This window comes from Spermophilus citellus, assembly GCF_964194105.1.
Source record: "Spermophilus citellus genome assembly, chromosome: 1".
Classification (NCBI taxonomy): Eukaryota; Metazoa; Chordata; class Mammalia; order Rodentia; family Sciuridae; genus Spermophilus; species Spermophilus citellus.
The window spans coordinates 32427389-32488895 of NC_138182.1; the positions used below are offsets into that span (position 1 = coordinate 32427389).

General features: G+C 35.1%; 1 protein-coding gene across 7 annotated transcripts; it reads right to left on the minus strand.

The window, feature by feature from the left end:
• Window positions 1-7286: 7286 nt before the first annotated feature.
• On the minus strand, window positions 7287-57217 carry CCDC169 (coiled-coil domain containing 169). 7 transcript variants are annotated; one of them, XM_081305351.1, is made up of 9 exons: window positions 56997-57217; window positions 55024-55103; window positions 48749-48859; window positions 48626-48666; window positions 22401-22499; window positions 22147-22200; window positions 16987-17063; window positions 9521-9572; window positions 7287-8196 (listed from the first exon to the last, which is right to left on the minus strand). In XM_081305351.1, exons 1-9 carry the CDS (start codon window positions 57077-57079, stop codon window positions 8191-8193), a joined length of 603 nt encoding a protein of 200 aa, XP_081161477.1. In that variant the 5' UTR covers window positions 57080-57217; the 3' UTR covers window positions 7287-8190. The 7 variants fall into 7 exon arrangements, with proteins under 7 accessions (XP_081161477.1, XP_081161476.1, XP_081161479.1 ...); XM_081305350.1 differs by having other exon boundaries at window positions 7287-9572; XM_081305353.1 differs by having other exon boundaries at window positions 7287-9572; window positions 56955-57138.
• Between the last annotated feature and the right edge of the window lie 4290 nt (window positions 57218-61507).

A 61507-nucleotide genomic window follows, 5' to 3' on the forward strand; every position in this document is an offset into this window, starting at 1 on the left:
TGATATTGGCCTGGGGCTTAGCATAGATAGCTTTTAGGATGTTGAGATATGTTCCTGTTATCCCTAATTTTTCTAGTGTTTTGAACATGAAGGGGTATTGTATTTTGTTGAATGCTTTTTCTGCATCTATTGAGATGATCATCTGATTCTTATCTTTAAGACTATTGATATGATGAATTACACTTATTGATTTCTGTATGTTGAACCAACCTTGCATCCATGGGATGAACCCCACTTGATCGTGGTGCATGATCTTTTTGATATGTTTTTGTATTCAATTTGCCAGAATTTTATTGAGAATTTTTGCATCTATTTTCATTAGAGATATTGGTCTGAAGTTTTCTTTCTTTTATGTGTCCTTGTCTAGTTTGGGAATCAAGGTGATACTGGTCTCATAGAATGCGTTTGGAGGTGTTTTCTTGTATTCTATTTCATGAAATAATTTTTTTTAAAAAGGGAATTGTAGGTCATGAGATTCTAGAGTCAGAAGAGATTTTTTTTTTTAAAGAGAGAGTGAGAGAGGGGAGAGAGAGAGAGAGAATTTTTAATATTTATTTTTTAGTTCTCGGCGGACACAACATCTTTGTTGGTATGTGGTGCTGAGGATCCAACCTGGGCCGCATGCATGCCAGGTGAGCGCGCTACCGCTTGAGCCACATCCCCAGCCCCTCATGAAATAATTTGAGGAATATTGGTATTAGTTCTTCTTTGAAGGTCTTGTAGAACTCAGCTGTGTTTCGATCTGGTCCTGGGCTTTTCTTGATTGGTAGGCTTCTGATGGTGTCTTCCGTTTCATTGCTTGAAATTGATCTATTAAACTTGTAACATCCTGATTTCCTTTAGGCAAATCATACAACTCTAGAAATTTGTTGATGGCTCTGATATTTTTTATTTTATTGGAGTACAAATTTTCAAAATAATTTGAAATTATCTTTTGTATTTCTGCAGTGTCTATCGTGATATTTCCTTTTTCATCATGGATATTAGTAATTTGAGTTTTCTCTCTCCTCCTCTTTGTTAGCATGACTAAGGATTTATCAATTTTTACTTAGTTTTTCAAATAACCAACTTTAGTTTTGTCAATTTTTTCAATTGTTTCTTTTATTTCAAGCTTATTGATTTCAGCTCTCATTTTATTTCCTGTCTTCTACTGATTTTGATGTGATTTGTTCTTATTTTTCTAGGGCTTTAATATGTAATGTTAGGTCATTTACTTGTTGACTTTTTATTTTAAGGAATTAATTCCATGCAATAGACTTTCGTCTTAGTACTCCCTTAATAGTGTCCTACAAAGTTTGATATGTTCTGTGTTATCATTTACCTCTAAGAATTTTTAAATCTTTGATGTCTTCTGCAACCCATTCATTCTATAGCATATTGCTTAGTTTCAAGGTGTCGGAGTAGCTTCTATTTTTTATCATTGATTTCTAATTTCATTCCATTATGATCTGATAGAATGCAAGGTAGTACCTCTACTTTCTTGTATTTGCTAAGAGTTGCTTTGTGGCCTTAAATATGGTCTATTTTAGAAAAGGATCCATGTGCTGCTAAGAAAGCGTATTCACTTGCTGATGGATGAAATATTCTATATATGTCTGTTAAGTCTGAGTTTTTGATTGAATTATTGAGTTCTATTTTGTTTAGCTTTTGTTTGGAAGATCTATCCAGTGATAAAAGAGGTGTGTTAAAGTCAACCAGTATTATTGTGTTGTGGTCTATTTGACTCTTGAACTTAAGAGTTTGTTTGATGTAGATGTTCCATTGTTTGAAGCATATATATTTATAACTGTTGTCTTGATTTATGGTTCCCTTAAGTAGTATGAAATGTCCATCTTTATCCCTCTTGATTAACTTTGGCTTGAAGTTTGATATAAGGATGGAAACCCCTGCTTGTTTCTGCAGTCCATGTGAGTGGTATGTTTTTTCTCAATCTTTCACCTTCAGTCCCTAGATGTCTTTGCCTATGAGACAAGTGTCTTGAAGGCAGCATATTGTTGGGTTTTTTTAAAATTCCAATTTTCCAGTCCATGTTGTTTGATTGGTGAGATTAGGACATTAACTTTCAGGTTTATTATTGAGACATGACTTGTATTCCTGGTCATGTTTATTTTTGTTATTTAACTTGATTTGGTGTCTCCTTTGATAAGTATTTCCTGTAGTGTAATACTCCTTTTGCTGATTTTCATTGTTGTTTTTCATTTCTTCATGGAATATTTTGCTGAGGATGTTCTGAGTTGCAGACTTTTTAATTGTAAATTCTTTTGACTTTTGGTTATTATGCAAGGTTTTTATTTCATCATCAAATCTAAAGCTTAATTTTGCTGGATGTAAGATTAGTGGTTAAGCATCCATTTTCTATCAGAGCTTGGTATATGTTGTTTCACGATCTTCTAGATTCCAGAGTCTAGGTTGAAATATCTGCAGATATCCTAATTGGTTTCCCCCTATATGTAATCTGATCCTTTCTTCTGTGGCTTTTAAAATTCTCTTATTTTGTATGCTAGGCATTTTCATTCTAGTGTAACTTGGTGTGGATCTGTTGTGATTTTATACATTTGGTGTCCTGTAAGCCTCTTGTATTCGATTTATTCTTCATGTTTGGAAAACTTTCTGATATTATTGAATAGATTGTTCATTCCTTTGGTTTGAACTCTATGCCTTCCTCTATCCCAATAATTCTTAAATTTGATCTTTTTATGTTATTCCATATTTCTTGAATATCCTGCTCATGGTATCTTACCTTCTTCACCATGCGGCCAATATTCTTTTCAAGATTATATATTTTCATCTATTGAAGGGCATCTAGGTTGATTCCAAAGTCTAGCTATTGTGAATTGTGCTGCTATGATCATTGATGTGGCAGTATCCCTATAGTATGCTTTTTTAAGGTCCTCAGGGAATAGACCGAGAAGGGCGATAGCTGGGTCAAATGGTGGTTCCATTCCCAGCTTTCTTAGGAATCTCCATACTGCTTTCCATATTGGCCGCACCAATTTGCAGTCCCACCAGCAATGTACAAGTGTACCCTTTTCCCCACATCCTCGCCAGCACTTATTGTTACTTGACTTCATAATGGCTGCCAATCTTACTGGAGTGAGATGGTATCTTAAGGTGGTTTTGATTTGCATTTCTCTGACTGCTAGAGATGGTGAGCATTTTTTCATATACTTATTGATTGTATGTCCTCCTCTGAGAAGTGTCTGTTCAGGTCCTTGGCCCATTTGTTGATAGGGTTATTTGTTATCTTATTGTTTAATTTTTTGAGTTCTTTGTATATTCTGGATATTAGGGCTCTATCTGAACTGTGAGGAGTAAAAATTTGTTCCCAGGATGTAGGTTCCCTGTTTACCTCTCTTATTGTTTCTCTTGCTGAGAAAAAAACTTTTTAGTTTAAGTAAGTCCCATTTGTTGATTCTTGTTATTAACTCTTGTGCTATGGGCGTCCTATTAAGGAATTTGGAGCCCGACCCCACAATATGTAGATCGGAGCCAACTTTTTCTTCTATCAGGTGCAGAGTCTCTGATTTGATATCTAGCTCCTTGATCCATTTTGAATTAACTTTTGTGCATGGCGAGAGAAAGGGGTTCAGCTTCATTTTGTTGCATATGGATTTCCAGTTTTCCCAGCACCATTTGTTGAAGATGCTATCCTTTCTCCATTGCATGCTTTTAGCGCCTTTATCAAATAAAAGAAAGTTGTAATTTTGTGGATTGGTCTCTGTGTCCTCTATTCTGTACCATTGGTCCACCTGCCTGTTTTGGTACCAGTACCATGCTGTTTTTGTTACTATTGCTCTGTAATATAGTTTGAAATCTGGCATCGCTATACTGCCTGATTCACACTTCCTGCTTAGAATTGCTTTTGCTATTCTGGGTCTTTTGTTTTTCCATATGAATTTCATGATAGCTTTATCTATTTCTACAAGAAATGCCTTTGGGATTTTGATTGGCATTGCGTTGAACCTGTAGAGAACTTTGGGTAATATTGCCATTTTGATGATGTTGGTTCTGCCTATCCATGAACAGGGTACATTTTTCCATCTTCTAATATCTTCTATCTCTCTCTTTAGGGTCTGTAGTTTTCATTGTATAAATCTTTCACCTCTTTTGTTAGGTTGATTCCCAAGTATTTTTTTTTTTTTGAGGATATTGTGAATGGGGTGGTTTTCCTCATTTCCATTTCAGAAGTTTTGTTGCTGATATACAGGAATGCCTTTGATTTATGCGTGAAACAACAAAATCATGGATTTTGCAGGGAAATGGATGGCATTAGAGCAGATAATGCTAAGTGAAGCTAGCCAATCCTTAAAAAACAAATGCCAAATGTCTTTTTTGATATAAAGATAGCAACTAAGATCAGAACAGGGAAGAAGAGCATGAGGAAAAGATTAACATTAAACAGAGACGAGTGGGGTGGGAGAAAGGGAGAAAGAAGGGAAACTGTATGGAAATGGAAGGAGACCCTCATTGTTACACAAAATTACATATAAGAGTTTGTGAGGGGAAAGGGGAAAAAAAAAAAAACCAAGGGAGAGAATTAAACAACAGCAGATGGGGTAGAGAGGGAAAATGAGAGGGAAGGGGAGGGGGGATAGTAGGGGATAGGAAAGGTAGCAGAATACAACAGTCATTAATATGGTATTATGTAAAAATGTGGATGTGTAACCGATGTGATTCTGCAACTTGTATTTGGGGTAAAAAATGGGAGTTCATAACCCACTTGAATCAAATGTATGGAAGATGATATGTCATGAGCTTTGTAATGTTTTGAACAACCAATAAAAAAAATGTGACAGGGCTGGGGATGTGGCTCAAGCGGTAGCGCGCTCGCCTCGCATGCGTGCGGCCCGGGTTCGATCCTCAGCACCACATACAAAGATGTTGTGTCCGCCAAAACCTGAAAAATAAATATCAAAAGTTCTCTCTCTCTCTCCCCTCTCTCTTTAAAAAAAAAAAAATGTGACATATATAGACAATGGAATTTTACTCAGCAATAAAAGAGAATAAAATCGTGGCATTTGCAGGTAAATGTATGGCGTTGGAGAAGATAATGCTAAAAAAAAAAAAAGATTATATATTTTGTCTTCACTGTCTGAGGTCCTGTTTTCTAAGTGATCTAATCTGTTGGTGGTGCTTTCTATTGAGTTTTTAATTTGGTTTATTTTTTCCTTCATTTCAAGGATTTCTGTTGTTTTTTTTTCCCCCTAGAACCTCTATCTCCTTATTGAAGTAATCTTTTGCTTCCTGTATTTGCTTATGTAGCTCTTTATTGAAATGATCTTTTGCTGCCTGTATTTGAGCTCTTATATCTCCTTTAATTCACAGAACATTTTAATTATGTACACTCTGAACTCCTTCTCAGTAATTTTTTCTGTTGTGCTGGCTATGGATTCTGATAATATAGTATCTTTGTTTGTTTGGGGCAATTTTATCCCTCGTTTTTGTTTTTTTATGTTGTTAATGTGTCTTCCTTCTAGCACTGTGAATCTGAGGCATTACAGTTTTTACCCTATAGGCTTATAGTGTCCCTGCTGGATTCTAATACCTCTCCTTTCAAGGAGAGAACAATATTAACAGATCCCAATACAAACAATATACAGCCTTAAACTAAATACCTGCTATTAAGACGTTTAAGGTTTTGTCACAATACACAGAAATGGTAAGTTATTAGATCTTAGAAAGCGTGAAAGAGGAATCTAAATAGTTTGTTAGTAGAAGGAGAAGAGAGAGAAAGTGGTTTTGGGGAGACAAGTAAGTGGGAAGACAATAGAGTACAAAAAACAAACAGAAATATTAGAAAAATAAAAAATGTAAAAATAGGAGATAAAAGAATATATAACACAACTGTAGTATAGTATTCATACATCCCAGTCCTCAGTAACCTAATTCATGAAAAGTACTTGGTTTCAAAAATGTCAGGGATGTGAGGGTGAGAGAAGAGAGAAAAAAAAAAATCTTGAAGGAAAATACAAGGATTGTTTTTGCTGGAGATCAGTATCTTTCCTGCTACCCTTCTTGTCCAATGGGTGGGGTTGTCTGTTGTTTGCTGGTAACTCCACCCTCAGGATGATGAAAGTTATTAGGGTGGGAGGGTTGGTCTTGGGAGCATAGCTCCTGGAGGTGGGCTATAGCACTTGCCTCTCCCTGATGGGAGACTGCACCCCAAGGATCTCCTTTGGTGCCTGCTTGTATGATGTGTGCTCCTAGTCTTATCTCCTTATATCACCTGTAAACCTCAAATTCCTGGTCTCTAAACTATTTCACTCATCCCCTCCCTTTCTACTTCCCAATCAGAACCTTTCTCTCCAGAGGTCTTTGGGCTGTGCTCTGCGGGCTGTGTACCTGTCCTGGAGAGCTGTTTTGTATTGGGCAGTTCAGAACCAGGTTTTGTGAGCTACAAGACTGATGGCATAGCTGCAAGCACTGTGGCAGGTTAGGGAATGACAGGGAGATGGGGGAGTTGGGGACAAAAGTTACCTTGATATTGCTTTTAAGCCCCAGCCAGTGTTCCAAGTTGGGGGTTGCCCCAACTAAAGATGGCAGTGAAGGTGTCCCAAGATGAAGGTGGCTGCTTTCAGCGACAGGGTGTCCAGTCTGGTGGGGCTAGGTGGTGGTGAGGGGCAGTGTGTTCAGAGAACAGTTCTGTGGCATGCTATGTTGTGGCTGGCAGTTATCTCCAGACCCTGTGTAGTATCCCCAGGTGTAGGGTACTGCATGTAGTGGACTATGGCAGTGGTTGCAGTTTTCCAAGATGGAGGTGACCAGGGAAACCTCCATCTTGGGATATATTTCTGTTTGTTTTTTATACTCTATTGTCTTCCCACTTACTTGTATCCCCAAAACCACTTTCTCTCTCTTCTCCTGCTACTAACCAACTATTTAGATTCCTCTTTCACGCTTTCAAAGATCTAATAACTTACCATTTCTGTGTATTGTTGGTAGATGGGGAGTCCACAAGGGAGGGGCAGCCAGAGTTCCTGCATGTGGGCAGTGGCTGGGTGTCCTGTGTGGGAGCTGTGGCTGGGATTCCTGTATGGGTGCTGATGCTGGTGGCCCTGCTCGGGCACTCAGACAGAGGTCCTGCATGGGTGAGTGGCCGGGAGTTTTGCACTGCAGTGTGTGACACAGTGGCCATGATTACTGCATGGGAACAGCTGTTGGGGGTCCTCTAATCACTTGCAGAAAAACAATATTCCCACTACTTGAGTCCCAGGGTCACAGAGCGACACAGAATGCAGCAGTCCTCTACCCGCCATCTTGGATCTGAACATTTATTTTTCATAAATGGTAATTGATTATATTTTGTGATACATTTAGGTATTTTAAATTTTGAAATATATTAAATATTGTTATACTCATTTTAATATAAAATTAAAGCTTTGAAATACATTAAATATGATTTACTAATCTACTATTTTACTGTTTTTTTATGAATTCTAAACTTTCCAATTAAAAAAAATGATATATACATATTTGAATATCAAACAAAATAAAAGATATCAAACAATTATCTTTGATTATTATAAAGATCACATTTTCTTAAAAACCCTTACATGACAAATTACCTTCAGAACTTAATTACACAAAACCTTTTTCTACTTGCATATTACTTCTGTAAAAAATTATAACCATGTAACTCTTTTCTTCTTTGTACTGGCAGCTAGGAGGCTTAAAGGTAAAGCTTCAATTAGATGGGGTTTCTTGCAAAGCTTCACCTTTTATTTTTATCTTTTATGTTGTGAATGTTTTTACACCTTTATATTTAGTAAAAGTTAACTCATATTCTTCTCAGAGAGAAAAGGGTTATGAAGAAATAAACAAATAGAAGGTATTTTTTTATCTTCACAGAAATCCCTATGCAGTTGTGAGTGTAAACATTCCCAGCTTTTTAAATGGGAACATAAAAAGTGATTTATTCAAGTTAGAAAATTAGAAAGGCAAACAGGTATTATAATACAGACTAGAGTCCCCCATTTCCAACTTCTTTGTACTATTCCTACCAACATACCATCACTTCGTTTTAGACATTTTCTAACATGCAGAAAGTATCCCAAAACAGCTCCTGTAGAACTAACATCTGAATGAGAGGAATCCCCATGATAAGATGTTTAACTAATACTGTCCCAGTGCTTGAGATAACTTCAAATGTTCCTCCATGTCAAATGTTCCTCCATTTGGTCACCAAATGGCTTACTTCTGTATAAAAGAAACAAATTTGTTTATTTTTCATTGATAATTATACTTGTTACATTATTTAAATAATCAATTTTCTACTAAGGCCAGGAAACATACTAAAAGACATAAAAATCTAGCATTTGTGTAATAATAAGGGTCACAGTATCTAATACCTGTAGTTTACTTAAAATCAGGGGACAATATTTCTAAAAAGTTCCAAAGCAGAACAACTTACAGGAAGTTACTTTATTTCTCTGCATTACATTTTAAAGTCACATAAAAATTATTTGGCTATATGCAATTTGTGTATTCTTCCTTAAAGAAAATAAACATCTATAGAGATGGTTGTAGAAATACCTTTGGTATTCATTACCGGTGATACTGAATAGAATTTAGGTTTAGTGCTAGATATAGGTGAGACCATTAGCTGAAAACTACACTTACCTCTTTGGTCCAAAGAACTAGACCATTATTATGAATTAATAAATATCACAAAATGACTTAAATCACTACATGTTTAGTGGCAGAATCTAATGATTAAATATTTACTTTCTAGAAATGATAAGAAACCTTAGAAAATTATATCGCCTTAATCATTTTAGAGGAATAGGAAATTAAAGATGAGATAAAGGGACTTGTCCATCCAAGATCATCTACTTCGTAGCAGAATGGGGACTATAAACAAGCTGATTCATGATTGAAGACTGTTCTCATAACACCATAATATATCAGTCAAAATCTAACATGCATTTGATTTGAAATTTTGTTTAAACTGTGAATTAAAAGCTAAGCATGACATAGCCTAAAACAGCAAAATCTTTTTATAAACTTATATTTTTAGCTAACAGACAACTAGAAACCAAATAGCAATGTTACTGTAGGACAGCTTGTGAATATATTATTCAAAGTGAGTATAGGGCTGGGGTTCTGGCTCAGTGGTGGAGTACTTGCCTAGCATGCATAAGGCACTGAATTTGATTCTTAGCACTGCATATATATAAAAGGTACATCAACAACTAAAAAAAAATTAAAAAGTGAGTATAATGATGCCAAACTTGAGGTTTTCTAAGATATTTTAAAAATCACAAGTATTTCTATTAGATATTTCAGGGTTACTAGAGAAAAATGCATTCATGCAGACAAAGGAATAAACTTCTGGAAGAAGAGCTAAAGATAAGTTTGGAAGTTCTTTCTTATCTATTCATTCCTGAAAAATGTATCGAACATTAACTTCACCAGTTGAATAGTACAGATGGAAAAAAAGAAGGAAGAAATAGAAATCCACCCAGTTTCGGAATTATGGATTGAGTTTTGGAAGGTGGTTTGATTTTATAATCTTTTTTACTGGTCCTTTCTTGGTATTCACTGTCTTCTGATGAACTGGATTGTATCTCCCCCTGAAATAAAATATACATTGATCATGATTTTTCAGTCACCAATATGTATAACAAAAACATTATGTACCACACATGCAGAACTGTACATTGCAGCTTGTTCCATCTTTCATATGGAAATCTTCCTATGCATATTTTTGCTTAAAGTACAGTTTTAGAGAGTTATATTTTATACCACATCATCTCACCACAGCTAAAGAGGCAGCCAACTCCAGGGTAGATTCACCAAACACTTGGAAGAAGCCCTTCAAGTGCTCTAATATGGAAAGTTCTAAGGAGAAATGATTTGCATCTTTTTTATATTTACCCTGATAACTGAATTGAAGCTAAGGAAATAGAAATACAGATGCTATAAAATAGAACAGGGATAGTAAAGCAGTAAGTATCTATGAATTTGTGTCCTTAAATTTTCATAGGATCCTCTTATCCCTTTGTATATAAAACTAATCTTGCTTATATTCTTATTTGAGACAGTAAGAGGGCACTTTTATCTCCTGCAATATGCTTTTAACATACAAATTAGAGACCAATGTCAGCAAAAATGACAGAATCTGTTGGTTTCCTCCTCACAAAGGAGAAAATTCTCTTCTCCATAAAAGCAATAACAAACTAAAAAATGTTGAGAAGCAATTTTCTTAGAAGTCTGGGGTATTAAACAACAAGCAACAACAAAAACAGTGGAAATTCAGTAAGAACTCTGAGATATGTAGCTTTTCTTTAACTTACCCCATTCCTATCTTCTGCCCCTCACCTCTTACCTCCCTGAATAACTCTGTAGTAGCCTTGAAAATAAATATCCCTCAATTATAGTGAAAACCAACAGTCTGAAAGACACCATAGGAGGCAAACAGAATGAAGTTGTAAATCCTTTAAAGCCTCATTATTTGTTCCCAGAGAATTTTCATTATTTAAAGTCTAGTGATTACCCAATTATAAGGCTATTTTTATTTGACCCGACTTGGAGATGATCCAGTGTAAAAAGCTTTGTCAGTTGGGCATTTGTTGGAACTATTAGAAACCATTATTTAACTTTATACTGCTTGAGTCAGTAAATAGCAACAAATAAGAGGGGCAAAAAAAAAAAAATAACAAGGAAACTTAAAAGGAAAAGCAGGGGAGTAAGCATTAATAAACTGTGATAGTTCTTGGAATCTAGAAGTCCATACTCAAGTGTCTTACGTACATGCGTAGGATTGTGTGCCTTCTCAGGAAAGATATGAGAAGGCCCTTAGCTGTTGCCTCTGGTTGACCTTGAGTCTCTGTGCACAAGCAGAAAATGAAGGCTAAGGTAGAGTTCTAATTTTCCTGGATGAGTATTAAAGATATACCAAAACATACACATGCAGAAGAGTTCAACAGCAGACTAGAGGTAGAAGAGCCAGTGAAGTTGAAGATAGATCAATTAGGGTTGTTCATTTTGAGCAATGGACAATAAAGAATAAGAAAAGTGAAGAGGGCTTCATAAATCTATGGAATACAATCATATGTACTAACAAATGTATAATGGGTATACCTGAAGGAGAGGGGAGAGAAAACATGGCAGAAAGAATACTTGAAAAATAATAACTGAAAATTTCCCAAGTGTGATGAAAAACATTGATCTAAGAAATTCAATAAATTCCAAGAAGAATAAATACAAAAAGATCTACATTCAGACATATCAAAGTCAGGCTATTAAAAGAAAAAGAGAAAATCTTGAAAGAAGCTTAGAGAAGTAATTCTGTATGTACAAAAAATCCTCAATAAAATTAGCAGTGAGTCCTCATCAAAAAACCATGGTCTACTTGAAGGCAGTGGGATGAAATATCCAAAGGGCTGAGGAAAAAAGACTGCTAAGACTTCAAATGCAACAAAAAATATCATTCTAAAATAAAAAAGAAATTAAAATAATCCCAGAAAAACAAAAACTAGAGGAGTTCTTCCTTAACAAACCTGCCCTACAAGAAATGGTAAAGGGAGTCTTCGAAGTTGAACACTAGAAAGTAATGCAAATTCACATGAAGAATAAAGAGACCCATTAAAAGTAGTTACATAGGGAAACATAATAAAAGATAGTAAAAATGTATTTTTGTTTATAGTTACTTTAAGTCTTCTAACTGATTAAAAATAACTCACTCCTAAAAATGACTGTGTGAACAGGAAGAAAATCTTTACCACCTGTAAGATGATACCACATCAAAGCATTAATATTAAGGATATACAAAGAACTCAAAAACTTAACACCAAAAAACAAATGACCCAAAGGAACTGAACAGACACTTCATAGAATAAGATGTATGAATGATCAACAAACATATGTGAAAAAATGTTCAACATCTATAGCAATTAGGGAAATGCAAGTTAAAACTACACTGAGATTCTATCTCACTCCAGTCAGAATGGCAATTATCAAGAATAAGGGTAACAATAAATGTTGGTGACAATGTGGGGGAAAAGGTTTACTCATACATTGCTGGTGGGACTGCATATTGGTGCAACCACTTTAGAAAGCAGTATGAAGATTCCTCAGAAAACTTGGAATGAAACCACCATTTGACCCAGTTTACTCACTCCTCAAAATATACCCAAAGGACTTAAAATCAGCATACTACAGTGACACAGCCACATCAGTATTTACAATAGCTTAAGTAACAATAGCTAAGTTATAGAACCAACCTAGAAGCCTGTCCTTCAACAGATGAATAGATAAAGAAAATGTGATATATATGTACAGTGAAATATTACTCATCCATAAAGAAAAATAAATTATAGCATTTGCTGATAAATGGATGGATCTGGAGACTATCATGCTAAGCAAAATAATCCAATCTCCAAAAACAAAGGCTGAATATTCTCTCTGATACATGGATGCTAACAAAACAATAAGGGGAGGCAGATAGAAGTTCATTGGATTAGACAAAAAGAAATGAAGGAAAGGGAGAGAGGATAGGAATAGGAAAGACAAAATGAATCATATATAACTTTCCTGTGTTTACATATGAATACATGACTAGTGAAACTCTACATCATGTACAACAAGAATGGGATCCTAAATTATACTCCATGTATGTCTAATATGTCAAAATACACTCTACTGTCATGTATATCTAAACAGAACAAATAAAAATAAAAAAACTGAAAAACAATACTTAGAAATCTGTGGATGGAAGGAAACAAGATGCAAAAGGAAGTGATTTGCACAACAACAGCACAAAGGAGGAGGGAATTGAGCGTAGGACAATTTTGGAATCAAGCTGTTTTTAATCTCAAGTAGATTGCTAACTAAGATATTAATTATAATCACCAGGGCAACCATTGAGACCAGGACCAGATGGCTTCACTGATTTTACAAATATACAAAATCAATCCTTTGCTAACTCTTTATAAAAATCAAAAAGAAGAGAATATTCCCTAATTTTTTTCTATGAGGCAAACACTAGATTTATGTTTTTGCTTTTGCTTGCTTTGGATTTGGTCTGTTCTTTTCGACATTTTTTTTTCCAATGCAGACATTTATAAGTATAAATTTTCTTATAAGCACTAAGCTTGAAAATGGCATCTATTGACAAAAATCTATGACCAATATAATTTTTAAAGATTTAAAACTTTCCCTTTAAGACCAGGAACAATTTAAAGATATTTACTATTATTGCTTCTATTCAATATTATATGAGAGGTACTAGCCTGGTCAATTAAGCAAGAAAAATAAATAAAAGATATCCAATGTAAAAAAGGAAATACAAATCAAAATCATAAGATATTACTTCACATATAGGAGAGTTAAAATTTTTTTGTAATGTTTTGAGCAACCAATAAAAAAATTAAAAAAAAGAGTTTTTTTAAATGGCAAGTGTTAGTAAGAATGTGGAGAAACTGGAACCCTAAAATACATTACATGGGAATATAAACAGTATAGTTACTCTAGAAAACAGTTTAGCAGTCCCTTAAAAAGATAAACAGACTGGAGTTGATTTAGCAATTGCATTCCTAGGCATATACCCAGGATAAACATATACATACAAACTTCTGCAGAAAATTCACTGCAGCATTATTCATAATGCTGAAAAGGTGTAAATAAACCAAATGTCCATTAACTGATGAAGGATAAACAAAATGTGATATGCCGATACCTGGAATATTATTCAATCATAAAAAAGAATAAAATACTGATACATCCTACAATGTAGATGAATCTATAAGCAATTATTCTAAGTGACATACGTTAAACACACAAGCCACATGTTCCATGCTTTCATTTATATGACATAACAAGAATAGAAAAATCCATAGAAGGAAAGAAGACTATTAATTAAGAAAGGTTTGTGGGATGGATGGATAAATATTCCTTTTGGGAGATGAAAATGTTTTAAAAGTAGTTAATGGTGACAGTTGCACAACTTTGTAAATATACTGAAAATCATTGAGCTGTATTGTTTCATAAATTGTTTCAGTTATATATGAATATGTGAGCACACTAGTCATAATATGGTATCAACCAAGATCAACAAAAGTTCAGAAAGAATATTACCCTCCTGTGTATTGTGGGGTTTAAATAAATGATAGTAACTGTACCCCTTGGAATATTACGTTAGCACCTTTAGTTTCAAATCATTGCCACATATATTTTTTTCTTCTCACAAATGGATGCTTGGCTACTTTTCAGATTATTTATATTTGTAACACTAAGGATTATAGCTAATGTTTACTGAACTTAAAGTTTTTCAACAACCCCTGATTCTTATACCAATCATTCAATTTGGATTTCATCATCCTCATTTTAATGGTGATTAAACTGAATCTGAGAATAATTATTTATAGAAGCTACATTAAATAATAAAAGTTGGAGACAAAGTAGATTTTTCTATTTGCTCCAAAACCAGTGCAAACTTTCAATTACCACCTTGCATTTTCACTTTTTAAAAAATATCATATAGTTCTACTCTTACCCCTCCTTTCCTCTTATATGTAATTTTGTATAACCCTGAGGATCACCTTCCATTTCCATGCGATTTCCCTTCTCACTCCCTTTCCCTCCCACCTCTCATCCCTGTTTAATGTTAATCTTCTTCTCAAGCTCTTCATCCCTCCCCTGTCCTTGGTTACTCCCAAATGATTTACAGTAGAGGGGGTAGAGAGAGAAAAGGGGAGGGGAGGGGAGGGGAAGGGGGATAATAGAGAATAGGATAGACAGCAGAATACATCAGACACTAGAATGGCAATATGTAAATCAATGGAAGTGTAACTGATGTGATACAGCAATCTGTATACGGGGTAAAAATGGGAGTTCATAACCCACTTGAATCAAACTGTGAAATATGATATATTAAGAACTAATGTAATGTTTTGAACGACCAACAATAAAAAAAAAGAAAAAAAATATCATATAGTATTAGTCACATAAATATTTTCACTGTTATTTTGGCTTGGGGACTTCTGTAAGATATCTTGTAGATATATTTTCTCTCAATTTTTCTCTTTTAAGATAATTTTAAATGATTATAAAGGATCCATAGTCATATTGAGAATACTAGGAGTATAAATACAAATCATCCATAATCCCATTATACTATTTTTTATTATAATTTTTATTTACTATTATATGTTAGCATTTTCTTTGACAGTTACATATTCTAGAATCTAATTTTTCAACTTTATATAATACCATAGTTTTTTAAAAAAATTATTCCCTTAATGTTGGATATGTTAGTTTTCTTAACTGTAGCTGTTTTCCTTCTCAAAAGGACATTTCCTTAATAATCTCCCTCTTAATGAGTCCTAAAATTAATTTCCCTTAGGTTCTTTTATTCCAGGGCATTATGGAGTGCTTTGTTATTTTCTTCCTCTAGGGCCTTTAATCACTCTAAAAAATTTTCATAAGCAGGAAAAAAATGAGGCAGCACACTAAAGAAAAGAAATAAACTTTACAGTTTACTGCTTTTAAGAACCACTGCTTTGGCTTTAGTTTTATGCTTCTTACTTGAAGAAATACATGCCAAGGGTCATAGTCAAAGTTACCTGTTAGTTTGTCTAGGATATTTTGGGATCATCCAAACCTAATCCCCAAAAGAATACTTACTTATTTATCTTTAAAAAGCCTTATTTTCAAATCTACATATATAAGTATCTCTAGAATAAATCTTTCAACAGTAACAAAGATATCTTAATGATTTGTGGCTGTGGTTTCACACAGTAGGGATATAAGAGTTAGTATATTCCATCAGGCACTATTCCTCTTTGATAGAGTTTTAAAATACAATTTCACATTAGTTTGTTATTTTCTAATGTCCTAATTTGCTCTGGATATTAGAAACACTTAGTAAGTCAGTATTTTAAAATTAGCACTGCTATAGTTTTGATGTTTATTGGTATTGGTGGGATGTAAATTGGTACAGCCAATATGGAAAGCAGTATGGAGATTCCTTGGAAAACTGGGAATGGAACTACCATTTGACCCAGCTATCCCTGTCCTCGGTCTATACTCAAAGGACTTAAAAAGAGAATATTACAGGGACACAGCCACATCAATGTTTATTGAAGCACAATTCACAATAGCTAAACTGTGGAACCAACCTAGATGCCCTTCAGTAGATGAATGGATAAAAAAATGTGGCATATATACACAATGGAATATTACTCAGCAATAGAAGAAAATAAAGTCATGGCATTTGCAGGTAAATGGATGACACTGGAGAAGATAATCCTCAGTGAAGTTAGCCAATCCCCCCAAAAAACAAATGCCGAATGTTTTCTCTGATATAAGGAGGCTGATTCATAGTAGGGTAGGGAGGGGGAGCATGGGAGGAATAGATGAATACTAGATAGGGCAGAGGGGTAGGAGGAGAAGGAAGGGGGCAAGGGGTTAGCAAGGATGGTGGAATGTGATGGACATCATTATCCAAAGTACATGTATGAAGACACGAATTGGTGTGAACATTCTTTATATACAACCAGAGATATGAAAAATTGTGCTGTATGTGTAATAAGAATTGTAATGCATTCACTGTCATTTATTTTTTAAAAATCAATTAAAAATTTAATAAATAAATAAATAATTTTTAAGAACTGCATCTATATTTCAGTGACAACTGCAAATGACCATACTTCCTCACTAAAAAGGTAAGGGCTGACACTTCAATTCTGTTTATATTGTTACTAATGGTGTAGTTTTAAGCTTTCATTGGATACTGCATTGTTTTAGTTTAAAAAATAAGTTCTTCCCATGTTTAAAAGCTAAAAATGTTTCTGGGAATTAAAAAAAAAGTGTAAAAATAGTGAACAGAGATCACAAACTTTTTAAGTTCTCTTACCATCTGCTATTTTATACTGTTGCTATAAAATCTAGAAGTTCCACTTCCAAAATGTAATGGACACCCGTTTTGTCATTACCATTCACAAGCAAATATAATTAATTAGAAAGAAAACATATAATTAGACTTACGCTTTCACTAGATTCTCTTTCATTCTAGGCAGTTGATCCATCTGTTGCCTTTTAGAAACTTGATGTGCGCCAGAGACCTGAAATACAAAAAACTGAGTGTTTATCCTCTTCTTTAATGATGAATTTCAGAGGGAAGAAAAAATAGTCAAATATCCAACTCCTTTACCACCAGGTCCTTTAGTAGCATGTGTAAGAGAAGCTGAATAATAATGGGAAATTCCGATTTCCAGTATAAACAAGCGTCTAAAGATTCTGGAAATACCCCTATCCCATCCCCAGAGACCATATAGAGAAATATCCACATAGAATAAATCATTACAAGTAAACATAAAAGTAAAAGTATATAAACATATACTCTGTCTTTATGATAGATAAGACAATAGAAACATAGATATAGTACAGCAGAGACAGAAAGACAAGTTAATATATTCATTTCTGTCTATTTTGAAATTCATCCATTATACAAAAGTGGTGACTTTCTGTGAATGGTGTAAATATAATCTTCCATTCAGGAACAACTAAAATTGATTAACTTAGAGATGGCAATTGAAGTCACTAAAAAAAATGAGATCATACAGTAAGAGTAATACAGAGAAGTAAAAGACACAATAATATAAAGCTGAAAGCAACTTTTAGGGGATGGGAGACTCATTGAAGATATGGCCATCATTTAAACATCAGAAAAACCCAAGAAAAAAAAATGTCATGCAAGTCAACTGTGTGTATTGGGGCTAGGGCATATACTCAAAGACGTGAGCAAAGACTGCTAATACCACAGGTTTTAAGAAGAGTCTTTGTATGTAGCTATGAAATGATAAATGGGGGGCCATAGTGTTGGGATCAGAAGACAGATGAAAAGAGATTGAGGGGTATACGCAAAGCAAAGGCAGTGAGTATACCTACTCTTTCATGAAATTTGGCTGAGAAAAAGAAATCTATGGTGGTAGTTTTATGAGGAAAGTTGGAATAAAATAAAAATTTTTTGGTTGTTATTGTGGTGGAAGAGTTGAGCAGATTGCAAGCAAAGGATAAGCTATAGTCAGTAAAAGAGAAAATAAGAGGAAATTATTATTGAGTCCTAGAGGCAGCAGACAGACTTGGGAAGAAGACTGGAATCCTTTTCTTTAAGAGGGGAAAACATGAGTGGTAGATAAAGGTGTGTATAAATATGAAGGTAAAAAGAACAACTAGATTTTATATCTGATAGACGCCCCAGCTCCCTCTGCCTTGCCCCCTTGCCATCTCTCTTTTTTGATCTAAGATATTAGATATTTGCTAACAGTGACAGGTTTGAGTGTGTTGTACTGGAATTCATTCATTCCTTTATTCATGTAGCAAATGTATTGAGCATCTACCATGTGTCACCACCACATTATGGACCAGGAACAAAGACAAATAAGTCACATTTCTATTGAGGAAATAGCAAAACAAATAGAAGATTACAATTAAGGTCCTTGATAAAGGTTTGCATGGGTGCTTTGTGAGCTTACAGCTTGTGAGATGCAATTAACTCAGGCTGTAGGGGACACATGTAGAATAGTAACCAGTTAAGAACTAGAGAAAGGATATTCTACATAGAAGGAACAGCAAGGAACTCAGCTAAAAAGCAGCATGATAGATGCAGGAATTGCAAATAGCATTTGGTCTAGATGCAGCACAGATGTTAGCAGGGAAAAGGCTAAGACAGGCACTGCCATGTTGGGAGAGGACTTTGTTGACAACACCAAGGAGCTCTGCTATGATCTTTTGGGCAAAGCAAACAGAAAGTATTATAAAAGGAAATTATGCCATGATAACTGCATTTTAGATTGATCACTTAGGCAACAGAGAAGGAAAATGGGTGTGACAGAGACAAGACTTTGCTTGATTTTAAAATGAACAATAACAAAATAGAGTTTTCCCAAAAGGCAATGGAAATGCAGGGACAGTCTGGAACCTATGTCATGAGAGATAAATCAGTGAATTTTAAGGACGTTTCAGGGAAGGAGAATAAGAAGTACTATCTCATGTGTTTTAAGAACAAGTCTATGAGTTAGAACTGCCTGATGATGAATTTAGAACCACCTCAGATTCCCTGTGAGTAAACCAAAATCAATATATTCAACAATCACTCAGACCCACTGCAAAATTCAGTGTTTATGGGAAACTTAAATTTAAATTTATGAGGTATTGCAACAAGCTGTAGTCAGTTTTACCACTTGATTTTTCAGAGATGCAATGTACCTGTGTATTCTTAAAAAGTAACACCTATGGGCTGGGGCTGTGGCTCAAGCGGTAAGGCGCTCGCCTAGCATGCGCGGGGCGCTGGGTTCGATCCTCAGCACTACATAAAAATAAAGATGTTGTGTCCACTGAAAACTGAAAAATAAATATTAAAAAATCTCTCTTGGGGCTGGGGATGTGGCTCAAGTGGTAGCGCGCTCGCCTGGCATGCGTGCGGCCCAGGTTGGATCCTCAGCACCACAAACAAACAAAAATGTTGTGTCCACCGAAAACTAAATATTAAAAAATTCTCTTTCTCTCTCTCTCTCTTTTAAAAAAAATCTCTCTCTCTTCTCTCTCTCTCTCTAAAAAAAGTAATACCTATACTGTGCATACATTGTGCAAATTAGAATAATTCTGAGATGGGGCAATTCAGTTTCAGTCAAAACAGTGGTTTAAGAGTGAGACAAAGCCTCAGATATAGTTGCAGAAGTATAAAAAGCAGATTCAGCAAATAGCTCTAGTTATCTACCAAAGAATCAATTATTTATGTATTCAGCATGGAAAGAACTGCAAATCATCCATTAACCTTTCTAGTCACTGCAGTATCCTCATGGTCAGAACCATCTTTGACTATAAAGATTAACAATTCAGTTTAGAGTGAAAATCCTTATTAACATTATACTGGAGACAGGATTAACATCTTCCCTGGAAGCTGTTAAAATAGGCTTTGATTGTACATTCAGTGATCTTGTATAGTCAGAGTAGGCTTATTCCACCTAAATGATTTTTTTTTAAAGATAAACAAAGGCAAATTAATGCTTCATGGGCAAAAGACTTTTAATTTTAACCTTTAAAAAAAAATCTTCAGTGTTTTACATACCACCTTTTGTGTAAGGATTTGAACTTTTCATCATCTCCATAATTTTTATTCATAAATTTTGTACTATGTTCAGTTTGGCAAATCATTTTGAACATTGATTATTTGCCACTCTTTTTGCTCAGTGTAAAGTAACAGCAAGAATGAGGCACTCTGACTGACCTCAGGAACCTACAGCTAAGTGAAGATTAGTCAAGGATCTAGAAAGCAATTTGAAATTCTGATGGTGCTATCACTACACAATATGTAGAATATACATATGGACTAGTGTGTTCAAGAAAGAAAAAAAACAGGAAAATAATATTCACCATTAATTGAAATCTAGAACCTATAATGTGCCAGGTACTATACTTAGCACTTCACATATACCATGTCTCTAAGCACTCACAGAACCCTGAGACTGATACTGACATCATAAAGATTCTCCCTTTCTACAGGTGAGGAAAGAAGTGGTCATACAGCAGTTAGGTGCAGATCTGGGATTCAAACCCAAATTTGCAATGGCTCCACTATCTGTGGTCTTTTCATCATGTGGAGGCCTCATGAAGGAGGTGGTGTTTGTGCTATACCTTGAAGGAGATGGAATTAGCATGTATGAGAAAAAGAATATTCCACGCAGGGTATAGAGTCAGATGAAAGGCACATGGGTACCCGTACCTTTGGAGGAAGCAGTGCTTCCAACCCATTGTCAAGATCCATGAAGTTTAAGTTGATTGTCCATTTTATTTTTTTTTATTTTTTATTTTTTTAAAAGAGAGAGTGAGAGGAGAGAGAGAGAGAGAGAATTTTTAATATTTATTTATTTATTTTTTTTAGTTCTCGGCGGACACAACATCTTTGTTGGTATGTGGTGCTGAGGATCGAACCTGGGCCGCACGCATGCGAGGCGAGCGTGCTACCGCTTGAGCCACATCCCCAGCCCCGTGATTGTCCATTTTATGGATGAGACTACAAGCACTGATTCTACCTTAGCTCCATTTCCTGCTTAAGCTTGGTGAACACTACAAGTCCAAGTTTCCTTTTACCCACCATTTTGCTGACTTTTATTCTCATATTTTACTATTCATCCCATTTTTGGCTCCAATTCCCAAACCTAAATCTCTTCCTCTTAATCCTTTCTTGATCCCTCTAGATACTCTAGATTTGATGAGCAGGTTACCTTTTGGATCAAGCTCACTCTCAAGGTACTCTACCTCATTGTCTAACTGCTGTGCTTTGAGGATCCCAACCATTTTTGTTACTCCCATAGCTATCACTGTCTTCAGAATTATAGCCTATCTTTTCTTTTAACCTTATTTATCCTCCCTGATGTATTTAATTCATTCACATGACTTCTCTTACTATCTATATGATAGTAATTTCCAAATCTATCTCTAAAGTTTAACATTTTCCTGAGATTCCCATATCCAATTACTCTTTGGACTCTTCTGTTTGGATAATATACTTTTAAAACTGAACTCATATCCTAATCTTAAAATATATGCCAAAATAAAGGTAATATAGCTTAAATATTTAAATATTAAATAATAAGCCATGTAAGTATTAAATGATGCTGTAAACATTATGAAACATTGAGATGAAGATTATCTTTTAAACTATGACATAAGAAACCATAAATAAAAGAGCTCTGGCAATATAAAAATGCTCTAAAATTCCAACAATATTATAAATAAAACTGAAAGACAAATGAAAAGCTGAAAATATGTGCAAGATAATGTACTGATAATTTTCCTGCCTTATATTTCTATGAATAGCAATACTGTGTCTACAATTATGAAGTGAGAGCTAAAGGATAGCAGCTTATCTGTTTGAATTCTAGTGATCATGGATCAAACTAAAAGGATAACCAAGGAAGCAGATATACAAGATAATCTCTTAATTAGGGAGACTGTTTTCTCTCTTTATAAATTATGTATTTCCCTTTCCATCTTCCATATTTAGAAACTCAGTAACATTTCCCCATAATCTCAACAACTGTTTATCTAACCAAACACACACACAAATTATAGAAAAATAGAATACATAACTTAAGGAGAAGGGAAAGCCTTAGAATTTGAAAGTAAAAGAAAAAAAATTACCTGAGACATTTCAGATATGTATTTACAGCGTTCACTGTTGATCTTGTGGTAAGCCTATTTACAAATGTAAAGAATCCAACATAAGAGAAGATTAGCAAGAAAATTGCCAAGTTAGGGTTCATGTCTCCTGTTTTTTTGTTAAAACTGTAGGAAATGGTTTTGTACCATTTTATGAAAATGATATAGTAGGTTTGTAGATAACCCTAGAAATAAAGGCAGCTTCAAATGAATTGTTTAGTAGAATAAAAACAAACCTTTGATTCTTGTTCCAGTTTAAGTGCATAGTCTTTCACTTGATTTTCAAGACTTCTTTTTTCTTTTTCTAGTTGTTTAAGTAATATATTTAAGGATTCCTGAAAGTATAAATAGTAAATTTTATATGTACTCATATCCTAAGATCCAACAATAGAAATGACAACCAAATTCTTCACCAGTGAATGCCTTCTATACCTAATATTCTGTGATCTTATAATTCCAGTAATAGCAATAAAATAATCAAAATATTTGTTGAGCTCTAACACTTGTATTATATATGTATTATATATCACATGTATTATACTAAGTTCTTTCCCTAGATTATTTTCACTTAATCCTTATTACAATACTTGAGATGCCTAATGTTTGTTTCCACTTTACTGTTTAGAAAACTGTGTCTTTTAGAGTTTATATAACTGGCTCAGAGACATAAAGCTCATCAATGATAGAGCTAAAATTAGAACTCAGATAAAATGACTCCAAAGGCCAGACATGCTGAAAAATTATTTGTATTAACAATAGGAGGTAGTCATACTATTGCTATCATTGTAACAAAAGAGGTACATGTAAAGACATTTAAATACTATATCCTATATAATTTAAGTCCATTTTTACATGCTGGTGAAAACTAGAGAACAGGAGAGAAATGTTCTTTATATAGAAAGAAAAGTTTACGGTTCCTCTTTCATAAAAGGACAAAATTGGATACATTATTTTGATTCACATCAATAACTATATATATATATATATATATATATATATATATATATATATATATAATACATACACACATAATTGTAAATTGTTGGAGAACTGCACAACTAAAATGCATAATTTATATCTTCCAACCGGTGTTACCCTAATTTCCTAGTAACTTGTGAAATAAATGTTAAAAACCTTTTTGTAAAAGCTTCAGCTCAGAAGTAGAGTGTCTGGACTGAGGTCTTAGTTTCCAGAACTGTTCTACTCTGTAATAATCTCCCAATTGCTCTGGTTCTCAACCTTATTGCCTTTTCTACCACTCTTCTTCTCTCCTTTGGCTTAATAAATAATCTTGTTTTCCCATCATCCCTCCTACCTCTCTCTCGTCAACGTTTACCTCACAAAATCAAGAAATTTCTTTTCTAAATTCTACTTCCCCTAATAGATTCCTATCCTATCTGTTTTGATTTTTCAGAAAGGACAGATGTGAACAGTTTCCTGGGTACCACATGTAGAAATATGTGAAAATATTAAGAGAGTTTTACAATCTTCTGCCTGACTATCATGTTACTGGGGGCAGAAATCTGTACAGAGCTGATAACTGGGGGCAAAGAGCTCTGGGGAAGAGGAATGTGGCAGGTCCTACCAAAGTGGATATAAAGGTGAAATTTCTTGTGTATTATATATTACACAATAATCCTTACCAGAAACCATCACCACAGATAAGGTATTAAACTAAATGGTCCAAATATTTGGCCAAGAGATATTTTCTAACTCTGTCCTTGGTCAGCCAACAGTGAGCTGATGAACAGAGTAACCACAGTGACTGAGATGAGGACTTTGCATTGTTTGGCCCAACAGCATGGGTTCCTTCTCACTAAGGGTAAGCTAATACTGCTGTTGATCAATGTTGGAAATGCTAGCAAGAGATACCAACATGAGCCCTGTAAGGGGCACTATCCCTCAATGAGATCAACCATCCACTTGGTGGCAAGTTGATTATATAAAAGGGCTTCTTATCCATTCATCCTGATGTATGTTTCTGATACAGTTTTATCTTCCTTTCCTATCCACAGCGCCTTAGCCAGCCATATATTTTGTTAATCTATCAGTTCTGAGATGGAAAGAGATTATTTTTACCAAAAAGTCTTTAGGCAAGATACCAAAATTACCACCCTTTTTCAGGAAGGATTGACTAATCAGTGTCAAAGACTGGTGGCCTAGCTTAATTATATGTGACTTGAAAGTAGGATGGCTGAGCACAAGGCTGAACCACTGTAGCAAATAGCAAAGTTAGTCAACACTGCTAGTAGAAGGCAAGCTGGTTTCTTTTTTCTTTTCTTTTTTGCTCCTTTATTTTTGATTGGTACTTTCTACATATATATGTAGAAAGTAAAATTCCCTCTGGTACATTTATATATGCATATAACATAATTTTATTAAATTCATTACATATTTCCTCCCCTTTCTCATTCTTCCTCCCTCTCATTCTCTACCTTCTTGATCTTTCCTACATAATTATGATATCCAAGCCTCACCTCCAGTTCCTTCTTTCCCTTATTTTTCTCTAGCTTCCACAAGAGAAACATGTGACCCTTGATTTTCTGAGTCTTGCTAATTTTGCATAGTGTGATGTTGTCCATTTCTATCTATTTACTGGAAAATGCTATTATTTCATTCTTCTTATGGCTAGCAAAACTTCACTGTATATATGTAACACATTTTCTCCATCCATTCATCTATTCACAGACATCTGGACTGATTCTATAAATTGGCTCTTGTGAATTGTGCTGCTATAAACATGGCTATATCACTACAGTATGTTGATTTTAGTTCTTTTGGATAAATAACAAGAAATGAAATAGCTAGGTCATATGGTAGTTCCATTCCAAGTTTTTTGAGGAATATTCACACTGCTGTCCATAGTTGTACTAATTTACAGTCCCACCAACAATGTATGGGTGTATCTTTTCTCCACGTCCTCACCAGCGTTTGTTATTTGTATTCTTGAAAATTGCCATTCTGACTGATATGAGATGAAATCTTAGTGTAGTTTTGATTAGCATTTGATTGCTAAAAATATTGAACATTTTTCCATATACTTGTTGGCTGTTTTGTTTCTTCTTTTGTTCATTTACTGATTGGGTCATTAGGGTTTTTGGTGTTAAATTTCCTGAGATCTTAATATGTTCTGAATATTAATTCCCTGTCAGAAGAACAAGTGGCAAAGTCTTTTTCTCCCCATTCTGTAGGCTCTCTCTTCAAGCTTAATCCTTTGCTCTGCAGAAATGTTTTTAATTTGATGGCATGCCACATATTCTTGGTTTTGTTTCAAGAGTCTTGTTGAGGATATTGGTGGCTGCACATATATGATGGAATGTTGACCCTATGTTTTCTTCTAGCAGTTGCCAAGTTTCTGGTCTAATGTACAAGTCTTTGATCCATTTTGATTTGACTTTCATGCAGGGTAAGAGACAGGGATATAATTTCATTCTTCCACATATATTTATATATGCAGATATATCCAGTTTTTTGAGTACCATCTGTTAAAATGCCAGTCTTTTCTCCAACGTGTATTTTTGGTACTTTTGTCAAGTATCAGATGGCTGTAAGTATATGCATTTCTCTCTGTGTCTTCTATTCCAGTGGTCTTAATTTATATTTTGATGTCAATGCCATGCTGGTTTGCTTTTACAGCTCTGTAGTATAGTTTGAGATCAGGTATCATGATACCACCTGCATCACTCTTCTTGCTCAGAATTACTTTGGTTATTCTGGGTCTCTTATTCTTCCAAATAAATTTAAGGACTATTTTTTCTAGTTCTGCGAGGAATGTTATCAGTATTTTGATGGGGATTGCACTGAATCTGTACATTGCTTTTGATAGTATGGCCACTGTGACAATATTAATTCTGCCTATCCAAGAACATGGGAGATCTTCCCATCTTCTGAGGTCTTCTCTAATTTGTTTCTTCAGTGTTCTATAGTATTCATTGTAGAAATATTTCACCTCCTTGGTTAGATTAATTCCCAATATTTTATTTTTTATAGGTTATTGCAAAAGGGATGGTTTTCCTGATTTCTTTCTCAGCTAAGTTGCTGTCATAATATAAGAATGCTATTGATTTGAATGTTGATCATGTATCCTGCTACTCGCTGAATTCATTTATCAGTTCTAGAAGTATTCTGGTGGAATTCTTGGGGTTTTCTAGATATCCATGACATAAGCAAACAGAGACAGTTGGGATTTCTTCTTTTTCTATTTTATCTATATCCCTTTAATTTCCTTCTATTTCCTGATTGCTCTGGCTAGAGTTTCAAGAATTATATTGAATAGAAGTGATGAAAGTGGACATCCTTGTCTTGATCCTGACTTTAAAGGGAAAGCTTTCAGTTTTTTCTTAGTTTAGTATGATACTGGCTTTGGGTTTGTCATGTACAACCTTTAAAATGTTGAGATAAGTTCCTTCTATGCCAGTTTCTCCAGTGTTTGTTTTTTTTTAAACATGAATGGGTTCTGTATTTTATCAAAGGCCTTTTCTGCATCAATTGATGCAGATGATCATATGATTCTCATATGTATTTTTGGTACTTTTGTCAAGTATCAGATGGCTGTAAGTATGTGTTTTTAATTCTATGTAAGTAGTAAATTACATTCATTGATTTATGTATGTTGAACCAATCTTGCATTCCTGGGATGAAGCCCACTTAATTATGGTGTATTATCTTCTTAGTGTGTTTTTTAATTTGGTGTGCTAATATTAAGGATTTTTGCATCTATGTCCTTCAGGGATACTGTTGTGTAATTTTCTTTCCTTCATGCATCTTTGTCTCATTTGAGTACAAAACAATAATACACAGAATCAATCAATACCACAAAGAATTGTTTTGTTTTGTTTTGTTTTTTTGGTAAAGATAAGTATGACTGAAAAGCCCTTAGCCAAACTAACCAAAAGAGAAAAAAGACCCAAATAAAGATTAGAAAAGAAAATATCACCACAGACACTTCTGAAATCCCGAAGACCATTAGAAACTATTTTTAAAAATTATACTCCAATAAACTAGAAAATCTAGAAGACATAGACAAATTTCTAAACACATATGACCTGGCTAAATTGAACCAGGAAGATAGAGAAAACCTAAATAAATAGACTTATAATCAAACAATGAAATTAAAACAGCAATTAAAAACCTTCCAACAACAACAAAAAAAAGCCAAGGACCAGATGGATTCTCAGCTGAGTTCTACCAGACATTTAAAGAAGAACTAATATCAGTCTTTCTCAAATTATTCCATGAAATTGAAAGGGAGGAAACACTCCCAAATAAATTCTATGAAGCCAGTATAACACAAAACCAAAATTGAATAAAGACGCATCAAGGAAAGCTGATTTCTTTATCACTAGTTTTGTCTCCATAGCCAGACCAATGATCACAGAACTCAACATCAGAATATGCCACTGGGAGCTTTCTATTAGAAATACTGTGGTATATTTGTGACTTTAGGTAAATTTAGTCCAATAGTCCCAGGTGCCAATTAGCTCTAAGCCTGCATAGATAAGGTTGTTTAATCATCCTACACTTTTTAGTTCTTTCTTACACTCTGGGAAGACTATGAATAGGTACCCCTGATGGGAACCTTTTTGCATGTGACAAATTTTTCCAAAAAGTCCTCATAGAGGAATAACTGTCCACTTTCCTGGTATTGCCCAACCCATATCTACCATCCAAAAATGATTTATGATGGCATTTGAACCTCTTGTGCTCTTAGCCCATGTTCTGTTGCTATAACACAACACCTAAGACTGAGTAATTTATAAAGAAAGTAAGTTTATTTAGCTCATGGTTCTGAAAACCAGAAGTTCAAGATCAAGCAGCTGTATCTGACAAGGGCTTTGGGCTGCATCATAGCATTATGGAAAAGTCGAAGGGCAAATGAGAGCAATTGGAAGATTAAAAACACACAAGAGGCAGCCTTATTTTAACTATCATTCCTGTAAAAAAATAAATCCCTCTTAACTACCTTATCACCCCTTAAAGGCCCTACCTTCCAAGACCACAATGGCAATTAAATTTCAACATTAATTTCAGAGGGGACAAACCATATCCAAGCTATAGCATTCACCAACATTTTAACACAGGCACACAGTATCCAGGTACCAAATTTTAATTCCCAAACTAGTAACATAATTTTCAATAACTCCAATTATTACTTGTGTTCTTACAAATTAAATAAAATATCTTCTAGTCAAAGTATCTCAACTCTTGTTGGTCATGATCTAGGTCACTAACTCTATTAAAAGAAGCATTCAAAGAAAAATGAAAGGAGCTGATTTAAATCTCTACAATGCAAAATAGTTTGGAGTTCATATCTTCCTGAAATATAGGTGAATATAGTTTTCAACAAAAACTTATTCTCTCATAGATACTTGTTGATAATTATTGGCATTTAAAAAAATTGTATTGAGGGTATATAGGTTGGCTGAAATGAGGCAAATTCCAGTCTCAAAATAGCATTAGTGATAAATCCCTTGGAGGTGATGATCCACCACTACGCATATTTCATTAGCATTCTTGTTAAAACATAAGCAGGTGATGTTTCTCAGGTAGGCATTATTATTCTTTGAAAGTTAATTATGCACTGGCATCTTGAATGGCTTCCAGCTCCTTTCCTCCAAACATAAACTTACTGTAGAAAAACAAATCCATTAAAGTTGAACATATGTAAGAAGCTAAACTGAATTATTTTATAGAAAATGAAACCCTCATGAATATATTGCCTATGATGAAGAACTTTTGAAGGGATAATTAGTGAGTGGTAGAAGTAGTTCAAAATGCTATTCTATGGACCCTTGCTCCAAGGACTTCAGGTTAAGCTACAATAGCAATATCAATCAGTTATATAATTTGTTAAGTACATTTATAGATGTAAATAGAATCCAACCCATTTAAACATTATATCATTAGTAAAATGCATCTGAATTTTTAAAAGAAGTTCACTTACAAATAACCTACTATAATACAAATTATTTTTTCATTAAAGGTGACCTGAACGAGTTATGGTGCAAAACTGTAGGAGCTCATACTAAATGGAAGCATAAAAAACAGCAGTTAAAATGCAAGGTATGATTAAATAGAAAATTTGAAATGGAAAATAAATGTTTCACACATTTTTAAAAGGTGTTAATCAAGATGGGTATAACATAAAAGGTCCCCAAAATGGAAAGGGAAAAAGGACATGAAGGAAGCCAAATATTTATCATAGGCTTAAATCAGAAATGACTATTTAATGGTAGGATTAGAGCTGAAGCAATACATAAAAGGCAAATTTAGAAAACAACCTGCTAGAAAAGGCAGCTTTGGGATGATAGGCATAGGGATTGAAGCACTGGGATCTACTGGAAGTTATTTAAAAAGTGACTTGATAAAAAGAATATTTAGGACTATTAATCAAGTGGCATTCTCTATATGACAGAGGATTTTTTTGGGGGGGTGGTACTGGGGATTGAACTTGGGAGCACTTGACCACTGAGCAACATCCCCAGCCCTATTTTGTATTTTATTTAGACATAGGGTCTCACTGAGTTGCTTAGCACCTTGCTTTTGCTGAGACTGGCTTTGAACTCTTGATCCTCCTGCTTCAGCCTCCCTGGGATTACAGGCGTGGACCACTGCACTCAGCTCAGAAGGATGGTTTTTTGTTTTTGTTTTTCTAAGGTCAAATTAAGCAAATATGACCATTTTAATAAGATGTGTAAGTATGTTTATATTTATAAGAGATTTGCATCAAACCTAGCAAAATTCTATTTTTTAATAAAGTGAAGATATGGGTTTTCATTATCTGGAAAATTCACCTGCATGGAATAGTTCATATTGTAACTATCAGATAAAGAATGTATTACTGTATTAAAATTATAAAGATCATTCTCCAGAAAGCTATATTTCAATCCCTGACTTCAAGTAACTTATTAAACAATTATAAATAAATAAACAATACATAGCGCTTTAATATTATAAAACTCTGCCTTATATATGATCTCATTTAATCCTTGTGGAAGTATAGAACATAGGGCCCTGCTTCAGAAACCATCCCAATCACTTTCCATCACTCCACCTGAGGTAACAGCAAAGAATCACTTCTCTCTACTCTTTTGGCCAAGCTACAAAAAAGCTGAATTCAATAAAAAGCTCTTCCCCTCTCTTTTATCACTTTCTTCTCTATTATTTTTCTAATTTTTATATATGACAGCAGAATGCATTACAATTCATATTACACATACAGAGCACAATTTTTCATATTTCTGGTTGTATACAAAGTATATTCACACCATTTGTTTCTTCATACAGACACTTAGGGTAATGATGTTCATCTCATCAGAAGGATATTTTTTTATTGATATTCTCAGTTCTAACCCTTGAGGCTTACACTTTTTAATATGCTTTGTGACTAACCTGTATCTTGCTGCTGTATATCATGATTAGATTTCTTGTCTTGTAGCCTAATTTTATAATTTATTCATTTATTTTAAAAATATTTATCAAATGTCTTCTGTGCCAGGCATTGTGCTAGGAATATGATAACCCAGACTCCATCCTTATGAAGCTGAGAATCTATAGGGGCCTCCAAAATGTGGTCTATCTTACATGTAAGTTTGAGGAGAATCTGTGTTCTGCTGCTGTTGGGTGGAATAGCCTATAATGTCACTTAGATCAAGTTGGTTGATGGTGCTTTTCAGATCAATCTCTAGTAATTTTCTGGCTGTTTGATCTATCAATTACTGACAGAGACCATTGAAGTTGTCAACTTTAATAGCAGATTTGCCTATTTTTCCTCCAGTAATTCATGAAAAATTACTACTTAAATGTCCCTACCAGCTTATAGTCCCAGCAGTGTCTGTTCCAGGTAAGCAGATCTCAAGTTTGGATTCATCTGTTTATCTAGATTTCAGGGTGGAAGTCTGCCTGTCTGAAACCTCAGTTCTCTAATGGTCCCAAGCAAAGTCATCGATTTCCAGTTTGTTCACCTTTAAAGTTTTCCTCGATGTAATAACAGAGGACTTCTGTGGTTTACTATATGCTGGAGCTGAAAGTGAAAGTCACAAACTGTTTTTGATCCTCTTTTCTAATTAAAATGAAAGAATACTTTCTCCAAGTCTATGACTAGGATTTCTGCACCTGAAACTCTATTAATTGGCTCCACTAGTGATACCACATGTGGAAAAGCTTATGCAATTAAGACCACTAATTGGTTAAGTCTGTGGCAGCCTACAATTTCTCCAAGATCCATCCAGTTTCTGCATGATCAGACTGGCAAATAAAACAGTGAAGACGGGCACCTGTATCCTTGAATCTTTTTTAAAGTTTTAATTGTGGCTAATCTCTGCTATTTTCCCTGGAATAATAAAGTGGTTTTGACTTCTATTTTGATCTCAGTGGGGGCAGGGGCAGTTTCAGAAGTTTTTACTTGGCCTTCACAACCATGATACTTTTTCTTCCATGATGAGGGGACCTAATATGATGGGTTAACTTCAACTTTCAAATATATCTATTCTGATTATGTACTTGAGGACTGAGAAAATGACCACTGCAAGGATAGGGAAGTCTGTGGGACAATGAGTCTACTGTGATTTGGACTTTAGCCAAAGATTTCAACTCTGGGAATCAATGCCAACACAGACCCTGTGTTCAAACATCCTGGAAATATCTAGTTATCTTTCTTCCCCCAGCGTTATCTGTGTAAGTGGCCAGAGATATCTTTGAGGGAAGACTGAGAATATTGTCACAATATATACTTGAATTGGTGTTTCAGGCCCAGCCCTTCTAGGATTTCAGGCCATCTTTTTGGCCAACAATTCCTAGTTCAAGAAGTTGGTTCAGGTCCAGGGAATATGAAAACAATTGTGTTTTCTATTGCACTGACTATCCTCAACTTTCTGTTCCTCTTTTCTTTTTAAAAATTGTTATTATAGATATTGAACAACACCCTTATTAATTGGCCTAGCAGCCAGGAGAGGAAGTAGGAGGACAGTTGTTTGAGGGAGTATATGATGCCTTACTAGGAAGAGACCTTTACAGCATTTTCCAGTACAACAAGTGCTCTAGCCCTTAGGCAGGCCACTCTACATGCCCAGGGGGTGTAAGAATTGTAGAGCCAACATCCTCAGGGGCATCTATCCAGATGTTCTGCAACAATTTGAGCATCCCTAGTTATCCCTATCAGGATTCTTCCCTTCACATAACAAAATCACCTAAGTTTAGCATCCAAATGCCTCTGGAACTGTGTAGCTAACACAATGACTCCAGTCTGCTATTCTAGTGTGTCTGCCTTTCCACTGCTGGGACAGAGGCCTCCTGAGAAGCTCCCACAGGCTCTATGGTTAGATATTACTTCTTATTAACAGTTGCTGATCTCTCATTACCCTTGTGTAGAAGTCAATGTGACTTAGGAGTAACTCCATTATTTTCCAAATGCCTGCCTTGTGGCTTCTCCCATAGTATTCCCTTCTCCCAGGACATTTTCCAAGGTCATCATTAGGAAAGTCTTTTGCAAGTAACATATCCTGAGCCAAATCCATTGGTGTCACACCTACTAATCAGGACAGATCTTCTGAAGTCAGTCAGCCAGACATGAATCCCTATCTTACTCTCTGTTTTGTTTGATCCCACGCAGTACCCTTAAGTTTTATATATGCTCTTCTGAAAAATGTACACCAAAATAGGATTTAATGTACAAGGATCATAAAAGTTTCAATGTGAAATGAAATAGGGAGGAAGGCAGAGAGAATCTGGGACAGTGGTCTCATTGTAGTCCAAGTCTAGAAGGTTCATTGGAAGCAGAAGTATTCTTGGCTGTCATGCAAAACAGTTTGGCCAAACTATCAGGGAACTTTAAGCCAAATCAGCCAACAGTGAAGTCCCTTGTATCCCAGAAAGAGGTCTGACTTAGTTATCTCCATTGCAGCCAATCATGACCAGAAAACAACTCTTGGAAAGTGTGGCCTTGATGGATTTCAAAGTTCAGCACCTATGGTCCTCAGCCATCTAATCCTCCTGTCCTAGGAAGTCTGTGAGGCCCACTCTCTGGGTCACTACACTAACTGTCTTAAGGGCATTTCAGTTTTAAACTGAAGAAGCCTCTAATTTCCTACTCTGTATGTGTTAATGCTACCTGAGCATTTCTAGGAGAAGAGGACTGAGAGTTTTATTACGCTGACTGCATGTTTTCATTTGATCCCATTATTCTTAGTACTGTGTTTCACTCTCACCCTTTTCTATGTCTGAGCCCTAAAGTCCAAAGTTATGGAAGTTTAATTTCTCCAGAAAATAGACTCACAACTAAAGGAGAGTGTCCTGGTTACAGGGAGTGGCAGAGGGGTTCCAGTGAACAATTGCTCACATTTCTTACACTCACCTTCTTCCATACCTGATATGCCAAGTTCCAAAGCATTAGGCAGATCTGGAGACCCACTGCCTGTTGCCATTGATATCCCTTCTCTGCAGGTACTTTGCTGTTGCTTCCTCAACTTCTTGAAGTCAATTACCACTCCTCCAGCTACAGCCTTCCAAAATTTGTTTCTTTTATCTGTTTATATTTCCTTCTCTATTCTAATTTACTCCCTTCAATTATCAAGAACAATTTTTCTGCTAATAAATATCATATTAAAAAAAATCCCTCAATGCCTATGTCTAACATTTTTTTGACACTTCACACTGTATCCAAAACAACATTATGATTTTATTTACACAAACTGTAATCAATAAAGTCAATTTTTTAATGCCACCAAGCCCAGCTTTCCAATTTTACCTGGGCTATTTAGATTTGATAAATAGGTAGAAGTATTTTATGATTTTTTTACTTAGAAAGAAAATATGTATTTGTGAGAAAGGAACATGTAAAAGTGAATATAACAAATTATCAGCTAGAGTCAAGTGAAAAAAAAATGTCTAAAAGCTCTCAGGCTCTACCCACCTATTGACTCCTTTACTAGTTTCACAATCAAAATGTCTTGCTAAAATGGAAACCATTCCAATTAAGTGCATTTTTTAAAAAGCATAATACTACTTTGATAATATTGAATAATTTATACTCAAACACTATAAATTCTAAAATAGATCACATTTGAAGTTAACAATATGCCTTGCTGGTTGATGTGAAGAATTCTATCATTTAAAAAAACAGTCATATACTAATTGTATAGACTTTTTATATAGCTGGTAGAAAATGAACTAAAATAGCAACTTCATATCAGATGTGAACCCCTTGCCTCATCCTAACATTTTTTTTCGGGGGGGTGGGGTGGGACGGGGGTACCACAGATTGAACTCAGGGCACTCAACCACTGAGCCACATCCCCAGCCCTATTTTTTTTTTATATTTTATTTAGAGACAGGGTCTCACTGAGTTGTTTAGTGCCTTGCTTTTTGCTGAGGCTGGCTTTGAACTCAAGATCCTCCTGTATCAACCTCCACTGAGCCACTGGGTTTTCTGGTGCGTACCACCGCACTCTGCTGTCCTGACTTTCTTAAATTACCACTTTCAGCTTTAACACCTTGATTTCATATTTTTTCAGCCTCTAACATACCACATACTTTATCCCCCAGCTTGTTGTTGGGTCCCTTGAGGGTCAACATACAGAATTTTTCTTTCAACTGTTAGTCTCAGCACTGTGCCCACAAGCAGTTCTAGCTGGTGTGGCCCACGTTTCCTCAGACACACCTCATTCTCCTTCTCCTTGTGCCTGATTCCTATGAGTTGACACACTATGCTTTTACATTATATTGCAACTCAGAAAATTAGGATGGTTCACTGTAGAAGTCTCATGGGAATAGAAGCAACATAAACATATATTGCAACTCAGAAAATTAGAATGGTTCACTGTAGAAGTCTCATGGGAATAGAAGCAACATAAACATATATTATTTGGGGGAGAAAAGAACACATTTTGTATTTTTTCCAAAACTATACCAGTCATTGATACCCTAGCTCATTAGTTGCAAAATATTTGTGTTTATCCATCTGTAAAAACAAATAACAACACCCCACACACACACACACACACAGCATTAGTCCGTAGTCTAGTCAGAAGCATTGTTCTAACATAAATTTCTTGGTTTTTATAATGTTTTACAGTTCTTTAAAGGGTCATCATTGGGTAAAGGGGTCAATATATGTACTATATGTATATACTATTTTTATAACTTCCCATAAATCTACAATTACTTCATAATAATAAGGTAAAATGCATATGTACTAGATAACAAAATATATTTGGTTAGCAACTGCAAGAGTTTACTGCATATAAACTTCTTTATAGTAGTAGTTGATGAAGATATTAATAAATAGAATCATTTTTTGCTATTTCTTTAAATTACAACACAGGATTGCTTATGAATTTATTATGGCTTAATTTGATTAAAAGAACCTGACAAAATGTAAAAATAAAGCCAGAGAAATTCTTAAAAAATAGTAAAATTGTACTATAATAACTTCTGGGTTCATTCTAGATTTTGACTTTGATTTTATTGATTATAAAATGAAAAATCTAATTATATAATCAATAGTTACAAACTAGAAAATTGCAGCCTGGAATAACAAAGTAAAGCTAAATTGATGGTTGTATAGGAAATTAGCCCCTCACCCCCAAAATATCACATAAAAAATTAATTCTTCCACTATCATAGAAGAGTTGTTTCAGAGACTGATCATTTCTTAGCATTCCAAGCAGTTATCTATTTTACCTATGTTCTTTCTAAATTTGTTTTGGAAAGGTCATTTTGTAAAAGTCGATTGAAACACAAGGTAAAAATTAGAAATTTAGGGCACTGTTTACATATCTGAAGTAAAATTTATTTAGACTTTAATTTTTGTTGTTGGTATTGGTTTTTGTAATTATGGGGATTTATCCCAGGCCTTGTACATGATGGGCAAGTTACCTCTGAGCTACATCCACATCCCAGGATTTAAACTTTTAAAAATACTCCATATTTCAAGCAGAAAGGAAGCTCTGCTGGTGGCCTATTTTTAAAGAAACCAATGTTAATTACTAAAGAATACACCAAAAAAAAAGAAAAAGAAAAAGAAAGCTACGAGTTAAAAAAAATTACTCCATTGAAGGCTTACAAGAGCAAAGCACAAGAATACAATTTAGTTCATCACAGCTTCCACATAGTACCTTTCAAAAAAGACAATTCTGATGGTGAAAGAATGCAGCATTTCTCATGTTTAGATACAGTGCCCCCTTGTGGCTAACTTCTCAACATACAAAATCTTTTCAAATTTTCTCTAGTTTGAAGACATCCACCTGTCTCCAAACTAATCATTTGGATCTTTGGGGAGAATGTAAACCTAAGTGAGGTCTGTGGCAGAATACCTCAGGAAGCAGTCTCATATTGGATCTGCATATCTACCAGAGCCAGGTGGGCAGTGGGAATTCCATTTCTTTTTTAAATACCACACTTTTGAGAACCCAAGATCATTTCGCTAATCCTTTTCACTATATAATTGGCATATCACTTTAATATATTTTAACTAAAACATACTTATGGGTGTCAATGGTGCTTTAAGGTCATTTATTTTAATGCCTCGTTATCGGGTTCTAAATGTATATTTAGACTTTTAGAATATTTCTTAGAAGGTTCTGAAGGTAGAAATGACAAAAATGAGAGTCCAGTGGGACCATGCCAGTTGGATGTGAAGTGAGTGCAGTGAGATAAAGGGTCCTAGGAAGGGCCAAATTGGGCTAGATGTCCATGAGGCAGCCCACATAAAAGAAGAATTTGAATCATGACAAAGGAAAGAAGCAAGTGTCACAGGAAGATAGTACAGGGAATCAGGATGAAGAAGCGATAGAATATGTCAATGAAGTTAGAACATAAAAAGGAGCAAAACTGGGCTGGGGTTGTGACTCATTAGTGGAGCACTCACCTACCATGTGTGAGGCACTAGGTTCGATCCTCAGCACCACATAAAAATAAAATAAAGATATTGTGTCCACCTATAACTAAAAAATAAATATTAAAAAAAAGGAGCAAAACAGAGAATGATGAGGGGAGTATCTTGTTCCTCTAAAGGGCCAAGTGTATGATAAAGAGAATGGTCTGATGGTTTAAAAGGATTTTCTAAGACTTAAAACCATCTCTTACTTCAAACTTCTCCTTATAAGCAGGGTAAGGAGAGTGGGTCTTCTGGTCAGTTCTAGAGAAAACTAAAACATAGTTTGGAAGGAAAGCCAGACAAATAGCCAAAAATTAACATTTAAAAAATCATTTCATTAAAGAATTAACATAAAAGAGAACAATTTTCCTAGAGATCAATTTCAAATTTACCAAAAATTTGCTTTTTAAGGAGAATCCTTCTTATATGTGAACTTATATCCTGAACATCTTTTTTTCAGAATATATTTTTCAATGATGATACTAAATGCTAAACTATTTCTATGAGTCTTTAGTTAAAAAATTGAACATTTCTTAAAATGCTATTAAATATATATTCATAAGAACATATTTAAGAATTCAAATTTCAACAAGTTGGCTTCCCATGAATTGATTTTTCCACAAATTGATCAAGGGTTTTCCAGACAATGTTTGTGGGGAGATAAAATATTTTTCTAATTAATACTTCTTCCCCCAGTGGCTCCCACAATCAGCTAGTCTTGTAACTTTAGAAGAATGATCCCCAGTACTATATCCATCTAATTGACATGGTGTATGCACTGATGAGACATTTACCTGAAGGATCCAAACTGTCTGGGTGTAATGTAAGACAAAGGGAGTGAATTGATGGGGAAAACAGTAACAGAGAAGAATAGGGGTCGTTAGTTTTATGACTATGAATCAGTCAAAGAGCAACACTTCTACTTTATGATAGAATTGACTACAGGCATATGAAAGTGCTTTTTGATAGAGTCTGTATAGGAACTCTTATCATAAGAGAGACTTTCACATCTTTTTCTGATGGACACAGATCCCCTAAATCTTTTTTTCTGAAATGTGCTTGGCAACAGAACTTATTGAAATGCCTGCTAAAATGTACAAATATCCAGGCCTTACTCCAGACCTACAGATGAGTTCCTCTATTGGAAGTCCTGGAATAATGTATATTTTAAATAAATGTACTGTGTGATCCTTATACAGTTCAAAAATTCAAGAAATCCACAGCAGGCAAGTAAGCACATAGTAATGCTGAATAACACGGGGAAGCAAGAAAGTAGATGGGCCAACAATCATCTTTCCTGTTTATGGTATAGCATCAAAAATACTGAGCTTCAGTGGGCCTATATAAGCTAACGTGAGAAAGATAAAAATCACCATCGTGTGCTAATAGCGATAGTAAAGCACTGAAATATTAATTAAAATATTATCAGGGAACTATCTGTGGCTGACAACTGGGAGCCATAAAGTTCTGATGAAAGAGTTCAGCTAAATCCTTAGCTTCATAATCTAATTAGAAATGAATGAAGAAGCCTGAAGTGCCAAGCAAGAACTCAAAAACATCAGACACAACGAAACTCATTTAACCTCAACTTTTAGTTATTTAGAATTCTCAAGAAAGATTCTAATCTTGCTGTGAATTGCGATAGTTCTAGACATACTTGGAAATTCTTGGAACATTCTAACCTAATATTTCATTTCTCTAACAGATGCCAACAGGAGCTGGAAAATATACATCCAGCTAGCCCAAAGGAAGTAAATGTTCTGTGCTTTTTATTAAAAGTGTTAAACTCCTGATGAAGCCCCTACTTTGTGGGTAGGTACTTAGAACCACAAAACTGTACTGCAGTTTTGAAAAGGTAGCAAATATTTGTAGCTTACATAACAGCACAGCTTAAGAAAAAAACAGATTGCACATCTTTGGGCTTTACCTTTATTATTATCCTTTCCAATGGGATTAAGGTTAATTTCACAACAGATTTGTTTTTGATGAAATTTTACTTCTCCTTTACCAAGGGAAGTTAGGAAGAGAACTAACAGTACTTACTACTTCAGGCACTATGCTATTTTCTTATTAACACTAATAATCTTCACAACAGCCTGCACAAGAAAGCTAATTAACTCCATTTTACAGATGAGGAAATTAAGCCTTGGAGAGGTAAAGTGATTTCCTCAGTGTCCTCTAGTCTGGATTTGAACCAGGGCAAGTCTGATTCCAAAAGCTATAATTCTAGATGAAGTAGGTTATCCTCACTTCATTTTCTTATCCCCTACTCTTCCTTTCCACAACATTTCTCCCAAAATCCTATCCTTTGACTAGTACTTGTTTTCTTATAATTAGCCTGAACTAGTGCTTTATCCTACCCTGAGCCAGAAGTTTCTTGGAGAACATTTTTCTGGTGAATAGTCATAAAATTTTCTCCTTCCTTGGCTTCTGTGATCCACTTTTCCAATTTGTCCCCCTCATCCTTTCTCAGTATTTTTCCTTCACTATTATCTTCACCAAATTGCCTTTTTAGCCAATATCTTAATTGTTAGTATTTCCCCAGGCTTCCACCTTCAATCCTGTTTTTCAGACTCTGTCCCCACCCCACCCCTAGCAGTCTCTTGTACTTTCATGACTTCAGGAGACACCTATGATTCCAAGATCTCTATTTTCAGAGACAACTTTCTGTAGTCTAAAACCACATCCAGTTTTAACTACTCTTACCTATATAAAATGCACAAACAAACCATAATCATTATCTAACATCTCAACTACTTTTGATTCCTATAGTCCTGTTCATCACAATCCAGGAAGTTATGCATCCTTCAATCCTCTCCCAATCTCATCCTATTACCCATGTATTCATGAAATTATTTCTAAATATATCTTCAATCTGTTTCCTCTGCTCCTCCCACATATAATACTGACCAAGCTAAAAACTCACCTTCCTTTACCCAGTCTGAAAAGAATCCTAACTGGCTTCTCTGCCTCAATTCTCACCCTGGGAATCCTTTCTCCACAGGAGGGTGAGCAGAGATTTTAAAATACATAAATACTCCAACAGCTTCCCATCATATATAAAAAGGTTCGCATTCCCTAACGTAAATATGAAACCCTTCATTATCTAGTCCCTGAATGTATTTCCAGCCATATTTTCCATCACCCCTCTTATTCATGCCAGATATCTTGGGTGTCTTTAGAGACACCCACGTTGATCCATAGAGACTTTATCACTATCTCAAATATTTTAAAGGTATAGATCCCATGATTTTTAAAAATCCACTTTTAAGTATACATGTGCTTAAATCAGTGATCAGTGATTCTCAAACTTTGATGTTTATCAGAATGACCTGGAGAGTTACTAAAGAACACAGAGGTGACAAGTTGGTTGAACGATGGGACCAGGCCTTTGTGTTTTTATGAAAGGCCCCCAATCTACGAATTATCAAAGTTTGCAGACTGCTTCCTAAAACAGGAGCCAACAAACTATAGCCTAAATTCAAAAGCCAGTAACTGCTTTTTTTTTTTTTTTTTTTTCTAAGCCAACATGTTAGAACACAGCTCACGTATCAGGTATTGTCTCTGACTCCTTTTGTACTAAAACAGCAGTGTTGAGTAATTGCAACAGAGATCAGGAATCTTATGCTTGTATCTGATCTATACCTCTTTGCAAGTCCAAAGTTCTTGGTTTATAATAAACTGTAAAGTGTTTTTTAAAAAATAAAACCATCAGTGCCATCTATTGCAGAAGTCCAACATCTTAAAATGTTGCTCAATAAGTTGCAGAGAAATATGTCTGGAAGCAACATATAATTACAAAGAAACTACTTGTGTCCTTACCATTTTACATTATTAGTATTATTTCTTCCAAGAGGTATTATTGCAATAATGCACTTTTCATACTTGAAATTTATTTGTATGATATAAAGTTATTACTTTAAACAAAATGCAAGTTAGGGGGGATTTGTTTATAAATTTAAACTCACCAATCAAAAGACATAGGCTGGTAGATTGGATTTAAAAAAAAAAAGACCCAACAATATGCTGCCTTCAAGAGACTCATCTCATAGGAAAAGACACCCACAGACTGAAGGTGAAAGGTTGGGATAAAATGTACCATTCACATGGCCTACCTAAGCAAGCAGGGGTTTCCATCCTCCTATCAAATAAAGAAGACTTCAAGCCAAAGTTAATCAAAAGGGATAAAGATGGACATTTCAGACTACTTAAGGGAACTATACATCAACATATAAATATATATGCCCCCCAAAATGGAGCATCTACGTTCATCAATCAAACTCTTCTCAAGTTCAAGAGTTAAGTAGACCACAACACAATAATTTTGGGTGACTTTAACACACCTGTTTCACCACTAGATAGATCTTCCAAACAAAAGCTAAACAAACTATAGAACTCAAAAATACAATCAATAACTTAGTTTTAACTGACATATATAGAGTATATTATCCATCAATGAGTGAATACACTTTCTTCTCAACAGCACATGGATCCTTTTCTAAAATAGACCATATGTTATGCCACAAAGCAAATGTTAGTAAATACAGAAAAGTAGAAATACTACCTTGCATTCTATAAGACCACAATGGAATGAAACTAGATATCAATGATGAAATAAAAACTAAAAGCTACTCCAACGCCTGGAGACTAAATAATATGCAATTGAATGAACAATGGGTAGCAAAAAATACTGAGGAGGAGATTAAAAAATTCTTAGAAGTAAATGAGAACACTGATACAACTTATCAAAATCTCTGGGACACTATTAAGACAGTGTTAAGAGGAAAGTTCATTGCATGGAGTTCATTCCTAAACAGAAGGAAAAGTGAACAAATATATGACCTAATATTACATCTCAAAGCCCTAGAAAGAGAAGAACAAATCAACCCCCAAAGCAGTAGGAGACAGGAAATAATTAAAATTAGAGCTGAAATCAATGAAATTGATACAAAAGAAACAATTGAAAAAATTGAAAAAACCTAAAGTTGGTTCTTTGAAGAAATATATAAAATTGATAAACCATTAGCCATGCTAATGAAGAGAAGGAGAGAAAACTCAAATTACTAAAATCCATGATGAAAAAGGAAACATTACGATGGATACTGCAGAAATACAGAAAATAATTAGAAATTATTTTGAAAATTTGTACTCCAATAAAATAGAAAAAAAATCACAGACATCGACAAATTTCTAGAGGCATATGATATGCCTAAACTAAAACAGAATGATATACACAAGTTAAACAGATCAATTTCAAGCAAGGAAATAAAGGACACCATCAGAAGTCTACCAACCAAGAAAAGCCCAGGACTGAATGGATACATAACTGAGTTCTACAAGACCTATGAAGAAGAATTAATACCAATACTCTACAGACTATTTCATGAAATAGAATAAGATGGAACACTTCCAAACAGATTCTATGATGCTAATATCACCCTGATTCCAAAACCAGACAAAGACACATCAAAGAAAGAAAACTTCAGACCAATATCTCTAATAAATATAGATGCAAAAATTCTCAATAAAATTCTGGCAAATCAAATACAAAAACATATCAAAAAGATAGTGCATCACGATCAAGTAGGGTTCATCCTAGGAATGCAAGGTTGGTTCAACATATGGAAATAAATAAATGTAATTCATCACATCAATAGATTTAAAGATAAAAATCATATGATCATCTCAATAGATGCTGAGAAAGCATTTGATAAAATACAGCATTCCTTCAATGTTCAAAATGCTTGAAAAACTAGTGTAACAGGAACATACCTCAACATTGTAAAGGCTACCTATGCTGAGCCTCAGACCATCTGCTAAATGGAGAAAAATTGAAAGTATTCCCTCTAAAAACTGGAACAAAACAGGGATGCTCTCTGTCACCACTTCTAATTAACATAGTTCTTGAAACTCTAGCCAGAAAAATCAGACAGATGAAAGAAATTAAAGGAATACAGATAGGAAAAGAAGAACTCAAGTTATCACTATTTGCAGATGATATGATTCTATACCTAAAAGACCCAAAACATTCCTCCAAAAATCTCCTAGAACTAATAAATGAATTCAGCAAAGTAGTTGGATATAAAATCAACACCTATAAATCAAAGGCATTTCTGTACGTCAGTGACAAATCCACTGAAAGTGAAACTAGGAAAACCACCCTACTTACAATAGTCTTAAAAATAAAATACTTGGGAATAAATTTAACAAAAGAGGTGAAACATCTCTACAATGAAAACCACAACATGCTCAAGAAAGAAATTAAAGAAGATCTTAGAAGATGGAAAGAGCTACCTTGTTCTTGGATAGGCAGAATTAATACTTCAAAATGAGCATACTACCAAAAGCACTATACAGATTCACTGCAATCCCAATCAAATTCCCAATGGCATTCCTTATAGAAATAGAAAAAGCAGTCATGAAATTCATCTAGAAAAATAAGAGACCCAGAATAGCCAAAGCAATCCTTAGCAAGAAGAATGAAGCTGGTGGCATTACTATTCCAGACCTAAAACTATACTACAGAGCAAAAGTAACTAAAACAGCATGGTATTGGCACCAAAATCGACCTATACACTAATGGTACAGAATAGAGGACATCGAGTCTAACCCATATAACTTCAGTTATCTTATTTTAGACAAAGGCACCAAAAATGTACATTGGAGAAAAGGTAGCCTCTTCAACAAATGGTACTGGGGAAACTGGAAATCCACATGTAACAAAATGAAATTAAACCCCTATCTCCCACTATGCACAAAACTCAACCCAAAGTGGATCAAGGACCTAGGAATTAAATCAGAGACCCTGCGCCTAATAGAAAAAAAAGTAGGCCCAAGTATCCATCATGTCAGATTAGCCCAATTTTCTTAATAAAACTCCTGTAGTACAAGAATTAAAACTAAGAATCAATAAATGGGATGGATTCAAACTAAAAAGCTTCTTCTCAGCAAAATAAGAAGTGAGGTGAATAGAGAGTCTACAGAATGGAAGCAAATCTTTACCACAAGCATATCAGATAGAGCACTAATCTCCAGGATATATAAAATACCCAAAAACCTTAATACCAAAAAAACAAATAACCCAATCAATAAATGGGCCAAGAGAGTAAACAGACACTTCTCAAAAGATGACATACAATCAATCAACAAACATATGAAAAAAATGTTCAACATTTCCAGCAATTAGAGAAATGCAAATCAAAACTACTCTAAGATATCATCTCACTCCAGTCAGAATGGCAGCTATTACGGAGACAAACAACATTAAGTGTTGACAAGGATGTGGGGGAAAAGGCACGCTCATAAATTGCTGGTGGGACTGCAAATTGGTGCAGCCAATCTGGAAAGCAGTATGGAGATTCCTTGGAAAACTTGGAATGGAACCACCATTCAACACAGCTATCCCAACTCCTCGGTTTATACCCAAAGGACTTAAAAACAGCATACCACAGGGACACAGCCATATCAATGTTTATAGCAGCACAATTCACAATAGCTAAATTATGGAACCAACCTAGATGCCCTTCAGTAGATGAGTGGATAAGGAAACGGTGGTATATATACACAATGGAACATTACTCAGAATTGAAAGAGAATAAAATCATAGCATTTGCAGGTAAATGGATGAAGTTGGAGAATATTTTGCTAAGTAAAGCAAGTCAATCCCAAAAAACCAAAGGCCTAATGTCTTTTTTGATATGAGGATGCAGATGCATAATGGCGATTGATGGGGGGAGCATGGGAGGAATGGAGGAACTTTAGAGAAGGAAAAGGGAAGAGAGGGGAAGGGAGAGGACAAGTGGGTAGAAATGATGGTGGAATGAGTTAGACATAATTACTCTAAGTACATGTATATGACACAAATGGTGTGAAAATACTTTGTGTACAATCAGTGTCTTGAAAAATTGTGCTCTATATTTGTAATATGAAATGAATTGCATTCTGCCATCATATATAGCAAATCAGATTTAAAAAAAGAAACATAAGTAGTAATTGATTTAGGTGCTCTAATATAGAATACAAAATTGTGTAGTAAGGCTAAAATTATATTTAAAATATAAAAAACAAAACTAAATGCAATCCTGTTTAATTCTTGTTTTTATTTCTCCTGATTAGGTTATTCTTTTTAATAAATATATGCATATAAAAATTACCAAACAAATATAAACAGTAGGCACTGTTGCCTTTATGATTTCATTTTTGTCTTTAACTTTCAAATAATATCAATAAACACATAAAACTTTAAAATGAAATACCAAAAACTTTAAATAAATGCAAAAACTTTAAAATAAAATGACCTTGTATGGTAGATAAAACTAACTGCATACCCTGTATCTATTTTCTTCCTACTTACACAAAACACTGTATTTCTGTTTTTTTAAATTTTTTAATTATTTTTATTTTTTTTTGTTTATTTTTTTTATTGGTTGTTCACAACATTACAAAGCTCTTGACATATCATATTTCATACATTAGATTGAAGTGGGTTATGAACCCCCAATTTTACCCCAAATGCAGATTGCAGAATCACGTCGGTTACACATCCACAATTTTACATAATGCCCTATTAGTAATTGTTGTATTCTGCTACCTTTCCTATCCCCTACTATCCCCCCTCCCCTCCCCTCCCATCTTCTCTCTCTACCCCATCTACTGTAATTCATTTCTCTCCTAAAATACTGTATTTCTAGCCCCTCACACATGAGTGAAAAATGAGGAGGAGCCTGAATTCCTGAGGGCTTTATAGAGTCATTGCACCAATAAATGCAAACCTCTAATCCTTTTTATTACATGAGGGAGGAAAATAGAAAAAAAAGTGCTTGCTTAGAGCTTTCTCTCATATACAGCCAAATGCAATCCTTAACTGATACATAGTGCTAAAATTAAATGTGAATAACTATACCACTGAAAGATATTTTCAAGATAATATACTCTATAATACCTTCAGAGGAGAAAAGTGATTCAAAAAACAATAAAATAAAACTAGATGAAAGCTCTAAACTAATTGAGAGTAATTTTTCAAAATATTAAAATCAAGCCCATTTAATTGATCTAGTTTGAAAATAACATTTATTTTTGTCAAATAGTATTTTTAAATATTACATGTGTGCCCATCAAAATTGAGTATCCAGGCTAGGGATAGAGCTCAGTTGGTAGAGTTCTTGCCTTGAATGCATAAGACCCTGGGTTCAATCTCCAAAATCACACACACAAAAAAAAAAAAACCCTAGTATCCATCCTTTTGTCATCCATAAACAAGCCTACAGTTTGAAGTTACTCAAAATTAGTATTCAAGAAAATTTACATTAATTTTATAAGTATGTCTGTATATGTTAGTCCTAAAGATGGAATGATCCATGAGGATAAAGATTAAATTTACAAATAATGTAAATCCATACTGTCCCACAAAAACAAATAGTGTATGTCTTCTTTTCTATCAACTTAAAAGGAATTTAAAATGTTTTATAAATAAACATCATGTCTGAATTTTACAAATATTGGTCTTTATATTGAATATTACGATTTAATATATTTTTTTGTTCTTATATAATAAGAGATCTCTTACTGGATATAGGATTCTTGGAAACCAGTGCTTTTTGCTGAGTAGTTGAATAGATACTTCCATCATCAACTGTAGGCCAGATTCCTAATACCTGCTGCTCAGAAAAGCCTTCTTGGACTTAATTGTTTAAGAAAACCTAAATTCTTGTGCAGGGCATCTGCCCAGAGAATAGAAGGACCAGTTCCATTTATATTGAATTTAAGTTCTCTTTCTGCTTGGCCTATGCTGTTCTTTATATCCTAGTCCTTTTCTGAAGAGAAATACTACTTATCTGCTTCTAGGTCTACAGAGAAGCACACTTTATTCAAGAATAACACCAAGAAAAATTAGTTTATCAATATAAATATGTTACAGAATCTCATTCTCAGGTAGCAGGAATAAATATACTATAAAATACTTTACCATGTTATATAAATATTAGGCTGTTGATACTTAATTTCTTGAGGACTATAGCTGCCTTATCAAAATCAGGTAGCCAGAATATTTTATATTCTGTAGGGAGTATTTTATACTTTATATTCTATAGGTATTATTGAAATTCTACCTGCAATTAAGAAAGGGCACTATAGTGAAAATGGTCTAGCAGCAATTTCTGAATGCCACAAGAGGGGGATATAACTGCACTATAATGCAGAAGGAGACAAAAACAAAAAAGCTACTTTTTCCATTAAAAATAAAAAACAGAAAAAGAAAATGTTATTTTCTTGAACTTCCAAGACACAGAAATATGAGCATTTCTGAGTTGAAAGTAACAGGAACAAATAGCCTTATTTCTCCACAATTCATTATTATTGAAAATGCAGAATTTCCCTGTAACTTTCATAACGAATTGCAGTTATTCAAAGAAAAGCAACCATAAATGCTCTCATTCTCATTCTCTGTATATCAACTTAGTACTCTACCTATAGCTCTTTAGAAAACTTTTTTTTTGTTATTTCTGATAAGCACTACAGCAAGGTGTAGTAAATGCATGAAGACTTTTTATAGAGGGAGAGAATTTGGCTCCACTTACAGACTGTGTGAGCCTGATCAAATTCTTTCATCTGCTTAAGCTTATCATCACATGCATCAAAGAAAATAAGGTTAAACTTCACCTCATGCTGTTGTTGCAAGACTGAAAAAAGGGAAATGAAATTAATTTGCATACTGTATATGTTCAATTAAAGCTGCTGCTGCTGATGATAATGATATGTTAAATCCTACAAATTTCACAGAGTATTGCATTTGCATTTTCAATAGAAGTACCCTTGGCTTTTCACAGGATTTTTTTCTGAGTATTTCTGAAATAATAATTCAGAGTTTTGAGGAAAAGGCTATTTCTAAGCAGGCTCTGAATCCAACAAGGTCATGCTTCAGGATTCTGTACATTTTAAAGTATAGATTTGAATGACTAAAAAACAATGAATCTGTTTTGTAAAACACTTTACAAAACAGATAAACCTAAGTAATTTATTATGAATTAAAATTAACTCCCAAAGAGGCAACCAGAAAAGAAAGCAGATTGGTCAGCCCATTGAGGTTTCATGATCCTCATAAGGTAACTTTATGGGTTCTCTGATGGATTTGATATCTCTCTTTAATATATTTGCATATGTAATGTGTATATGTATATGTATGTACACAAATACATTGATGTGTATATGTGAGTACATGTGTTTGTATATTACAGAGAAACTAGAATGGACATGTTTTAGAAATGTACAAGATATATTCTTTGTGTTAAATATTAGGCTTCTTCTGATTAAAAGGAAGAGACATGCTCAGGTTCCCTGCTAGCCTGACTACTGAGATTCTTTTTCTTCTATTTTGCTTATCTGTACATACACCAGAATCTATGCTCTGCTTTCCAACAGGGAGAGTAAACTGATGGCCTGTGACTAGATTCTTTGGATGCAAGGAACAGTTCTCCTGAACAAAATATTTTATTTGGATCCTGTTGACAATCTTTAAAATTTTGTTTAGAATCTGTCTGGGGGAAAATATACATACTTTCCTACAGTTATTCTTTTTAACCATCTTTTACTTACCACAGGCATTCGTTCATAGACACGAATAGAAGATAGACTGTCTACAATAAAGCAAATATAAACAATTGATATTTTATCAGTTTTAACTCAACTTATAATACATATATATAATTGCTTTTGTACCTGAAGGATTCCCACGGAATTTTTCCATTTTCTCTTTAAGAGATGCAATTTGCTTTTCTAGTTGATCATTCATTTCTAGTTGTGTCTCATAACGGGTTTTCCATTCACTGCCTGAGGTGGGGGGAGATCAAGATTAGCCCACCAACCCTTATTTATTCATTCAAATAACATGAAACAGTTCAATCTTTACCTGTTAAGATCTTATCTTTTTTAGTAATACAGATAAGTCCCATTAAAAAAAACAACGCCAAATAATACTTTTTCAACTATTAAAAAGAACAGTTTGGGGTTGAAAAATGGCACTATGTTTGGTCCATCTGGTGCTGCTATAACACTGTGACTGGGTCATTTACAAAGAACAGAAATTATTTATCACAGTTGTGGAAGCAAGGAAGTCCAGGAAGAAGGCACTGGTAAGGTTTCTTGTTCTGTGTCTTCATGTGACAGACAAGCAAGCTAACAAAATGTGGTGTGTGAAGCCTCTTTGGTCAGGGCCTTAATCCCACTAAAAAAAAAAAAAAAAAGAGGAGCCCTCATGGTCACATCCCCTCTTAAAGGCCCAGCTTCTCTGTATTATCACATTGGGTTTTGGAGAGACACGTTCAAACCACAGCACACCACATGGGTTTTAATAATTCAGTCATGTTTTTTCTAATCACTACAGTTATAATGATGGCAACAATGAAGTTATCTTAATCTGAAAAGGCTGAAAAATGAAATATTTTTATCATGGAAAGAAAAAAGACTAATGTGGTACTCTACAAGGAACTAAGGATGCAAAAATAAAATAGACATTGTCCTTGCTATCATTCAGCAATAAAAATAGGAAGAAAAAAAAAACACACTTAACTAGAACATTTGAAAAATTTTTCAATTAAGTGGATGCTATGGAATACACAGGACATCTGATCTGAAAGAGAAATAAGGATGGGGAGACAGATACTCATCTGTGCTTTTTGTTCTTTTTTATATTAACTTTCTAATCCATTTGGAAGTTTTTAGCATTAAGTATACAGAATGAGGATCTAAATGAGCATTTCTTTCTCAATATTACACCAATTTTTCAAACAGAATTTATTGAATAATTCATCACTTTTCATTTAGCTTCCTTAAATTCCAATAAAACATCACTGGTAATAGGCTCCTTGGCTCCAATTTTCTACCCAGAAGCCCTTTCCCAAATGCAGCAGGCAGTCTGACATTTTTATTTTGTTTCGTTTTTGATGGTAGGGAGAGAGAAAATAGTACTTAGAAAGTGATGCTAAAGGATTGTTATGGACTAAGTATTTATGTGCCTGCCCCCAAAATTCATATTAAAGCTCTGTCCTCCAATTTGACTGTATGTATTTGGAGAGAGAGTCTGTGAGGAGGTGATAAAGCTTAAATGAGGTCACAACACTGAGGCTCTAATTCTGTAAGATTAGTGTTATTAGATGAGAAACCAGAGAGTTAACTGACTCTGTTTGATTCTGCCATTTGAGTACAATAGTAAGAAGACAGGTGTCTCCAAATCAGAAAGGAGTTCTCACCATCAACTGAACTGGCCAGCACCTTGATCTACTAATTCCCAGCCACAAGAACTATGAGAAAATTAATTTCTATCATTTAAGCCACTTAAGGTATTTTGTTATGGAGCCTGAATAGAATAATGCATTGATTATTTGGGGTCTGATTTCAGAGTATTGCACAGATTTTGTTTGTAATAATCTATTTCCCCAATTCATAAATGAAAATGGTTTTGTACTTTTTTTTAAAGTAACTAAAAGACTAATTCGAAAGATTCAATTTTCAAAATTAACAATAACCTGGTCCTAAATTTTATGGTATTGCATTATGGTTTTAATAAACTAGACTCTTTTCCTGTTACAGGATGGATTGTGTTCTAACCACTCTTTCACATCCAACATACCCTGGCTCCATCACCTGCACACCAAATTCATATATTGAAGTCATAAACCCAAGTACCTCAGAAAGTGTATTTAGAAACAGGATTTTTTAAGAAGCAATTAAGGCAAAATGAGGTCATACATGAGCCCTAATTCAATACAACAGATGTTTTTATAAAAGGAGATTAGGTTACAGACACAAAGGGAAGACTATGTGTGAACACATACAGAGCAGGTGGCCATCTACCAGCCAAGGAGAGAGTGCTTGAAGGGAACCAACCCCGCCAATATCTTGATTTGACTTCCAGCCACAAGAAGTGTCAGAAAATAAATGTCTGTGGTTTAACCTACCCATTTTTGGTCTATGAGAATCTGAAAAGACTAATTTTACTGTTCTGTTGATTCATTTTAAGTGTTAATGAATTTATTTTCTAAGTATCTCTTTCCACAGTTATTTCTGCCTATTTATTCATCCAGTTAGTTTTAAAGTTAAATTTTTCAAGTTGCGGGACGGGGGGGCGGGGGAACCTAGGTATTTTAATAAGATATACATGATACCAGTAAGTTAATTTGGTGAGAATGAACACGTTTATAATATTTAGTCCTCCCATAGAGAAAAAAATTTCCCTCCTTATTAACATAATAATAATAATAATTTCCCTCCTTATTAACATAATAATAATGAAGGGGCTGAGATTGTAGTTCAGCGGTGGAGCTTAGCCCATGTGAGGCAGTGGGTTCGATCCTCAGCACCAAATAATGGTAAGTAAATAGAATAAAGGTTATAACTAAAAAATATTTTTTAAAAATAATGAAGAAGAGGGCTGGGGATGTGGCTCAAGCGGTATCGCGCTCGCCTGGCATGCGTGCGGCCCGGGTTCGATTCTCAGCACCACATACAAAGATGTTGTGTCCGCCAATAACTAAAAAATAAATATTAAAATTCTCTCTCTTTCTCTCTCTGCCTCTCTCACTCTCTCTTTAAAAAAAAAAATAATGAAGAGGATAAACTCAATATATTAGTCCTCAAACAACCCTACAAATTATGTATATTTTTCACCAATTACATGTGAGGAAATTGAGACAAAGAGGGTTTTAAGTAATTTATTCAAAGTTATACATTTAAGTCCCACAGCTGTAATATTAAAGCCAGGGGCCACCTGATTCTAAAGTCAATGTTCTTTTTACAGGCTAACTCCTAGCATTTTCCCCACTCCACTAGAGATTCTGAGATGCTCAGGGTTTGAGCACATAAATGGGTGGTACATTTTTATTAATTTAGTTTTCTTTCCAATAGAAATCTTATATGTCTAATGAAAAATAAATTGAGCTCATTAACTAAAACAAAGCTCACAAAGACTTCTTGTTTCTTATTTTTGCAGTGCTGGGGATCAAACCCAAGGCCTCACACTTGCTAGGCATGTGCTCACCACTGAGCAGCATCCCCAGTCCACCTTTTTTGCTGTTTTTTTTTTTGTCTCCCACTAACAAAGCTTAGAATTTCAACAAGGCATGGGCTAAGGGGAAATCTTTTTCAATTTCTTTTTCCCTTACGGTTTCTGTTTGGTATGAAATCTCTTGGGTAGAATAAGGTGAGAATTCTGATTTGACAATTATTCCTCTATAGTCATAGTCTTTTGTTGTCTCTTCATACAGGTTCTGCATAATTCTTGCCAAAGAAATGATCAGATATTTTGTGGACTATGTTGAAATTGTGATTGAGGTCATTTCAACACTATATTTTTAGCTTGTTATTGCTGAAACTTATTTTTTTTAAAATAAACATTTATTCTATTATTATATCCAACAATTTTTGGGGGGTGTATAAGAGATTAAACCCAGGGGCCACATCCCCAGCCCTTTTTTATATTTTATTTAGTCAGGGTTCTCACCGAGTTGCTAAGTGCCTCACTAAGTTGCTGAGAGTGGCTTTGAACTCCGTGATCTTCCTTCCTCAGCCTCTCAAGCCACTGGAATTACTGGCACATGCCACTGCATCAGGCTTTATCTAATCATTTTCTAAATATTTACTAGTTTTTAGTTGATCCTCTGGAAAATTCTGGATATTAAATTATGAAAATGGAAATCATAAAAGTCTATCTCTTCCTAATAGCTATCATTCATTTCTTTTTCACATTTTATTGTTTGACTAGAACTTTGAAATCACTAATACATTTGAATGATGGCAATAGGCATCTTCCTCCCACCCCAAGGAATGGAAATCCCTCTAATTTTTCATCATTAAGTATTATACCAGAAAAAGTATTCTTTTCTTTGTTTTGAAATATGAAAGACAAATTGAGTTTCACAAAAAAATTTAGCATTTACTAAGTTTGAAAAAATGTTTGCTCTTTTAATATATTATGAAATGGCCAAAGGTGCTTGGGGTTAGAAATCAGACTTGAGGTCCAAAGTGGAGATATGGATGTGTGTTGTCAGTATATGATGGTATTTAACCCTAGAAGACCAGAAATTGCCTAAGCATATATTGAAGAAATGTCAGAAGACGGAGACTGAGCCCTGAGGCATTCTTGAGTTTTTAGAAATGAAGAAATGACAAGAGACTAATAAGTAGGACAACCAAGAGAGTATGGTGTCCCAGAGGCCAAGTGAACAAAGGGCTTCAAGGACAAGTTGAGATCAGCTGATAAGATCATACAAGATGACTCAGCTGACCTGGGAGTTAGCAAACTAGAAATCATTGGTGACCTGGACAAGAATAGTTACACAGTTGAGCAGGCAAAACTTCTGATTGGAATAAGTTTAAAAAAAAAAAAAATTAGACAAGCATGGATGTACTAGGCAAACCTGGCCTATTTCTATTCCCAGTTGTAAACCAAGGCTCAATTTTCTAGATGAAAAAATTTAAAAATTAAAAAATCAAGGTGCAAATTTAAGCCTAAGAGGTAGAAAGAAGTGGAGGCTAAGTGGAATTTGACACCAGCTGCCTGGATTGAAAATTTCAGAAATATCACTCATTACCTCTGTATTTTTCAGAAAGTCATTTAGGATCTCAGTTTTCTCATCTATAAAATGGGGTAATAATACTTTTTAAAAGGGTAGTTGAAAATTCATTTAGAGCACTACACAAATACTAGCTATTCTCATTGAAACAAACAAACAAAAAAAGGATCACCTCACTTGACAGAGTTCCTGGCCTTGATTAAGGGACAAGTGTTTTTGCTATTCATTTAAGACTTCAGTTTAGACAAAAGCTTTCCTACTCTTTGTGGCCATATCCTACCTTCCTCTCCATAAGAACAGTTTATATTATGACTAGTGAGCAATATATTACTATTGGGCATAGGTACTGGACTCCGTACTATATGTGTGAGCATGTCTTCTGTTTTTTCTCTAACTGGGTAGGTGAGTGTATTACCCTTGCCAATACAACTACTTGGTAGGTGAACTCAAAGTCTGCCCCCACAGAGCTAATTATAACTAAAGTACAGATAGATATATAATGCTACTTTAGCCTTGGTGTAGTATTCTCCAAGCAAGCTTTAACAGAGTATTAGATTCTCATAGAAAGCAGCATTTTATTTCTCAATTAGCTACTAATCTCTTTTTGTTCATGGCTTCCTAGTATAAGAAAGAAGTACAAATGAATTTAAGAACCAAAGCACACCCCCATAATTCTAATAAACTCCTTACTTTGTTTAGTTTAAGCACTGCTTCCTCTGTAAAGGCTGTCTTTATACCTTCACTAAAATTGTGCTAGATTCTCTTTCTCTAAGATCCCGTTTCTCTATTTGCAGAACATATATCACTTCTCATAATCATATTTTAGTTTGTCACTTTCTCCCCAATAGTCATTGCACCTCTTTAAAATAGGGAAAATAAAGGTCTTCCAAAGTGTTGATATATGAATTTCAATTACTATTTGTGAAATTAATAAATGTCTGGCATACATTGTAAATTTTAAGGATATGTGTATGTGGGTATGTGTACATAAATACACACACACACACACACACACACACACACACCCCTACACACAAAAATTCTTCCAACACAAACAGATAAATCCTAGATCAGGATTTTACAGTTAAACTGAAGATCCAGTAGTTAATATATGAAGGGTGTGACATAAATTGAACAGAATATTTATGATATTTTGTTATTTACAAAGGAAACAGTATATTGATGTCATATAAGAAAAGTTTTGTGAAATAACATTTTTGAATAATTATGTTGTAATGGTTTGACATTCTGAAGTATCAGTTTTAAAGCTTTTGTTATAAATTATTGTTAATGCCACCAGAGAGTAATACTGAAATCTTGGTACTATTTTTCAATATATGTAATTTAATGTACCATAGGTATCTTGGTAAAATGAACAATAATTATACAAGAGATATATGTATATATAAATATTTACGTATATACCTTCATTGTCAGTATTGGGTTTGGCTTCCATTTCTGCTATCTTGTGTCTTAATTCAAACACTGAGAGTTGCACTACATCCCTGTTATTAAAAATATTTTGTTAATTATGATTCAATTAAAAATAACATGGGAAAACTAATACATGTAACCCCCATTACTTTAGGAATAATTTCTTATGAAATATCATTTATTTATTGAATATTATTAAACATTATTTATTGAAGACATGGTTGAGTATCAAGAATCACACAAATACAAGCTTCTGATTAATAAGGTCCAGAAAGGATTAAATATGCACTATGGCTCAAAGCTTCCAGGTAATCACTGGAAGCCAATTACCCTTAAATATGATCCCAAAGAAATTGATTACTGAGTTTCTCAGAACACTGTAAAATAAGAGCTGCAAATTATTACAGACAGGAAGAGCTAACAAGGGCAGTAGGCAACAAGTGTCAACCTGAAAAAAAGAAAAAAGAAACACTAATAAAACACACACATGTACGTACACACAAACACACACTTTCTTTAAAAAAGCATTCGTAAATATTTCTGAATGCCTTTTGTATTTAAGGCATTTTGTTAAAGACAGTACAATGAGCAAGTGGACAGAACAATATCAACAGCAGCAGCTCAATTCCACTTGAATGCTTACCTGGAATGCACTAGCCAGGGCTAAACATTTTACACATTTCATTCCATCCTGGCAACAACAATAGGAAGTGTAACTATTTATATAACACTCTTAAGAGAAAGCTGAGGCTTAAGCAAGTTAGTTAACTTAAATAAGGTCCTATAGTTATTGAGTAATAAGAGCCGAGATTTAAATTTATGCAGAATTCCTCTAAATAATTGCTCTGAACCCTTACTGCCTCAGAGAAGGCAGAACCTGATCCTCAGAATGTTTATCATTTGGTTCAAGATTTAAAAAATAAGTAATAAATTAATTAGTAGTGTGACTGGAGTTATAATAGAGGAAAGCACAGGATGCTATGGGACCCACAGAAAAGTCAATTCTCATGGGGCCTGTGGGTGTGATAAGATTATCTTTTTAAAAATAGCATAGTCAGTTTTAACAAGAAATACTAATATTGTTCTAAAAAGCATAGGAGAGGCTGCTTACTCTGGAGACAGCACACATTCTCCCTTGAATGTGTTATCTATCTTCCTAAATAAACCTGTCTATGCCTTTGTTACAAGAAATGAAAAAGCATCTGAGAAACTGGAGATGAACATGCTTTCAATAGTGCCTTTGCCTACCATTGGCAAGGTCCTGAGTTCAATCCTCAGCATTGCACAAAGAAAGAGAAAAAGAAAGCATAGGAAGAAGGCCCGATTTTTACAAAAAGTTACCATTTCTTAAGTTCTTCTAAAGGATGAAATACTAAATAAATTCCTTGGGATTTTAAACTGAAAAACCCGAATTCAGTAGAACATAAAAACCAAAGGCCTATTTTAAAATTAAAAACATATGTACCAAATACACTTGGGAGGAAGTGTTGTTGGTGGTGTTTTTTGGTTTTGTTGTTCTTGCTTTATTGTTTTTTTTTTTTTTCTTTTTTTTGTACCAGGGATTGAACCCAGGGGTGCAATTTTTTTCGATACAGGGTCTCACTAAATTTGTTTAGGGCCTCCTAAATTGCTGAGGTTAGCTTTGAACTTGTGATCCTCCTGCCTCGGCCTCCCCAGACTTTATAATTGCTGGTGTGCGCCACCGCGCGGGGCCACTTAGTTTTAACCACAAGAAAGTGCAACCTGCATGCTGATAGGCATAACTAATCAAAAGGCAAATCAACCTCTAGCACAGAACACTGTTAGGGGAAGTCGCCTGACGTGCCCTCTATTAATCCTGACGCTGTCCTTCAGCAACCTTGACGGCTTCTGTCCGAAGCGAACTGACCCGAGGGCCGCCCGGGAGGCCTGGGGTCGCGCACCTGCCCCTCACGGGCGCGGGAGGCCGCGCGCCGCCGACTCACTTCTGGTAGATTTCTTCCAGCAACTCCAGTTTAAGGCGGTCGGTGCTCACACCGTCGAAGTTTTCGCCTCTTCCCTCCCCCATAGCGAGAGGTCAGAGAGCTCCCACGCCCTTCGACTCGGCACTGGTTAGAGTATAAGACCTGGAAGGGGCATCCCCAAGCGGGGAAAGAAAAAGCGTCGCCAGGAGCGGTCGCCATGGCGAAACGCCTCACAGTCACCCTCTCCCGCCCACTACGCCGCGTCACGCGTGACGTCATAGGGCGTCGCCCGCATCGCCCTCCCAGTGGGGCGCCGGCGGGGGCGGGAATTGAGGGAGGCGGATTTTGCAGGTTGGGTCCTGTTGGGAGCAGCCCTGTGGCTAGACTGAGGGCCCCATTCCTCCCCAACTCCCGCCTCTTCTGGAGGCCAAGAGGGATGTGCGCCGGCTACACAGCTGAGTGTGAGGGGCTCCAGAACACCCCTTCTTCTTACCTCCTTTTGGCCTTGCTTGCTTTCCTAAACACTGCGCAGTGCCTCATGTTTCTTTATTCCTGGGCCTTGTTAGAGAATGCTGGGTCAAAAGTGGCTGCACCTTTCTTTGCTTCAGTTGGACGCGCACCAGAGGCTCTGGTTAGGGGTGACCCAGGAGGAGCAGACCTTGAAAAGGTACCCCCTGAAAAGAGTTTTAAACCTCATTCTGGGATGCTCTTGTCTTGAAGTTTAGGCAAACCTGAGGAATGTCCACTGCAACTTGAAATTTCATTATATATGTTAATTACATATTTTGCGTTCTGCTGGAGATACATCTGTGTTTCAATATCTTTTCCCTGTCCCCATCATTGACAGGTACACTGGCTACTTTGATTCGAATATGGCTTTCCCCCTCAAAATTCATGTCGGAATTATGAGATATTAAAGAGAAGAGAGCAGGGGACCTTCATGAAGTGATTAAAGCTATGCCCACATGAGAGGAATAATCCATTCATGATTAATGGGTTGGTTAATGGCTTATCTCCAGAGAGGGTCTGCTATGAAAGCCCCTTTGACTAGGACTTTCTCATACTCCCTGTCTCTGGACAGTGATATCCTACACTACTACATTGGGACTTCTTGCTGGAAGGCCAACACCTGATGTTGCCCCTCGACCTTGGAGCAAGAACCGTGAACCAAACCCTCTTCTTAACTTACCCAGTGTGTATTTATTATGGTTTGGATATGAAGTGTTCCCCAAAAGCTTCTGTGTCGCTGCAGGAATATTCAGAGTTGAAATGATCAGATTATGAGAGCTGTAAACTAATCAGTCCATCTTAGCTTGAATGAACTAACTGGATAGTGACTGTAGACAGGTAGGATTTAGTTGGAGTAGGTGGATCAATGTGGGCCTGCCCTAGAAAGGTTCATCTTCCCTGCAGCCTATCTGCTTCCTGGCTTCCACGAATGCAGCAGCACCCCTCCACCACACCCTTCCTCCATGATGTTCTGCTCACCTTAGCCTCAAAGCAATGGACTCTAAAAACCATGGACTAAACCACAAGCTAAAGTAAACTGTTTCTCCTCATTTTTTTTTTTTTGTTGGGTATTTTGGTAACAGCAAGGAAAAGCTAACACAATGATATTAGCTATACAAAATGGACTAAGACAAGTAATGACCTTTACTTTCTAATTTTGGTACATTTTCCTGAATCAATTTGAGAAGCTTAAGCACAGGAACATGTTTTTTTTTTTTTTTTTTTGGTAGAAATCAGCACAAATGTTGTATCTGGTAAAGATTTTCTTTATTCTTTTTCTTCTCAAAAGTCTGAGAAGTGGCGCTAAATAGAGGTCAGTAAATATGTTAGATCCTATAAATAGAAAGTCTTTCAAAGGTATAAAAGCATAAAAATCATATATGTTTAAGGTGTTATTTTATTTGGTTGCTGTTTACCAACAATTTTTCAGAAACTGACAACATGTTATTGGAAATTAAAAGACTGACTGCAATAGGGTCCTATGGATGCTGTACTTTAAAGTACTGTTCATATAAAATAAAAATTAGAATGATTTGCAAGATAGATGCTGGAGCTAAGGAAAAGTCTTCTGTTAAAACAAGGGTTTCTAAAGAAAGGAGATTTTAGAACTTTGGAAAATCTCTGTACTAGGAAAAGTTTTAAGCATGGAAACAGTTTGGAATTGAACTGCTTGAAAAACACACAAACATAGTAACACATTACTGGTAGTGTGCTTAATGTTCAAAAGCACTACCCAGACTTGTAGGCCAGAGATAACTTGAAGCATTTTGAGCATAAGTTCAACTAAAAACAATTGAGTTTTTGTGAACAAAGTTAAGATGCTAAATATATTGTTTTCAAAGAATCTATGAAAAAGAGAAGTGTAATATGAGTTTCTCGTGTGTGTGTGTTTTTTTTCTGGGTATACAACCCAGAGCCTTACACAGTTAGGTGTACACTACCACTGAGCTATATCCGCAACCTGAGAAGTATAATATGAATTCATGTTAATCTCCTCTTAAAGATACTTACCAGTCTTCTCTCCATCTTGGTGACTTCCTCCCTTTTTCCCAGCCAGAGTTGTTAATTTTTTTCTCTTTTTTAGACAGATGAGCAGAAGTAAGAATGAGCTGGGAATAGGTGAAAAGCTAGTCAGATGTTATATATTCTTTCAAATCTTTCTTATGCACACTTTACCTATAGATTCTGTGGTATCAAAGCTAAGAACTGATATTTTTGTTTGATTTCCTCTGTAGAATCCCATTTCTCCTTTAGGCCAGGAAGGTCAAGAAGCCTTTCCTTCTATAATGCTACTTCCAAATCATATTCTTCCGCCTGAATGTAAAATACCTGCCTTTTTAGTCCTCATGCCTCCTTTGCATAACAAAATATACTCTTCCTCCTGGCTTCACTCACAGACTTCATAGTCACTCTGTATCTACTAAGACAACCAACGTTCTTTTCCTTATAAATCTTGCTGTATTCCTAGCTGACTGGACTTCCAATCCCATCCTACAATCTCATCCTTCAATTCACAACTCTCATCACTTGTATTTCTACTTCTCTTCCACAGCCATATTCTCAATCTTGTCATCACTGACAGTGGCTATACCTCGACATTCTCTCCCAATTCCTTTTAACCCCCAAGTCAATTACTGAGCTACACAACAGAATCCCCCCCCCACACACACTTTTCCATTAAAGGTATCATGCAGAGTATTTTTAAACATGCAAATTCTAGGACCCTTTCCTATATATCAGGGGTCCTAGATTGAGCTGGTTACCAAAATCAGTCTTATAAATTTGAACAGAGTATATTTGGAAGTGGTGATGGAGAACACTTTTCCCCACTAGTAACTGTTATCTCCAGTGAATAGCCTCCAAGGTGATCAGGCTGTTTCTTTACATGTGACAGACCTTTGATAAGGTATAGTTATTATTTCAGACTTTATTTTTGTATCTGACTTCTTATTTATCTTCCTGAATCTTTTAGATATATTGTGAATAGAAGTGTATGTGTGATGTCTTTAGATAAAAATGTTTTCAGAAATCAATGAAGTGTTCTCTTTCAAGTATTGCTAAAGTAAATACAAAATTGGAAAATCCACTGGAAGTCTGTTTAGACAAATACCTATTTAGTATGGTAAGAAAAGACCAGTGAAAGTCCTTTGAGCATAGCATTATCTATCAGATTTACTTGAGAAGTAGAATATAAAATGATGTCTGGCTAACAAATCTTATATCTGGCTGAATGTCAAGCAGAGCACCATCCTCCAGTTATTGATTCTACAAACATTTCTGCTCATTGCATCGTGGCACCAGTCAGCAAGGAAAACACAACAAACACTGGATGGCACAACATAAGTTACACAGAAACAGAGCAAGTTTAGCTCCAATAACGTGTATGGATTCTTCATGGCTAGTGGGTTCCCAGTCAGCCACAGCAGGAAAGTGCGCCTACATGCACTTCTCTTGTGCTGTTGTGAAACAACCCTGACCCCTTCCTCCAGGGATTATGAAACACGGAAAAATGGGGTGCCTGAGGGCCATGGATGCATGATGAGGCAGATCAAAGCAATAGTCATCCAGTCTGAAAACGGGGAAAGGTATTTCCACACAAGGTCTAGGCAGTGTGGTCTCTTTCTTTTTTTCCTCTTTAATTCTTGATAAGTGTTCCAGACTCGAGGCCTATTCTGATGTGGCTGGGGCAGGGTGTGGGGAATGTGAAAAGATTGTACATATGAAACTGCCTTTCCCAAAGCTTGCTTAGCTTTCCCTAAAATACCTATAGACAGGGAAGCTCATACTGTAACAAAAATCTAGAACTGATGAATTATTGCTAGTATCTTAGGAAAATTTCTACCATTAAGCCAATTGTAATTTAATTAAAAAAATGCCAACATTGTTAAGCAGCTAGTATCAGAGGAACTCTGTAAGGGCCACTTGTCTTTCTGTATCTATGTTAATGAAAGACCAGAAGACTGACCTATCATTCTACATAGGTCCTTCATTTTTGAAGCTAATATATGATCTTATCTTCCTAC

Coding starts and splice junctions, on each gene's coding strand:
- CCDC169 (XM_081305350.1), bottom strand. CDS start 57,079: ATGGGGGAGGGAAGAGGCGAAAACTTCGACGGTGTGAGCACCGACCGC. Junction 48,667..48,748: donor ATTCCGTGGGAATCCTTCAG/GTACAAAAGCAA, acceptor GCTTTATTGTAG/ACAGTCTATCTTCTATTCGT. Junction 17,064..22,146: donor ACATATCTGAAATGTCTCAG/GTAATTTTTTTT, acceptor TTTGTATTTCAG/GTCTCTGGCGCACATCAAGT.